This window comes from Halichoeres trimaculatus, unplaced genomic scaffold (assembly GCF_033239565.1).
Source record: "Halichoeres trimaculatus isolate MK-OKI-2021-1 unplaced genomic scaffold, fHalTri1.1 fHalTri1_scaffold_57, whole genome shotgun sequence".
In the NCBI taxonomy this organism is placed as follows: Eukaryota; Metazoa; Chordata; class Actinopteri; order Labriformes; family Labridae; genus Halichoeres; species Halichoeres trimaculatus.
Window position 1 is genome coordinate 128,203 of NW_027437236.1, and position 72,089 is coordinate 200,291.

The following is a 72,089-nucleotide window of genomic DNA, read 5'->3' on the forward strand; positions in this document are numbered from 1 at the left end:
GGCTGCTAACCACTGTAACGTAGGTCAGGCTGGGACCTGGTTTCGCAGCTCTGACCTGGTCTCCAAATTAAACCCCCCCCCCCCCCCCCCCCCCCCTAAGGAAGGAGAGGTAATACAGCAAGTTTTGAAAAAACAGACCTCTGCGCTAAAGTGGTTTTCTCCCGAAGTCTGCCTCATCCCTTCTCTGATGTTTGCAAGACTGTAAAACATTAAGACATCGCTGTCAATTCAAAGACTTTTCGTTGACACCTGACGGACATGTGAAACTGTACAGACATCCTGCTCTTGGAGAGACCTCCCAGCCTCCATCTCGTATTTTGTGACCCTCGACCTTTCTCTCTGGGAACAAGAGAGAAGGAATGCCAAGGGGAAGATCTGCTTCCCTCCTTCTCCTAAAAACAAAGACTCTTTGATTAACACAGTTGAGAACAGCACAAAAATAATGTTTTTACACAAAGACTTACATGTACATCTTCACCTTTGCAAACATGTACTGTGTAATGAAAATCATTGATAATGTGTGTGTGTGAAAACTGCTGTCTTGGAAACATATCCCATTGTAACATCTTGATTTTTATTTTATTGGGTTCTTAAAGAGGAAAACCTGTCATGTTTAGTCTTGATGTGAAGCTTAAATCATAAGAAATGTGATTTTGACTATTACATGTGGGAATCTCTTTACAGTTTAAAGTTATAGTTAGTTAATAATCTCTGGGACAATCTGATCCACGTGCAGAAAGATGAGACGTGGAGGGGCGTCAGCATTAAGTGACCTTACTGACTCGGCGGGAAAAGCTGAGTAAAACTCCACTCCAGGACAAGAACATTGGCTCTTTCTCTTCATCCTTCTTCGCGAAGGCTCGGCTCTCTCTTTTAATCCTTCCTCCTGAAGGCTCTCTCTCTTCATCCTTCTACACGAAGGCTCTCTCTCTTCATCCTTCTACACGAAGGCTCTCTTCCTTCCTCCTTCTTCGCGAAGGCTCTTTCTTCATCCTTCATCCAGAAGGCTCTTCTCCTTCTGCACCTGAATCTTCACACGTACACAACTCAGCACCTGCTCCAGACTCTCCAGGCTGAGACTGAGTCACCTCAGCCCGACTGCGTCATCTATTGGTGCCTGGGTCTCTCCCTCATGTGCTGACGTCAGGAGACGAGCGCTGCTCACTGCTTTCCCTGCAGTGGTTCTCTGCCAAAGTTTCAACCCGACGCCCGGCATCATCGCCGCTGTTCCAGCCGCTACTGTCGTTGTTAGAATCGACTCTACGGACTCAACTCATTGGACATCACCTCCGTGACGCTCAGATGACCTGCAGTAGGCCTCTAGCCTGTCCATCACCCCTCAATGGACATCCGCAGACATCTGCAGCAGGACCCAGTCACCTCTGTCACCGCCTCCGCTCTCACAATCGGCCTCAGAACTTGCGTAAGACTATCTTGCATTTATTGGTATATCGTGGTCAATGCCCCAGAGATCTTGGGTGGGTTAGTGAGATTTATGTGGGTTGGTTTATGTCCTTTTATTCCATTTATTCCATTATTTATGATCAGTTTCACTTTCCATATCTCACTTTCTATATCTTTTACCTGTTCATTTATTCATGCACATATTTCTTCTTTTAGTTAATAAATAAACTTTTCATATATAAAGAAATTGGTTTCTGTCTTTGTGTGGTTGAAATTAACAACGTCTGTACACCGTTCAAAAGAATTCACAATTGATGTAGCGTCCTTTTGTTATTGAGACTTGATAATTAATAATTCTATGAATTATTAAATGACAAATTCTTACAGTAAACCTTTCTAGAGTTTCCCTGTTTTCTCCAAAACTGGGTGGTGCCCCGACTTAAATTTAAACTCACATATTGTAAGTTTAGATGTCTTTTGAAAGTTAGCTATACTTTCGCTCCAGTGGAATGCTGTTAATAATTAATTAGTCATTATCAGTGGCGTGGTGTGGGGATTTTTTTTTTTTGAGGAAGCCAAGTGAGACAAAGCCTCTAATCTGTATGATTTTTAGGGAGTGGGGTACATAAAATACTTTGTTGCAGCTTGTATATCGCTTTTTCATGTATTGGAATGACCTGTTAGAGCGCCCAGAGAGCGCTCATTTTACTTACTTTGAACACCGACACACACCTTTCACTCCCCCACCCTCAGTCACTCATTCACACGCGTACATTGTCCTCTTGACTTAGCTTAAATGTATTATTAATTTACTCAACCGCCCACTCAAACGCACAACCGGCCGCTTCATGCACACTGCTAATGTGCTAACCTCGCTGATTTCATTCAGTGGCTTGATGATGATGATGATGATGATGATTCTGTCATTTGATTGGTTTGAGGCCAAAGACAGGGTGGCTTCCCTTGACACGGTCTTGGCCAATCACAGGTGAGTAGTGTCATGACCGCAGCCTCATCTGATTGGTTATTTATTTATTTTTTTTCACCAAGGGACGCCAACTCTGCTTGGCTTCCTTGCAGGCAACAGTGTGCAGTATCATATTTTCACCACTTATTCACAGCATAACATTTAGGAGGGCGCTGTTTTACACATTGTAAAATGCTCAATAAGTAGAGGAGAGAAATAAGGAGGAGATGACAGTGACGAAACACAGAAGAATTATCGAAACTGTTATAAAGGAGTATTTTCATTAAAACACAGCTACAGTCTGAAAAAAGTGATGAAGCATGGCTTCCCATGGCTTTTACGGTTGCTAGGCGCTACCCGAGTAGCTGCCTGTTGCAGCAGCTCTCTCGTCTTTGTCCGTTTCTTGTAATTTTTTCGTCTCTTTTTCGTCATCTTTGTATTTGGAGTGGATCATCACTTTGTATGGTTCATTGTCGGTCACGGACACCAAACTTTTTGTGGCTTCGGCGGTATTTTTTACTACTTTTCTCCTGTGTTTGTCTGGAGATCCTACATGTAACCATGGCTGCATTGTTTACATGCGCAATTAGCTGTTAGCAGCAGTGGCGGCCCGTGATAAAAATTACCGAGGAAGCCAGCTTGGACAACGAATTTAATTCAGTATTCACCTGTTATTTCCATGCAAACAATGTAGCCTACTGTTACAGTACTTTTATTCTACCCACTTCTCATTCATTCCAGTGAAAAAAAAAAGAGGACAGCATGTGTGAGAGACAGTAAGCCTGCGGGGGCGGACGTTCTGGAGAATACCTGAACCGAACTGATCTCTGGAAACGGCTTTTGTTGGCGGCAGAAACGACTTCGTCTTTACAGCGCACTTTTCTTGAAAACGGCACAGAAAATAGTTGGACAGGAAAATGTGCGGCTTCGTGTGGATGTAGCCTGAGTTTGACTGACTTATTGACTGTTTTGTTGACATTCCCTTTAGCGCAGCTCCATCTAGTGTATGCATAACGCAACCCCAGCCACTACTATAGCTTCTAATCTATGCGCCCTATAATGCGGTGCGCCCAATATATGAAAACAGTTGTCAAATAGGCCAGTCATCGAAGGTGCGCCCTATTTCTGAAGCGCCTTGTAGTGCGGAAAATACGGTACATTATGCATAAGAAAAAATGTGACAACTCTGTCATCAAAAAGGCCACGGCGGGCCATGGTGCTGTCCACAGTGCTGAAGCTGGACAGGTACAGGGGCATGGCAGCCCATTTGTCACAAGATGCATACATTTTTTTAATGTAACTCACCGCTACTTGAAGAGCAATGGCATTCTTCTATCCTTCATCGTGGCAAACCGAGTAGTGATTCTGTCATATAGCTCCCCGCGGGACTTGAGGTCTTGTGTGACAGAAGACTCCATGGAGATCTTGGCCAAATGTCCCAGTCTGTCTTGTCCACAGCTGTTTCTCAAGTAGGTTTTGATCCTTTTCAAGCAGGAAAAGGACCTCTCTGCAGACGTGCTTGACACAGGTATGGTGAGCATCAGCCTCAGTAGTTTGCAAACTTTGGGCAAGGCAGAGGTCAGTTCATCTTTAATGAGCATCTTCAGGAGCTCAGCTGGTGGCTTGTGAAAGAGGGTATCTGCATAGATGACTTGCAGCTCATTTCTCAGTCTCAGTTCATCAAAAACTGGGTAGGTTTTAACCAACTGAGAGATCTCAACCCCCGGGAATCCTGCAGGCTGGGAATACGTCTTAAATGACGCATTATCCAGGACACAAAAAAAACTTAGACACTTCATGTCCTCAAACCTGTGTGTCATGTGCTGCACAATACCATCAAGCAGCTGGAAAAAGAGGCGTCGGTAGGCATCCACAGGCCCTGTGTCCTCATGTTCCCCATCCGGAGTGACTCCCAGCTCAAAATCTGCCCAGGCCCGGCAGCGCTGCTTGCGTCGCAGCTGGTTTGGCATCCCAACAGCCTGTACTGTCTCCTCGTACAGCTGATTGAAGGTTTCGGTGCTCCGGGTTGCTTTTAAAGCAGTCAAAGTGCCATTGACTCTTTCCTCACATTTTCTAATGTCCAACGCTCTGCTCTGAAGCACCTGGAAAAGGGGCTCAGTCAGACCAAAAATCGTCTTGAAAACCCCAAGCATGAACATGAAATCAAAGTCATCCAGCTTCTGTCTCAATGCCGAGCTCTGTGCTATTGCATCCTTGTCCCAACCAGGTTCAGCTGTGATCTGATCCAATGCAGTGATCAGTGATCCTCGGCCCTCATGCACTGCGTGCACTGCGCGGCTTTTAAAGTTCCACCGAGTGGTGCTGCCGCCGGGCACGCGGATGCTGTCCACTTCTTTGAGCAGTGCTGTGCGCTTAGGTGAGCGGCTGAAGAAGTTGTGGAAGGAGTCGAGAGAAGCAAAAAACTGTCTTGATTCCCGAATATTGCTTGTCCCCTGAGCCAAAACTAAATTAAGTTTGTGTGCATAGCAATGAACAAACAATGCGTGCCGACATTTTACTTTTACGAGCGCCTTAACGCCTCCTCTCTGGCCACTCATACAGCTGGCGCCATCATAAGTTTGACAAATCAGCTTTGTCTCGGGATTGTAGCTGCCAATTGTTTTCATCACCACTGCAGCAATGGTTTCAGCATCTCTCTCCAGACTAATATCATGGAAACCAAGAAACCTCTCACATATGATGCCGCTCTCGTTTACATAGCGGACTATGACTGTCAGCTGGCACCTGCACGATATGTCAGTGGTATCATCCACCTCAATGGCTATGAATGGAGCAGCATTTATTTCTTTATCAATTTCTTCCTGGATGACATGAGCAGTGCTTTCGATGATGTCATTCTGAATTGTCTTTGATGTGCCGGTAAATGCGGTTGCTGATGATAAATGCTCCGCCATGGTGGTGTCAAATTCAGCAAAAGTCTGCACAAGCTCCATGAAGTTTCCCCTGTTGCCGGAGCTGCTGGTCGATTCACTGTGGCCCCGGAATGCCTGCTCCTGGCCTCCGAGATATAATACAGCAGCAATCAACCTCTTCAAAATGGCACGGTTTTTCTCCACCTGTTGGTTGTGCCTCGTTACGCTTATTGCAGCCGCTTGATCCAGTGCTTCATCAATCCGTACTCGTCCGAAAAGTTTAAGTTTGAGCTCAGATGTTATATGGCCTCTGGACTTTGAATGCCTCTCCATGGCCCTCGCGAGGTTGGCCAGATCCACGAATCCTGTGGTGCTCCAGGGGTTGTTCAAGGAGCCTGATCTGTCAAACAGCAGACATGGCCAGCAGAAAAGCCGGTTAAGCCTGGCACTCCCTGTTAGCCACTCGTTTCTAGCATAGTTAGCTTCACAAAAAGAGCAGACTTTTCCATCGGCTCTGCCCTTCGTTAAGTGGAGCATTGGAGTCGGCCTACCGTCCCGCTTGACCTTTAGTTGAACCTCAAAAGGAAGTTTTTTGAAGTCATTTTTTACAAAAAAATCAAGATCTTTGTCACCATCCATAGCTGAACTTTCTGTGTGGGCTAACACTGACACTCACACTGGCGCCGGCACAGTTGAATCAGTGTGTTTATTTTTTCGTAACGGTGTGTTATTGGCTGGAAGCCAGATTCGATCTGGCCTCCCTCATATCTTTTTTAATGATGCATCAACCAGTAAGCGATGAGCCTTGCTTCAACCTGATTGGCTAATACAGGCTGTTTTTTTTTCTAAGGGAGGCAAAGTGAAGCGGGCCTCCGTGCTGACTGACAGGGCAGAGAGCATGAGACACGTAGTGTAATACACAATGAGAGCTTGACAGGAGGGCGCTGTTTTGCTTCTCACGCTAAGCCAAAGCAGAGGTGCGCCAATGTAGTGTTTTGACAAGGAAATGACAATATAAAATACATTGTGGTTAAGCTTGTTTATAGGCTATTTTTTTTCTTTCTTGTTATATTTTTTGGGGAAGCCAGGCTTCCCTTGGCCTCCGTGAAAAACCGCCACTGGTTAGCAGCCTGTAGCATGTCAATGCTAACTAGTGTAGGGCTTGATGATTTCCCTCGAGCTGAGGAGGAGGCGGTGAGGACGAAATGCTGGTTCTCGGATGTGAGCTGGGAGGTGACGACGTGGACCTGTCCTTCCATCCATCGTTGTTGGGAACGTGGAATCTCGCTCCGGGGGGTGGATGAGCTAGCTGTGCCAATCCAGCGGCATCATGCTGTTCACGGACGTGGCTGACGGAGCAGACATCGGACGCCGCGACACATCGGAGGAGCTTCGCCTGCTGTGAGCAGACAGGATCCAGGAGACAGAGACTGAACAGACTGCTGGGGAGGCTCAGTCCTGGACCCTGTGGAGGTGGAGACTGGTGGACGGGATGTCGTCATCTAATTTCTTATGGACATTTTTGCACTTTCTATACTCTTTCTTACTTATGTTTTCTTAAATGCTGCGGTGACTCCTGAATTTCCCCTCGGGGATAAATAAAGTATTTTTCTATTTCTATTCTTTCTTCTATTCTATTCCCTTGGCCTCCGGGAGAAAACGCCACTGGTCATTATTTGACACCAATTCACGCTACACCACTCAGCCAAACCAGCACCCCAAATAACAGAAAATTTTACTCAAAGTGGCTGTTTTCAACCCCAACAGTCCACAAGGGTCAAACAAAGAAAATGGTGCTTTTCCGCCAAAACAAGGTTTCAAAGTTCTTGTTTGTTTCACTGAGGATATGATTTTGTCTGCCTTGTTTAGGGTTGTCTTGATTGTAATAACTAGAATGTTAATTTCAGTGAAAATGGTAACAGGCAGCTATTTAACCCTAGCATTTCAAGTGAAAGTGATTAGTGTTGACATAACATAACACAGGATCACATTGTTCTTTAACTGTAAAAAAAATTAATCATCATTAATTTTGAAATTAGAAAGAAGAGACGACACTCCAGAAGAGGTCAACTGAAATCGTGACTTTTTAATAATGACCTCAGAATCCTGTCGTTGTTGAGTCAAATGAACCCTTTAACACAGCTTGCCTACAAAAGTCCAAAACCACTGTCATTTGTTGAGATGCAGCTCTCCAACTGAAAAAAAAGATCTCCATAAGAGCAGATATGACCAGGCAACCTGAGGGTGCGGAAGCATGTGGATGAAGTTGGATGCTGTCCTCGGACAACCTCCACCTTCATGTCAGTCATGGGTATTTCCCATCCAACCTAGAACTTAAAAAGCTGCTTCATTTTTTCTTGGGATGCTGAAAGTACACAGAAGCAAAGCACAACACAGATATGTCAGATAAGATCGGAAACTGAGACAATCAATAGAACAATAAAAATTAAGCTACAGCTTTAGGGGATAGTATGGCTCTTCTGATGTCAGTTGTATAAGGTGCTTGTGCCTTGCACCTGGAGAAGGAGGGAGAAAGGTGGTCTTTGTATTTGTAAGACATGCCACTATTCAATGCAGCACTATGCTCCACCCTGCATACACTTTGCACTATTTCACTAAACAGTGGGCAAGCTGAAGTCCCTTATTTACATCTCATCAGAAGAGCTCAACTCTGTCCTTAAAATCAATAAAAAAAAACTATTTAAAAGGCACACTTCAAAGCAGATGGGTTTTGAATGCAGCATACCTGTTCTCACAAATTAATGCAGGTACCCAATTGTTCTATGTTTGCAATCAAGTGGCTACCCATCATCTGTGTCATCCCCCAACTCTGCATCCTCTGGCCATCTGATATGGTCAAGAAAGATCTAAGGAAGAAAACAGAGCGATCGTGGTAACTTTACAAAAGGTGTGTCATCACTTGCAGCCATTCTTGTTAATGTTAGTGTGCTTGTTGGTTTCTGTCAACACAGGAAGATCCCATGCCAGTGCTAAGTCAATTATGGCTGCTCTCTGATCCTCTGTGAGTGTACTGTGTTTGCTGCATTCTCCTCCTTTCTTGTCTGAGCCTTGATCCTCATAGAGCTTTTGAAGAAAGACAAGAAAAAGCAAGATCACTCTCAAATAGTAAGTTAAGATGTATTAGATAGAACTATAGTGTAGTCAAGTATTATCAAACATGCAAATGTTAGCTTGTGTATTGGAAGCATCACACTTAATATAATTTTGATTTCAAAAATCAGAGCAATGTGGTATATACTTTGATTTGGGGACATTTACATACTTGTGCTAAATTACCTTGTAAACATTTTTCAACATAACACTAAGCTTAAACACAACTCTGTTGTCTATCAGGATGTGAAAAAGAACTTTAACATTTAACATTAATCAAAAAGTGGTAAGAACAAAGAAAACTGTACCACCAAAAGTATGAATTTCTCCTGTATAGACTTACAGGTTTTAGAGTCTCCCTGACATCCATGTCTGCCACATCTTCAAGGGTAATTGTAGCCGTCTGTGGATCATCACCTAACAGCACATGAAGCACTGCTGGACTGAACCCAGGCAGACGAGAGCCACCGTGTAGAAGAGAATGACCAATCATCCTTCCTGCCACAACAAACATTTCACTCTAAACCAGCACTTGAGAGGTTGATGGGATTAGATGGTCAGCTTGGCCCTCAAACAGCAGAGCCCCAGTTGCATTTCCTATGAAGGTAAATATTGAGCATTAAGGGTGTTACAAAAATGACATTTCAGTTATTACATCTGTCAGACAGTTCAGCAGATAATAAAGAAATACACAAAATTCATTCATTTTCTGAACCGCTTATCCTGTTCAGGGTCTCAGGAGGCTGGAGTCTATCCCAGCTTTCATTGGGCAAGCAGGGTACACCCTGGACTGTTCGCCAGTCAATCACAGGACTGACACAGACAGGTACACAGCCTTTCACACACACACACTCGCACCTACAAGTTTTTCTCTACAATTTAGTGTTCAATTAACCCTGATGAGCATGTATTTGGACTGTGGGAGGAAGCAGCAGTGCCCAGAGAGAACCTACGCATGCACAGGAAGAACATGCAAACCACACAGAAAGGCCCACCTGCCAAGCTGGAAATCGAACCCGCAACCTTCTTGCTGTGAGGCTGCAGCACTAACTGTTGCGCCATCCGAAATACACAAAATACTACATAAAAAGTTCACGTGTATTGTGCATTTACACAGGATTTGGTTTTGTTGGTTTATTTCTTGAGGATATACTATGAGTCTAGGTTGAGAGAAAACTCAACAAGTCATGCAAAGTCAAAATGTGGCCTACAGCAATTTACAAATTTTATGTCAACGCCCATAATAGATTCACATACCACTGTAAAAAAGAGGAAACTACATTGGTGCTGCCAAATTGTACAGGCCTACATCACATTCTACAGACTGAAAAAAAAATATTTGTTTGAGAATAATTCATTTGAATAATTCATTTGAATTATTCTCATCTCTTAAAATAAAAAGTTTTTTTCCCAGAACTATTAATGTTTAGATGGGGAAAAAAACCATTTCTTTAAGAGCTTTGAAAAACATTAAGAATGTTGTCTCAACTTATGTAAAAATCCATGGTCCAGGAGTTGCATTAAGCAAACGTGTTCTTTTTCTTATATCACTTTGTACAACACATTTGTCTTGAGGACTTACCTAGATCAACTTGGAAACCATGATGCAATTTGTGCATTACCATACTGAAGAAGTGACGATTTACACCATCTCCAATAGCCACATCTCCTGGAGACACAAGTAATAGTACATAAATGCAAAGAGTGACCTCCTGTATTGTACCAAACTTGACTGTTCTTTTTCTATCCACTTTATTGTGTGAGGTACCAATGCATAGTCAGTGTACCACATGCAGTGGATAGAGGTGTTCAAATCAAGGTTTTGAGAAGTAAATAGAAGTCCCACCAAAGAATCAATGGATCTACTGTCCTGAGAGTGGGTGTGAGAGTGAGTGGTTGTTCGTCTCTGAGTTTGCCCTCTATGACAAAATGGAGACCTGTCAAGGTCACTCATCAAAAGTCAGCTGGGATCAGCCCTGGCCTCTCACTTCCCCATCAGAGATAAGTGAGTAAGATGATGGATGAAAACACTATTACAATAATATGTCAGCTGCTGTACTGGAATTTCTGTGTGCTTCTTTTCTAAACTGGGGGTGTGCCAACAGCCAACAATAATGGATAAGGACAGGATGAATATCTCATCCAACCACCTTCAACAAATCAGAACTTTCTCATCAAAGGATTAATGGAAAAGTGAAGGGCAGTTTGTGATTCAGTATTGGGCATAACGTACATCCAGAAGCTGTTTCATATGCAAATGATATTTAAATAAAAAGCATTGTTTATATACATTTCAAGCTCCAAATTAACCCGAAAGTATGCTTCTCTGGTCTTAAGATAGAAGAGAGAAAGAAAGTGAAAAACCAACATGCTTACAGACTTTTAAAACAACACAGTACATCTTTTTTGGTCAGGTATCAGTACCTTGTAGCTTCGCTTGAAAGGGTCTTGCCCAGTCAATCCTGGGAGCTTTGTAAAAGCTCAAAATTCTCCCTTCTTGCTCCTCTAGGTCTTCCCCTATGTCTATCTTGATCTTGAGGGTGGGCTCATCTTCACTGCTCTGAATTAATGTCCTTTTGTAATGGTCCGCTGCTAGTTCTGGATCAGCAATCGCTTCCCATGCTGAAAATTCAAAAGTAGTTTACAAGGTACCTGAAACAAAGTGGGCAGTATACCTTGCATACTCTATGCACTGTAGTAAATACTGAACAAACCAAATATTAGAGTCTTTATAGCAATTTTTAAGGTGCAGATCTATGATTTAAGAGAACATTCCTAACAATGCAAATCTTTCATTTCATTATACTATAATTCCAACTACCTTGAACATTACATTCCATGGGTGTGGGCTCCAGTGGGTTATCCGCTTGTGAAGAATTGCAGATAATCCCAGGAAATCTAAACATTAAAAAAATTCAAATAAATAAACGAAAACACACAAGGACAAGCAAAAATATACACCTCATTTTGATATTTGAAACAACAAGTATTCCTACTACCAATAAGTTTTTGCAGGACCCCCATGGCAACTGCACACTCATAGGTATCCAATTTATGTCTGCTATACCTTTCCCCATAGACATTATACACGTAGACGCCTCATTGACTGGCGATGCCTATTGGAGCTGACATAGCTGCCGGCCGCCATCTTGGATGGGTCTCACACACTGCCCCAGCACGTTCATTATACTGAGAAAGGTGTAGAATGCACAACTATTATGAGCATAACTCAGCGAATTTTTACCCGATTTTCACATGAAAACGTTAGTTATACTGACATAAAACGATAAATGATCAATAAAACAAAATTATTGTGAAGTCTTACTTGTGAATGGTAATCCCACATGATCTACTCTCAAAATTGTGCTGGTTATAGCAACCGTAGGTGGCACAAAATACCGGCATAATTAATCACTTTGCGCTCAATCCATTTGTGTCTGCTGCTGGAATGTAGTGAGGAGACCCATCCAATATGGCAGCGACACGCTACGCGGTTCAGTACGTAATGAAGTGTCTATGTATATATGTCTATGCCTTTCCCCACATGAACTTGCATGGAATGCCAGGCTCTCAGCTGGGAATTACTCATATTGGACAGGAGTCCTAAGGGCACATCCTTATACGGGGATACACACACAGTGGTTATTGAACTACAAAGAACTTACAAAGAATGAAATAAAACTTTGTTTTTAATATCAGTTTTGGTAATTTGTCACTGATTTTGCCTTAAAGTGGCATATGAGTGGCATCTTACCAAACCAGCATCCTGCTCTGATGTTTGGTCCTCAGTGGCATCACTCCTCTTGTTAGTAGAATATAAAAAATATGAAAAAAAAATACTTTTCCGGCAGTTACATTGTCAACCAAGGTACAGTATTCAATCCTGTGATGGTTAAAAAATTAACAAATGTGCCAGGGTAGATTAGCTAATTTAGTTATAACAGGGTTCCTACAGCTCAACCCAGGTTAAATTCAAGACTTCGTAAGACTTTTTTAAGGTCGTTTGAAATAAAATTTAAGACCAAGTCAACAACGAACAACAATTGAAACAAAGAAAACAAATAAAAACATCACATGAATTACCTGGCAATTTTAACCCAATGTTTGTTTTTTAATAAAACATCACTTTTTACCTTCTTTTTAACCCCATGTTTACAAATGTATGCCTATTTTCACATGTCTTTTGAAATTTAATATCAAATTTAATTCCCAATTTTGCTGCCATAATCATTTTTCCTAAGCCACTTTTGGACCAATTTTGCCATTTTTTGCGATTTTATACCTACTTTGCATCTATTTATTAACCTTTTTCTACTTTCATACCATTTTTACCCATTTTTTACAATTTCATGCCTATTAACCTCAATATAAACACTTTTTTCCCACTTTTGGACCATTGTTTTACATTTTTTAAACCCAATTTTAGAACTTTATGCCTATTTTGCAGCAATTCATCTTTTTTGGCCACTGTCAGAGCCATTTTTGCAATTTTTACATGGTTTTTGAAATTTAATTAAAAAAATTTAATTCCCAATACTGCTGCCACAATCAATTTTCTCAGGCCACTTTTGGATTTTTTTTGTCAATTTTTCCCCATTTATTTCTATCTCCTGGCACTGTAGGTAGAACCAATACATGCGTCTGCTCTAAAAGATCCTGGTGCAACCACATCACCGTTTTGTTAGTTCTGCTATTGTGATCATGCGATGTTGCTGTGAGAGTAAACCGGTGAATTATTTTTGAAAAATAGATAAATGTTAGTAAATATTTTTTAGTTCAATCCAACATAAATCTTACTGATGTGTTCAAAATTTTAAGACTTTTGAAAATTGGATTTAAGACATTTTAATGCCAATTAAGGCTTTACTTTTAAAATAATGAGTTTAATGCCTTTTAAGACTTTTCAAGGATCCGCGGGAACCCTATATAAATCATTCATAATCCAACTTACATGTTCCTGACAGGACTGAATGTGAACTGGAATAAGTGGAAGGGGAATCAACATTCCACAGGTGATACGAGTATTTTTTGGCATCCTCTGAAACTCAGCTGCATCGAATGGCAGTAGACTGGTTGTTAGTTTGTCTTGCAGTGGGACAATGTAAAGGATGTTCTTTCCATTGTTTGATGAGCTCTTCAGAATTTTAGCAGTATACCCCTCAGACCCCTGAGGCAATGGAGTGTTTTTTTTCTTTGACCACTACCTCCTATAGATTAGATTAGACAAGACAAGACAAGACAAGACAAGACAAGACAAGACAAGACAAGACAAGTATAAGTTGCAAGACACTTCACCCATGTTGCCTGTGTACAAATGTGACTGAATGTCTGGCAGTGATTGGAGAGACCATAGACCCAGTATGGCAGCCTCAGAGCAGCTGTAGCAACAAATGTATAGCTTACCAACACCACTGTGATAATATGAGAGTGAATGAATAATGTATTCAGTATAAGAGAAAGGTTTTACAAAAATACAATGCATTATCAATATTATTGTTATTATGAGTACTAGTCACATAATATAAACTAAAACTCTACATAAGTGACAGGAGAAACTCACTAAGAGCTTTTTCAAGCAGCCAGCCAACACGCAAATCTCACATTTTGGGATATTCTTCTAGCAGCACCCTGCATATCTGGAATAAGATATTGTGGCTGAACATATAAAGTAAAGTAACTTGGCTGATAGGAAATTCAGCCTGGCTGTTATATGCCCCTATGCACTATATAAAAAGTGGATAACGCATGATTAAAAAATTTACAGTAGGAATATGTTTGTACATCAGAATACAATCAGCCCATCTTTGTCTCTCCTCATGAAATATCTGCACAACCATCTTTTCAGTGCCGTATGATCTTGTTATTTGTCAGTCTTTGAGGCTCACCTCTGTGTGATCTGCATCATCTGCAATATTTATAGTCCTTCTTCCAAGACCTGCCTGGAGAAGCACTGTTTCGTCATGGGGTGTTCTGTCTGTGTTGGCAGGCTGCAGGTAGAACTGCAGCTCCATTCACCACCCTCGTCTGCACATCTGCTGGTCTTTTTTTGCGTTTTTGTCCCCTTGAATACATTGCTGGGAAACATCTTGAGTAAAAGTTTGACAATAATCAATAAGTGAAATTTGAAAAATAAAATGATTGATTTCTTCAATAAATGTAATTTTAAGATGCATTGCACCATATTGTTGTATTTGTAAAATTCTGTGTTAAGGCTTTGTTATGCCCTGTCCAGCTCTTAATAACCATATTATCTCCATAGGAAGTAATTAATAAGCATCCTCCACTGACATACAGATGTTCAATAGCACTTAGCCTTGAACACTAGTAGGCAAAAACTTGAGGCATGGATACATTCAACCTGTGGACTTTTTCCCCCAATTTATTTCACAGACACAGTTATAAGGAGTTAATTATGTAAACTTATTCATCACAGCAATTTTGATCTAATAGGGGAGACTGGGGACAGTTGCAACACTTTTTACATTACTCTCAGTTACTCAGAGAATATTTGGACTAGTCTCACCAAATCTTTACATATTAAACCTACATCTGTCTGCCAAATGGCCATACCATTTAAAGATGGCTACTTATAACATATTAATCAGAATATTTATTTGAATAGAGGAATTCAGACGTTGCAACTGACCCCAAACCTGGGGACAGTTGCAACACAGATCAGGGACGGTTGCAACATATAAAAAAACATTAACTTTTCACTAATTATCCTCAGGGTTTTGTCTAAATAGGACAAACACTAATGTGGGCTCAAATTCAATTTTCTTTTTTGTACAGCTTTAAGGTATTTAATTTGTTTTGTTTTGTTTAAAACATGGGCCTACCTTGAGTCAATGTGCAGATATTACTGAAGCTATAAAAACTCAATATTGCATTTTTGGGACAAAAAGAATGGAATAACTTGCAATATTATGTTTTGATGCCGTGCTTGCAAGATTCTTTTTTTTCTTGTGGAACCTGAACAATGTGGTGTGGCATATGTCAAAGGCCTTGGTCACTGCCCTCACTGATTTGCCCTCAACTGTAATAATATCTAAGGCTTGTTCCAAAATACTGAGGGGAACCCCTCTGTTAGTGACCCTCTTCCTCACTCTTTGCATACTGAAAATAAACAGAATACAATTTCTCTATTTAGATGATTCATTCACTCTATGACAAGTTTATATGACACATACAACATACAACAATAACTAAGTGCTAATTTTTGCTTTACAAGTTATTTGGGAAATTATTATGTTTATCATTAGTGTTACTTTCTTCATATGATCGCCTGTTCTGTTCATCATGAGCAATAAAATATATTAATTTTGCCTATTTTGAACTAAAAATGTTAAAAAATATAGTTGTGTGGTCTTTTCTAATATGACTAACCTAATAGCATGGGGACAGTTGCAACAGTTGCAACTGTCCCCATGGTACCAGTCATGACAAAACACCATGTGCTAGCTAGCCACATTGACATTGACACATGCTCACCATGTCATTTAATAGTCAACAAACAGTGATTCAAACTAGATAGGTTTGGATTCATTCATACATAAGGTCAGGACAGTATGACTAAACAGCTCATGAAAAAAGCTATTTTCATACCTCCAAAACAACTTTACTTGAGAAAAGCAGGACCAGATGCTCAATATGGCCTCTCTCTTCTTGGTGGGTAGAGGGTCTAACTGAGCATGTGCAGTGTGAGTGTCATCACTCTAGCATGTTTCTGATTAGAGAAATAAGGCTTGTTGCAACCGTCCCTTGTTGCAACTGTCCCCAATCTCCCCTAATAAAAGTGTGTATCTGAGAATTTCTTCACAGCTTAAGATAAAACAACAATAACATGATTTAAATATAGTGGACACTTGCCGTTACATCTCCTGATGGACACTGGTTGGTCTTCCAGTCCTGGGAGTGACAAGCCCAGAGGTGAAGGGCTGAGCTTGTGCACTGTTAATTGTGCTCAGAAGTGCACGTACTGCAGCCTCAATTTCAGTGGTACTCTAGAAAGATAAGGGTTTTGTATATTATTTGATACTTAATATTACAATGTACAGTACATTTAACTTGCATAACTCATAATGTGGTTGTTTGGGTTTTGAGTTTTCTCGTGGTTGTGGGTTTCTTATGAGCTTTAATTATGGTATGGCATTTTTATTTTTATTGATAGGTCAGTTGGTCTTAAAAATCTGTTGATTATGCCCAGATAAGTCCTGAGATACTTCGATATGACTGGCTAACAAAACCTTTAGCTATTATCGTCTCAGAACATTGGCCATGATAATGTACTCACCTGAGAGGACCCACCCTGCTGTCATTTTCTACATGGTAAAATAGAAAAAAAAATGTGAGGCATGGTTCATGCTAGCAAAGAGGCTCAATATGTCCAGGGGTGTTTTTAACGGGAACGGGAGGCTAATTTATATGAACTTGTTTGTTAGCTTGCTAAGTTTATAGCAAACACAAGAAGCTAATCCTTTCAAGGCGGTCATGTTTAGCTATTTACATTGCTCACTGAGCGACCAGTGTGCATACTTATCCTGTAAGTTAAAAGTACTATGGTTTGCAATACCTTAAATCACTTGATGCTGGCGGCGAAGGGTCTTGTTGGTAGATTCACTCCATGTCCACGCGCAAGCGCTCTGACCTGCCAGGGTGGCCCCGCTCTGATTGGCCAAGGTGGGCCGTGCTCTGATTGGTCATAGTAGCAGCCATTCTCCAACAGACCCCGCCTCTGTATCCTGCAAGTGCTCAAATTACTTTTGCATCAAAGATCTCAGACAAACCGGAGCAAAAGTGAGAGTGCAGAAATTGCTGTATGAGCACTCGCAACAGTGGATTTGTGCACTTGCAAAAAAATAAATCTGAAGACCTGTAATTGTTGAAATGTATTTGCAGAAAAAAAATATCTTCAGGTATGCAAAAAAAAATTCTTCAACTACACAACTCTTAAAGCACTTTTATTTGTGAATGCAATTTTTTTTGTTACACATACGCAAATTTCTGGGTATCTTTTACTGAGACTTCAGATTTGTTTTGCACCAAAGATCTCAGAAAAACAGGAGCAAAAGTGAGAGTGCAGAAATTGCGATTTGAGCACTCGCAACAGTGGATTTGTGCACTTGCAAAAAATAAATCTGAAGACCTGTAACTGTTGAAACGTATTTGCAAAACAAAAATATCTTCAGGTATGCAAAAAAATACAACTACAATACAATTCAACTACACAACTCCTAAAGCACTTTTATTTGTGAATGCAGATTTATAGTTACACATACTCAAATTTATGGTCATCTTTCTCTGTGACTTTGAAGTCGTTTTGCACCAAATATACCTTCATATGGACGACATAGAAAGCCAAAATGTGTCATAAACAGTAACACTAACCACAGCATGAACAGTGATTTTTTTGTCACATAATACCAAGGATGGCAGAGTTCCACATGAACCTGCAGCGTCTTGTACGTCGTGTTTGTGCCAAAAACGCTTTGCAAAAAATGAAAAATCATTCCAAAATCACACTTAAACACATCTTTTTCGATTGTTTTCTCCTGGATTTGAATGCAACACAAGAAAAAGCCTTGGGAGGGCAGAGATAGCAGAAATTTGAAATGATGACAGTAACCACAACAATACTATGCCGGATGCCAAAACATAACTAAAAACGCACAGCAGTGATTAAGATGGAATTTGTATGACAAAGACACATAGCAGTGATTAAGTCACAAAGTAGTGAGGATGGCAATTCAGATGAACCTGCATTACAGATTCGTGTTTAGTAAACGAAAAAAAACCTTGTAGAGCGAAAAAGAAACTAATCATGAAGAATTATTCAAAACCGTGCTTTTAAGCTTTGATAAACACATTTGGAATGTTTCCTAAGCAAATTTGATGTAACTCATGTATTTTGTGTCAAATATGATAGGGTTTGCAGAAAACAGCTAGGGAGGATAAAGAAAGCAGAAAATGTGTTGTTGATCACCGTTAACAATTTTTCCGTGTTGGATGAAAACGCTCAGAACACCTATTTTGGTCAGCAGTCATGATGAACAATTCAGACACAAGCTCCTGTGGCTACGGCTCTTTGATATTCATTTTCTGATTGGCTCACCGTGAGAAATCACGTCCACATGATATGCACATGATCGCAAAGGACGAATCACAGACCACTTTTACTCATTAATATTAAAACGCCTTCCCTGATCAGCCAATCATAGACGAGTACTCACGTGAATATTAAAGAGCCATGTGCAGCAGCTCAGGTGAATTTAGAAAAGGCTTGATTATGTGATATTATTTAATCAAAGAACAATAGTAAGTAACAGAAGGTATGAGGAAAAGCTGACCCATTTATTATTAACCAATGGGTAACAGAAACTGCTTATGTCGGAGTGCTTATATCAGAGATTTTAATTGGATTCCGATATGATACCGATACTTTTTTTTTTTTTTTTGCTGATATCGGACCGATATCCGATATCAATATCAAACTGGGACACCTCTACTTTCAGTAATACTAGAAGGTTAATAAACATTCAGGGCTCTAAATTCGTACACCAGGCGCAGGTGCAGGTGCACCTGCCCTGCGCCGGCCTTCGCTGTGCGCACAGGGCGTGACCGGCGCACTTTGCAAGTTTCCTGCAGTGCCAAGAATGGCGCAGTCCAGGCACAGATGAGCGCAGAGCTGCGCGTCCACGCCTCCCTCCGCGCAAATGGCAGTGAGGGAGGAGAAAAGCCGTGAGTGGGTTTAACACAGCCGAGCGCTGTATTCACCAATTAAATGAGCGCCTCTCCTCACCTTTAAATGCCCTGCGAGGCGCAGCGTCTGATTGGTCTGACTGATCTACAGCTGATTACAGCTGCGTGGGGTGCGCTCCGCCTTGTGCCGAGGATAGACCAGGTTGGAGCTGGCGAGCTTTCAGCGCACTTTTTTGGCACAGAATTGTCACTGCGCCAACATGAATCTGCTGACACCTCCCCCTGGTGCGCCGTCAACTCCCCCTGGCGCGCCGTCACACCCATCTCTGCGCAGTGGTCTACCAAATTGTCAAATTGGCAGCGCACGGCGGTGCGCTGCACGAAATTAGCACTGCGCAGGCTCGCGCCCCCTGCACTGCGCCACGAAATTAGAGCCCTCAGACTCCATCCCGGCTGAAATCATCCTATCTCTAGACGCCGAAAAGGCTTTTGATCGGGTGGAGTGGAGCTACTTGTTCCATATTCTATCTATTCCCCATCTCTGTTTGCTCTAGCGGTCAAGCCCTAAGCCGTATGGCTTCGTTATGAAGATAAATTTGAAGGGATTTTCTCGATTTGGCTTATCTCTTTATGCAGATGACCTTCTGCTTTACATCACCAATCCAACTTCATCACTTCCTGTTATCTTGGATATTCTAGAACAATTTAGGAAATTATCTGGCTATAAAATTAACCTACATAAAAGCCAGTGCTTTCCAATTAACTCCACTGCAGAGAACGTCCCTCTAGCAACTCTTCCCTTTTAGGAAAGCGACCCAAGGATTAAAATATCTTGGTGTTCTTGTAACAAAACCATTCTCTGAATTTTTTGCAAAAAACTTTCAACCTTTACTTGAGCACTGGAGATCAGTTCTATTTCGTATAGGCTTCACCCTTTAAGGCTATCGCTAGTTGGTTTACCCTAGTGCGTCAGCGCAGCACTGAAAAAACTTGGTCCACGCCCACCCACGTGATGGGCCTCCCGCGCTACCTGCCTATAAATAGCCACAGGTTCATACAATCTGCTTCCTCTTTTTCTTCAGCAGTCATGAGCATCACTAGGAGAACTTCGGTAGCAGTAGGCTTGTCACGATACTGGATTTCTAACTTCGATACAATATTTTGAAAAATATAAATTTTCGATACGATTTTCGATACCACGCAACCAGGGCTTGACATTAACATTTTTGCCCACCAGCCACTGTGGCTAGTGGTTTTTCAGAGTTACTAGCCACTCATCATTTTCACTAGCCACAATTTTGTTGTTGGATAATTAAGTCTAATATGATGAAAGCAGACAAAAACATGCTAAAGTTTACTTGAACTAGAACTAAAACCTTTTTAAATGTGAATGACCTCTGTCTGTGTAAATCAAGACTACATAAATGTTTAACCCCATTATCAGGAATTTAGTTCTAAAATGGTTGTGCTCCTTTCATATGAAAATTTGCAGACAATTAAGACAAAGTAATTAAAGGAGGAGTTTATTATTGCATTGACTGAAATTTGTTATACTTGAAGGTTAATTGAAAAGATAAAAAATAAACTGAAAAACTAGCAAGAAAAAATGTTTGCTTAGATATTTATTTACAACAGTAATTTTTCAGTAATAAACTAAGTACCATACTTTCTGGGCTATGTCACTTAGTAGTATAATTATACATTTTTTAAAGTCGTATCAAACAAAAGAAAAAAAAACGTCATGAAGACGAAAACAGCAGATAGGCTATAAGTCACACTGGGGCATAAGTTTCATTTATTTAGAATGTTTTGGTTTGTTTACAGTATTCCCAGAGTGAACTTTTTACATGTAACTGTGATAAATGTGTGTACATGTGTGTAACTCTTCGGTTAACGAGCAGCGCAGCCGCGAGTCATCAAAGCAGCACACCGCTCCTTCACACACGAAACGCTCCCAGTTTGCTCCGGCTGATGCCAAATTAAATTTTCATGAGCCCACGGACAGAGATTCTCTGCCCCGTGTGGACAGGTTGGCTACACCTTTTTCCCTCTCTTCACAGACAGTGGAAAACGAGCCTGATCAGCCCTTTCGGTCCGAGCCCCCCTATGGGCTGCAGCGCAGCTTTCTCTGACGCAAGCAGCGGCGGCAGGGGCTCTAAGCTGGCTCACCTCTCTCTCGGAGGAGTAGCCACAGCAACATGTGCGCCCACTCTCAGAGCGTTGCTCAAAGTGCCGGCGCGTATGTTCGCTGGACAGGTGGATGGACAGGCTGATTGCTAGGGGCAGTTTGCTTCGACTCCTCCACCGTTCAGCGGGATTCTGGAAACACACCTGTCCTCACAGGACCAGTGTGTGTTCCTCCAGAAGGAGGTGCAGGAGCTTCTGCTAAAAATGTAATCTCCAGAGTCCCACGGGGAGAGGAGAATCAGGGGTTTTACTCCCGCTATTTCCTGGTTCCCAAGAAAACGGGAGGGATGAGACCCATTCTGTACCTGTCACTGTTCAACAAAGTGATAATGCAGCGTCTGTTTCACATGCTGATGACAAAAGAAGTACTGGAATGTATCCACGAAAACGATTATTTCACTTCGGGGGACCTGAAAGACGCATACTTCCACGTCTCTATTATTCAGAAACACGGGAAATTCCTTCGTTTCTCATTTCAATGGGTCCAATACCAGTATAATTGTCTCCCCTTCGGTTATTCTCTTGCTCCCCGCATGTTCTCCAAGTGTGTGGAGGCAGCTCTGCAGCCACTACACAGGAGAGGGATGAGAGTTCTCTTTTACCTGGACGACCTGCTTTTGCCGGCTCGATCCAGGGAGGAGGCTGCAGCACAGACCCGGTGTTGGTGTCTCACCTGTCAAAGCTGGGCTTCGCTATTAAGAGCTCACTTTTTCCGTCTCAGCAGATAGTTTATCTGGAAGTGGAGCTGAATTCAGCCACAATGAGCGCGCGGCTATCTCAGGAGAGGTCGCAGACTCTGACAGCCCTCCTCAGACGAGTTGTCCCCGGCAGAGTGGTGACAGCAGTCTCTATTATGCGGCTGCATGGCACAATGTCAGCAGCTCACGTGATACTACCGTTGGGACTGCTTCACATGAGGCGGCTACAGAGGTGGTTCATCCGTCTGTGCATCGACCCGGTGCGTCAGCGAAGAAGCATGGTTTTAGTCCCCCCCCCCCCCCCCCCCCCCCCTCAGTGTCACCCGATTTGGCTCACTGGAACGACCCAGTCCCGTTAGGGAAGGCATCATGTCACGTTTCTGTGTTCACGGATGCTTCTCTCTTGGGGTGGGGGAGCACGTGTCTCTCTCAGGTAGAGGGGGGGCAGTGGCCAGCTCACATGTCTCTCCACATAAATGCGTTGGAGCTTCTAACAGTGTGGAAAGTGGTCCAGCATTTCGCTCCTGTTTTACAGAAGCAGCATGTTCTGATCCACACAGACAACCAAGTAACAGCGGCTTATATAAACCGTCAGGGCGGTGTGCGCTCGGCGCAGCTGCTAGACATAGCCAGAAAGTTGTTATGTTGGGCGCACAGACATCTCCTCTCGATCAGAGCGGTGAACATTCCTGGTGTGCTAAACAGGGGGGCGGACATCATGTCGAGGGGAGGTCCTCAGGCGAGAGACTGGAGCCTGCACTCCGAGCTGGTGTTTCAGATTTGGTCTATGTTCGGAAAGGCAGAGGTGGACGTGTTCGCAGCGCGAGAAAACACTCAGTGTGCCCTGTGGTTCTCTCTGAGCGCACGAGACAACCCCCCTCTGGGGGTGGATGCGTTCTCACACCGCCCCTGGCCCCAAAAGCTTCTTCATGCTTTTCCGCCCGTCCCTCGGATTGCTCGGTTTCTGAGGAGGATTCAGGAGGAGCAGCTGTCAGCTGTCCTCATAGCTCCGGAACGCACGGGAGCGTCATGGTTTCCATGGTTACAGCGCCTGCTAGTGGGTCTGCAATGGATGATCCAGTGGCGGGGGGATGCTCTCTCCCAAGCAGGGGAATGATCAGGAGTTTCCCAGTGATAGGTCAGCGTCTGTGGGCCTGGCTGCTGAAAGGGAGCGCTTAGAGAGGCTCGGACTCTCGCCCGGGGTTGTGCGCACAATCCAGAGCGCAAAAGCTGCATCCACGAGAGCAGCTTTTCAGCGCTGGTGCATGGAGTCAGGCTGGGACCCAGTGACTTGTCCCCTGCCTCGCGTGCTGTTTCCTCCAGCTCCTGATGGACAGAGGATTGGTTTTAGAACGGTTAAAACTTATGCAGCTGCGATTTCAGCTTGTCATGAAGGGTTTGGTGACAGAACTGTGTTTAGTCACCCGCTGATGAAACGCTTGCTCAAAGGCGTGAGGAGAGACAGACTGATTTCTCGTTCTTTTGCTCCTCGGTGGGATTTATTGCTGGTTTTACGGGCGTTGAGCAAGGCTCCGTTTGAACCCCTGTCTCAAATCTCACAAAAGTTCTTATCACTAAAGACAGCTCTACTTTTAGCTCTTACGTCAGCTAAGAGAGTGAGTGATATGTCAGCTCTCTCGGTCGCTCCATCTTGCCTGCGCATTCAGGGAGATTGCAGCTCGGCTGTTCTACGCCCTAATCCTTCCTACATGCCTAAGAATATTAATAGCTCTTTTAAATGAAGAGTTATCAAGTTGGAGGGATTTTTCCCTCCTCCACATGTCTCTGGGGAGGAGACTACATCACACCTTTGGCCTGTGCGCGCTCTGTCATGTTATGTGGAGCGCACGGCCACACTGCATCACCCTCAGCGCTTATTTGTGCATCATAGAGAGCACTCGCAGGGGCGCCCTCTCTCTGCTCAGCGCCTGTCACATTGGCTATTTCACAGGCTTATGTGTCAGCTGGTTGTGTTCCTCCGGAGCACATCAGAGCACATTCTACGAGAGGAATTTCTTCCTCTGTGGCTTTGCACGGTGGGATGTCAGTGGAAGATATTTGCGCTGCAGCATCTTGGTCTTCCCCATGTTCTTTTGTTCGGTTTTATTTGAGGGATGTCTCTCTCTTCTCTATGTCCCACTCTGTGTAAGGAATCCTATCAGAGTGATAGTTAGGACATGAATGAATTCATTTTGTTTTTTGGATGAGACAGATGTGTTATTGAGTCTGTTCTGTTCATTGTTTGACTGTTACAATGCGTAACGGTCGTCTTCTCTGCTTTTCAGCAACAGAGTCGCAGAGTCAGCCCTTATGGATCGTGAGTATTCATTATCTGGAAGCTGATTAGGAAACACATCATCAGGCAGTTGGTTTTGCGCACGTATGCGCATTCAGGGCACAGGAGTTCACATGATGCAGAATTATGTGAATGGATGTGTGTGCGGGCCTGAGTTAATTCTTGGAAGCTTTGATGCTGGGCTCTTTCGGATGAGGACCCAGTGAGGCATTGACTACATCCTGCTTTGCCTTTAACCCACAAGCGAAAGCCTTAAAGAGCGAAGCCTATACGAAATATAACGTTAGTTACGTATTGTAACTCCAGATTCTATGGGTATAGGTGCAGCCCTTTAAGCCATGTGCCTCACTGGTTCCCTTATCAGCTGAAGAAAAAGGCTGTTATCGGGAGCAGATTGTATGAACCCATGGCTATTTATAGGCAGGTAGCGCGGGCGGCCCATCACGTGTGGGCGTGGACTAAGTTTTTTCAGTGCTGCGCTGACGCGCGAGGGTAAACCCACTAGCGATAGCCTTAAAGTGCTGCGCCTATACTCATAGAATCTGGAGTTACAATACGTAACTAACGATCCGACTAGGTGGTCCACTATCCCTTTATCATTACCAGGTCGTATCAACCTGATCAAAATGATGGTACTTCCCTGCTTTCTTTATATCTTTCAACATGTTCCAGTGCTCATCTGAAAATCTTTTTTTCTTCACTTGGCCAGCTGAGTAATTCCTTTTTTTAAGGTGCAATAAATAAGCTAGAATAAAGATCAACTCTCCAAATTCCTAAATCTCTCTGGGGTCTGGCCTCACCTGATTTTTGCCATACTACTGGGCTAGCAATATCAGCAAATCCTTTATTGGAATGTTAAGGTCGCTCCTAATAATCACCCTCTATGGGCCTGCATGGAACCAGCCTCCTCATCCGTTGCGTTATGGTCAGTGATTTGTTCACAGTTACGTTCACCAATCAAGCGAATAGCACAGAACGCCATTATTTCTGAGACCTTGAAAATTTGGAGTCAATTAAGGAAACAATTTGGCCTACATTCCTCATCGAAACTTGCTCCAGTTTATCGAAGCCTTTTTTTTCTTCCATCCTGCTCCAACTTAGCTTTTGAATCCTGGTCAAATAAAGGTCTGCAAATTCTTGATGACTTTTATATCCTGGGTGTTTTCCCTTCATTTGCAGAACTATCAAAAAAAAAATCTCTACTTTAATCTCACTTATTTTTTAGATCCGTCATTTGTGAAAAATCAATTCCCTCACTTTCCCAAGATCTTTCTTCTTTCTTTCCCACTCTCCCTAAAGATCCTTAAAACCCCTTAAAACACTTAAAACCCACAGAGAGAGAAAAATAACACTGGTGTTTAGTGTTTAAAAAGCTCCTTGACCCAATTAAAACCGAGGTTCAATATAAAAAGGTCCTGTGAGGGTACTTAACTCAGAGAGGGGTGCATCCAACGTTGCTTCCCCTCAAAGCCAATGCCAGTGCCTCACAGCAACGGTCCCCTTGGCAACTCCACGGTGACTACCCAACATCAGCCTCCACCCAACCGTAAAGGCCCACAACCTGCTGCTGCTTCTTCTTCCTGAGCAATCGGGTCTTTTCAGGGTTGCTTCTCGTGCTTTGCTGCGGCCCTGCTGTCGTCCCTCTCTGCTATCTGTTGCTCTTTTTAGGTGTCTGTACTGAAGTCTTGCCCAATGGTCCCCAATGAGCTGGTTTTAGGGGGGATACTTCAGGGCCAGTCAGAAAAGTCATTACCTACCCACACACTTCATAAAACACAGCATGCAATAAAAATGTGAAAGACCAACCCTGTCACACATACACAGATTCTGAAGATTGTCGTTTAGGCTCCTGTATGGCAGCTGTTACTACTGTCAGTCATGTCTGTGACTTTTGAGGAGCTGACTGCACCCGGCGTACTGCCGGTAAACATCAGAGCAGGTTATTTTGACTTTTTTTTCTCGTCCTTTCGACTTTGATCTCAAATTATTTTTTGACTGTATTCTTGACATTTCAACTTTATTCCCGTCATTTCGACTTTAATCTTAAATTTGTTTTTCAACTTTATTCTGGTCATTTCCACTTTGATCTTGAAATTTCAATTTTATTCTCGTCATTTCAATTTTATGCTGCATTCCATTTGTATTCGGAAGTCAGAATTTCTGAGTTCCAGGTGGGAACGCCCAACAGGAACAGCTGCAGTTGCTCTGCAGCAGGCGATGTAGCTGATGCCGAAACAAATTGTCTTATGGCTGCCAGAATAGCTCTTCCTATGCTCTCAGCCATACCAGTCTCCCTCCACATTTTGTGCGATATATGTCTTTTTAATTAATTCAGCTAAAACACCACAATTAAATAAATCAGATTCTCTCTATTAGCTGTGATAGCAGCCGTTTATTTCTGACACTGCATGATAACATGTTGAACACCACAATGGTACCTCTGTGAGCTTTTATTTTGGTACTTCTTGTTACCGGGAGTTTCAATTTGTTTAAGATTTTTTGATGAAGGAATATGCAAATTTCTGTTCTTAAAACAGACCTAATGTGCAAAGAATTACATCATAGGTCTGTTGCCCCACCCTACAACTATATTAACTTTTTTGCTTATATGACCAAAATATGCAGCTCATCGATGCAGATTTTTCTCGACAACATATCAGTTGTAAATACTGACATAAGCATCCAATATTGATATCATCCAATATAACTGTGTATCCCTAATGCCATTTAACCAAACCTGAGCTTCTTTAGGCATAAAAATATGGTCAATCTAGAACTTTTTGTCAGTTATGTGTGCTACTGCAAGATGACTATCCTAAGATGTGTTGTGACTGCTTGTCTAATGAATGAATCCAGGCCCACGCAGTGATTCAGGAGTTGGAAGCCACCAGCTAACTGTATAATAATACAGTTAGCTGGCCACTCTCAGATTCACCTACACCCACTTGTGCCAAGTTTCAAACATCCATTCTGCACTTCCAGTTACCACTGGCAGGCATTTCAAAATAAAAGTGCATGTTTTACCAAACATCACAAGATAAAGGGGCTAACATGGATGGCTACCCTGCAAGTCTGCAGGTAATGCAACACCAATTGGATTAAAATGTTGGAAACAACCGCTACTTTAATTATACAATATATGTCATATTTCCAGGTGGTCAGTGCGAAAGAAGACCAATCACGATTCCACCTGATTCTAGTGGTGTCAAGGGGTGCGTCTCAATGCGCTAATTTTGTGCCCCTACCCACTCTATCTCCTCCGCAGCACCGGCAATACTTTTAGTCGCCATTTTGAAGACTGTCCCTAAGCAGTAACTGTACTTAGGGGAGAGAGGAGAGAGCATGTAGGAGACTGATCGGAGGAGCTATGATCGAGGAAACACGAGAGCTGGCTTTGCAGAGGTCTTTTCACTGACTGACACGCTCCCCATATGGAATATCACTCTCTGATTGGACGCTGCAGCGGCTCAGACTTCTCTACATGAAACTTCACAGACACAACAGAGTCTGATGAGAGAGAAAAGGCGAGCTGAGGACAGGTACAGAGGATTGTGCAGAAACTGATCATAAATCGATTATTAAGTGTTTGCTGTGAGTTTAAAGCGCAAAACACTGAACACAACCATCATCAAATCAATATAATGGAGGATTTTTACTGAAATCTAATAAATAGTATCTTTCTGAAACTCAACAAACTAGGTTAAATTAATAAGTTTCAGAGTTCACGATGTAGATAAAGGCTAAAGTATTCATAAATCTAACAATTACGCATTTTACCGGTAAAGTGATCCTCGAGCTTCTTAACTGCACACAGAATAAACTGAGTGCAGGTTTTTTTCATGGCAATGTGTTTCTTAAACTGGTTCAAGGAACAAAGCTCTGTTTACTGTTTATGTTATGTGCCGACACACAAACAGCTGTTAGAGCTGACTGACAGATGATCCAGAGGTGATCAGCTGATGCCGTCATCAGTGAAACACGTCACTTCATGTGACGCTCTGGAGGAGAGGATGTCCCATTGCTCTAAAAAGGAATCTCCTCCATCCTCTCTCCTCTCTTTATTTCTTCGCATCTTTATCGCTTTGAGATGCACCCAGGGCCTCCAGCTCTGCTTCGTAGCAGCCTCTCCCTTCCCCCCTCCTTCCCTCTTTTCCTTTTCCCAGGTGGGCATGAGTAAGGTGTGCGGAGTGCAGGCAGGTGCGCGGAGTGCAGGCAGGTGCAGGCGATTGGTAATCACCAGACTGGTTCACCAGCAGTCACCTTCCTCTGCCATAAAACCAGACTGCAGCCGCTACTGTGAGCTGGATCTTTGCATACCACTGTCAGTAGTAAGCTTAAACTCAGTCTTTTCTTTCATAATGCTCTGGATTTTAACACCCTGTTTCCTCAGATCCTGGACCCACTCTGCCTGACTCACCTGTATTTTCTTGATTATCCAACTCTGAAGCCTCCCCCGGCTCGCTTGCACACCTCCTCAGCCTGCCTTCCTTAAAGCTCTCCCCTCTCTTTGGCTGTCTAAGGTTTCCCCTCTCTCTCTGGGTCAGCTAACTCTCTAGTGCGAGCTCTGTAGTGTGGTTGGGTCTGTTTGGTTTTAGTCCGTTTAGTTGTGTCCTTTGTCATGAAGGTTGTGTGTTTCCTAGCTCAGCCTCATTTAGTCTGAGATAGTGTTTTCTGTTTATCTTCCTTGAGTTAATTTCAGCATAGCCTTCGTTTTGTAGCCTCCTGTGTAGCTCCTTATTTTGCCTGACTTCTTTAGTTAGTATTCTTCTCCAGCCAGTGTTTGTTTACCATGTGTTCTTTTTTTTCCTCTACTATATATGGTGTCTTTTACCTTTCCGCTGTTTTGAATTATTCTTATTAACGAGTGTTTTAATTGATTGTGTTTTTATCCAATGTGTTTTTATTGATCCTGATTTTAAGCCTGTACAGCACTTTGGCCAACTGGGGTTGTTTTAAAATGTGCTATATAAATAAAGTTTGACTTGACTTGACTTGACTTTGGTTATATAAATAAACTCTTTACTGCAAATTTTCTGGTCTGCTGTGTCTCCCTGTTGTCCTGCATTTGAGTCTCTGATCCATTATTTGACAAGTGGATGTACTGGGACCTAATCTAAAGTGTCACGGTGTCAGGGAAGAACACTCTCTTTATTGTGCATCCAACGTGAGTTTGACCTCCACTACCACCAGATGCAATTGAATTTCGAAGCATGCCAATAGCGGAATGCCCATTGTGCAAAGTAAGTCTTCCTTTGCAGATTTTGGCTCTTCATGTTCAGGAGTGCATGGAGTCTCAATCTGCAGCAGAAGATAATGTGGTAAATGTAGCTCTGGTATACTTGATTTTGCTTTGTGAATGTGACACTAATTTTATATTCTAACTGTTCTTCAGTTTTGTTGTAACACAGATATTTGTGGGTCATATTATAGACATGTCAAAGTGAGGTCCAGATGGTTCCTGCAGATGACAGCCTCTCCTCTGTGGCATGACACAGAGACATTTAATTGAATAGTTGCAGTACTTATAGTTAATTACTATATGACCTTTTGAGATGCCTGCAATGTAAAGGATGAGGGGCAGTATTTAACCCTTAGGATCCCAAGCAAGGAACAAAAATTGAATTTTTCTGATTTAAAAAAAATCTGGAAATAAGTTGGGAGTATACACAACACACTTTTAGGTTCCCTCAAGCATCAAGAACACAGGAAAAAGTGGTGTGGCCCTACCCTTACAGAATCTACAAATTCTGAGACCTAAGATAAGTTGATTGGAATTTTTAGGCCATTTTTGCTTCTGTCACATTTTTACTCACTGTGGACTTATTTTTCACTGCAATAATAATTTATACACTTCTATGAGGTCAGACGAACCAGGGCTGAAGCCAGATGTAACTCAACAACCTCTCATTAATATAGCATAACCAGAATACAAGAAAGTGTTCAATAAAGAAAAGCGGACATTGAAGTTTTCTGAATATTTACTTTAAATCAATGAAAACTGTGAATACCTATGTACAGAACACTTAATTCAAGTCTTGGATCAAAGAAAAAACAAGTTGTTAAGTATCTAAAAGCTCTGAACACACAATCTGTTGCTGATTGGTGCAGAGTAGCCCCAAGCTGAAACATGACACAAAGCAGATGGAAGGCAGTTCTCAAGAATTATTTAGATGTAAATACAGGACATATATCGAGGGCTTGTACAGAGTGTAGAATTACTTGTTTTTGTGCAGAATTGAGCTAGGGCAAATGGTTCATTTTCTGCAGATTTACAAAAAGGGCGTGTGAATAAACACTGCAAACGATGTCGATGGCAGTTTCACAAAACCATCGTTCTTTCCGGCATTTCCTCGGCATGTTGCTGACATCGCGTGTAATACATCAAGGTACCCTCGGAAACTTGAGAATCTGAGGATAACGCCACTTTTTACAGCTTATGAATAGGACAAACTGTTTGTACATGCCAGTCGGCCTGAGATCTTCAGGGTTACTCATTTATTAATCTCCATCAGAAGTTCTGATGCCATATCTGTTTCATCAAATTCACCCCAGAGTTCTTACAACTTCATGCAAGCACGTGTGGGGAAAGGTAAAATAGATAACATTATATAGTGAGATGCTATTACGACCTACTACCAATAGAGGTTGCTAGTGAGTTATTTATACAGGGGTATAACCAGAAGAAGAGTGTGAGTTGCTATGATAGAAAACCTGTTGTAAGTTCCCCCCAAATTCAAAGTCAAGTCGAATAATAAGTAAATGCGTGCTTCTCTTCATAAATATCTGAAGATATTACATATAATATGGGGTTATTTTACATGAAGATGCAACTTACATTACCCGTTTTTGCTATTCTTTTCAACCAAGATTCTTATTGTACTTTTGTAGATGAATAGACGATCTTGAGACGGGTAAGGCAAATGCCTTGAGCCAGGATAATAGAGAAGAAGTCATCAAAAAGTAAATCTAGTGTTTAAATACATGAAGTTATCCTTGTGCATTTGTTTTCAACACAAGTGGTTTACTTCTACTGATTATGCTTACTGTTTGACAGTGTTGATGATATCTTGGAAACCATTTGTCGAAGAGTTGATGTTGAAAAGCAGTTCCGTATCCAGATCTCAACAAACATCCTTGAGAGAGGCCTTCTGTAGTGGTAACGCCAGCAGAAAAATTCTCCCACTGCTACACTGGCAGTCACCTTCTTTGGAGACACAGGGGTGGACACAGGTGCCCTCCGACAAAAAAGTCTCACTTTTTCAGTCTTACACAGACTCTTACAGAGCAAGCAGAAAATTAGATCGAGACTTAGATGTTGATTCAACTATTTAGTCATATTGTTTTGGCTTTTCTAACAAAACTGTGTCCCTGATTTATGGTTCTTAGGAGAATCCCATGATTCTCCTAAGAACCACGCGTCTTAAAGGGGTTCAATTTTATGACCTTTAAGCTACTGAATGAGAGTTTAAAAAATAAAAATAAAGAAAAGGACATCCTATGTTAAACTTTCATCTATTAAAAAAGATATGCACTTACTTAAGGATTTCTATTCTTGAGAAGTATGTTACGCTGCAAACTTTGTTTCTGTTCTCTTCTGTCTTTTCCTGTCTAAAGTCTTATCTACTGCTGTTACAAATTAGAAGAAATATAAAAAACGTGCAAATTATTTTGTTTGAGCACCACAGTAAATGCTTTGTTTTGTTTTGTTTTTATGTTGAAATGGTGACTGGAATTGAAGGTCGATTCTTTGAGGGACCTCGACATCACAAAAGCCCACAATATTCTCTGACTGATTTTGATTGTGGTCTCTACAGGTGTGTTTATATTTTTATGCTGATCATTTTGTAAGGTATTCTAACTTAAGTGATACAACTGTGCAATCATTTTGTGAATAGGACCGTAGGAGAGATTTTAGCTGCAAGTTTGGCTCAAGGTGCCCCGACCCCAGCCTTTTTCAGCCCTGGGACCTACAGTTACCTCGGTAGTGGCCATATAAATCCAATAATTCTCAACAGTGATGCAGTAGCAGATGACCAGTTTCGAGGGTTAATTGACCAGGTATAACCTTGATGTGCTGGAAATGATGAGCTATAAGAGGATATAGAGCATATTGTGTCAAGAAATACTGTTAAAAATATATATATATATATATATATATATATATATATATATATATATATATATATATATATATATATATATTTTTTTTTTTTTTTTTTTTTTTTTTTTTTTTTGCCGTGGTCATTTTATTTTCAGGTTGAGCTTTGAACTGCCTGATCTAGCGGATGAAATCCTAAACTGTGGATATACTGTTTATACTATCTATCTCCAACAGGGAGTCCATTGTTAGGTATGCAATTTTTTCTGTATGCACAAAATGTACATACAGAATGGAGGGTGCCATTCTGTATGTACAGAATGTTGTGGTGTTACGGGTCCCGGGCACGGTGACCACAATAACAAAAAGAAATCAATCTGCAGAATAAAGGTAGAGTCTCAGAGTCAGAACGACAGGAGCACTCGTATCTTTCTCCAGATTGCGTCTCTTTAATTCTGACTAACTTGTGTACAAAAGACATAGTGCATTTTCTTTGTCCTAAGGAAAAATATCCTCCTAAAAACAACCAAATCTGGTTTATGTGTAACAGTTCTATTCACAACAGCTATAAACTGCATATTTCTGTGCTTTCAAACACTTTAAAGTGACTTAAGTTTTACTAAACATCTTTAATAACAAAGTGACAAAACACATTTAAGATTACTCATCCACACTCTTATGTAAGTGCTACAGCTTTTTCATATATAGACATTGCACTTAAACTGTACATTTCTAACTGAACATGACTTTCTCTGAATTACAAAACAAATACACAACTAGGAAATGTTAAAACACTAAGAGTCACATCAGGAACCGTTTCACATGAGTGGGAGCATTATGTGAGTACAAAACCCTACACAGATGTTAATGAGACAATACAATACAAAACCTTAACCATCTACTGACCTGCAGAATAAAGGTAGAGGCTCAGAGTCAGGACAACAGGAGCACTCGGATCTTTCTCCAGATTGCGTCTGAGGGGAGTGAGATTTTTTTCCCTAGGATGAAATCGGGAAATCCACGCCCCCAGCCCATGTGATTGGTTCCTGCAGCATCTCTTCTTCTTCTGTGTAATCCTGCTGATTTGTCATCGAGTGCGTTTCATGCGCCACCATCGGTCTCCGAGGGAAATGAGGCTTAATAACATTTAAAATGTCACACTACTTTAGAATTACCACATATTAAATTTCAATTCAAGAACTGAACACTTTCAACACAGCGTGGTGAGAGCGGCGATGTAATTGCAGTGAAAATATAAACACCATTCGAGCATTCGAGGTAGAAGTGTGTGGAAGTGTGGAAGTGAGAGACGTGGAGGGTTTTATAGCCCACTACCCCTCCCCACGGATCAGTTTGGAAATGGCCCTTAATGTGGCGGACACTCCGCGAGAACGCGCAAACGGAGGGGTAAGCTGGTAGGGAGAGTGTGTAGGGGGCGGTTTGAAAAAAGCCCTGGGTGCATCCGAATAGTCCTTTTTTGATAAGGAACCTTCCTAACTGAAGAAATGACCCGGAAGCATTTACGCTTCGGCCATGATAAGTGCCGTTCGAATTCTCCAAAAGTTAAGGAAAGGAGGGTCGTTGCTTCCTTTAATATCTCCTTTAGCTTAGGAAACACCGGACCATCCTTTTCAAAAGGAAAGGAGAAGAAAACGCCCCATAATGCCTTGCGGCAAGTGACGTGTATAAATACGGCTCCTGCCGAAAGTTTATGGAAACTTATGATGGAGAAGGGACAGAAATTATGTGCGAGACTGTTGCTTTTCTAACATTTACCATCATGTGTCTGCCTGAATGTGTTTATTGTGTTCACGATGTATGAACCTCAAAAAGATTTATAACCCGAAACGTTTGGTTGCAATTCCGAACTGAAGCAATGGATCACTAGTGATAGAAGTAATAATGTTTATTAAAATAAATAAAAGAAGGACAAATGAGGAATATTACAATACTCCAAATATAATAAATTCAAACAATGTTCATAATGATATATGTGAATGAAACAGGGGGTGTAGTGTTTCTGACAGTCTGCTGTATTATCCAAGACAGTCCTCTTGTGTTATTAGGCAGATTGTCAACATTTATAGATGCTCTCACGAACCTCACAGCTGTGAGCAGGAAACACACACTGTATGACCAAAGACAAAACACCATCACATCTCCGCTGATCATGGATTATTGATGTTAGCCGGTGAAGACAAGAAACAATGTGAGATAAGGCACAGGACAAATGCGCTTCTTGTAGTTCATTTTTCAAACATTGTAGTTCGTCGTGACTTCGTCACAAGTAATTGTCGTCACATAAATATGACATCAAAGTGAAAGTGTAGTCGAATTCCTCTTTGGCCGCAGTTCTCCTTTCCTCTCATCTTTTCCCCTCCTTCCCTTGACCCTGTGACGTTTTTTATCGGGGTTAAGGTAAAGTGGATAGGAAAGGCCTTAGGAAGGACTATTCGGATCCACCCCCTGAGGGGAAGGCGGGGTGTTCGTCCACAGTAGGCAACCGGGGTGCGCGACTACAGTGACAAGGTTCCGCTTTCTGTTTCTATCCCTTATTGATACATATGTTCACAGTGATGCATCTCAAAATTCTAAGTAAAACTCTTCTTATTGACGAAGCATATTTATAAAGAGTGAGGCAACAAACAAAGGTTGATCCATGCATCAACAAAAACAATAACCATACTAAATGTGGTTACACATATTTAGGTGTACCACAGTGGCCCAACTGAAAGACCATTTACAGGCTCAGCAAACTTTTGCAGGAGTTTGGAGTTTATTAATTTTTTAATTTTTTTTTTTTAATTTATTTGATTTACAGGGACAATGCATATTAATAGACATTTACAGTAAATATGCCAGAGTTAGCCAAAAGGCTAATTTTCATCTGTAGTCCCTGGCCAGATGTTAAAATGGTCAACCTAAAAAGCACAAGATGAAATAAAACAGAGCAGAATGAGAGAATGCAGAGTTCGTTATTAAAAAAAAAAAAAAAAAAAAAAAAAAAGAAAAGAAAAGAAAATAAATCAATAAAATCACACCCTAAAGTTAAACAGTACTAGGATCTGAGAGAGAAGAAGAGAGAGACAGAAGGAGAGAAAGAGAAATAAAATAATAATTATAATACATAAGGGTAAATAACCACATATATGAAAAAGAGAGGCAGCTGCATAAGGTAGGTTTCCAAATCATGCAAAGCATATAAAGAATCAACAGAGAACACAAAATACAAGGCCATGCAAGTAAGACATAAGGTATACCAAGGTACTGTTAACACAGGACAGATCTATATAAAAGCATATGATTATTAAAATAAAGCATGCATGACTGGGTTGAGCAGCAGAGGAAAGAGAAACAAAACCAAAAATGCAACATAGCACAGAAAAAAACATATACAGTTGGCTCTTGCATGCACAAGACAATTTTGCAGAAGGCAGACATGAGGTAGCAGGGACAGGGGTAATGGTTTTAGTGCTGGCAGTTTTGACTTTTTATAAGCCACTGTTTTAAGTAAGACCTGAATGACTGATATGTGTTGAGCTCTCTGACAGTAGATGGTATGTTATTCCATTCTCGAGAGGCTTGGACAGAGAAAACTGACTGACTAAAAGTGCTTTTTCGAAGAGGGATAATGCAGTCTCCTCTTGTGACTCCTCTTGTGTGATGGGAATTTGTTCTAAGACTGACAAAATCAGAAAGCGGTGGGGGAGCCATATCGCGTGTGATTTTATAGACGAGACATGCATTTATGTGTTTTACCAAGTTTTCCCAGCTTAGAAGCTTATGCTTTTTCAGAATCTCACAATGATGAAATTGTTTTTGTTGTTTGTCAAAGACTTTAAGTGTTTGCTTATACAAAGACTGAAGTGGTTTCAAGGTTGTTTGACCAGCCTGGGACCAGCTAGTTAGACAGTAGGTCATGTGACAAAATATCATTGAATGCATGTACATCTTGGCTGCTTCGGTGGACATGGAGTTCCTGATAACTCTGAAATTTGCAAGGTTAAACTTCACCTGTTTACAGACTTTTTTTACATGTTCCCTGAATTTTAGATTAGAATCAAGAATAACACCCAGGTATTTAAATTCTTTTACAATCTGTAGCTTTTCACCTGATACAATAATATCAGGGTCTTCAGAGTCACCTGTTTTAGAGAAGAACATTCCAACTGTTTTAGATAAATTTAGTTGGAGACAGCACTGATTGAGCCATGCTGTGATTTTAGCCATTGCATTGGTCAGTTTTAGAGCTACTTCTGCTTTGGTCAAGCCATGTACATACAAAACAGTGTCATCAGCATACATTTGGATATAAACCTCAGGACACACAGATGGCAAGTCATTGACATACAAACAGAATAGGAGTGGGCCCAATATGGATCCCTGCGGAACACCAGTTGACAAGTAAAGGGCTTCAGATTGATGGTTATATATTCGCACAGTTTGATATCGATTATGAAGATATGACTCTACCCATTTAAGGGCATCAGAAGAAAAATTAAATGTGGATAACTTAGATAAAAGAACCCCATGATTGACAGTGTCAAAGGCTTTCCTGAGGTCCAGAAAAACAGCACCTACAAAGCCCCGACCATCTAGTAGTGACTTGATTTTTTCGATAAGGAAGCAATTTGCAGTCTCGGTTGAGTGGTTAGATCTGAAGCCAAACTGCATTGGATGCAGATGAAAAGAACTGTTGTTCAAGTAGTGTATAATTTGCTCAGCTGCCCATTTCTCTGCAACTTTGGAAATTACTGGTAAAATACTGATAGGTCTATAATTACAGGGGGAATGGGGATCACCGGATTTGTAAATTGGTGTGACAACTGCTGATTTCCATACTGTTGGAAATTCTCTTTCAGATATTGAGAGGTTAACAATACTTGTGACATGTTTGACAAGTGTTGGACAAAGATTTTTTAACATGGTGGTGTCCATTCCAAAAACATCTTTTGCTCTTGATGGTTTTAGAGATGTAATGATTTCTGAGATTTTTAAATTATCAGCATTTTTAAAACTGAAAGGTGGCTCCATTGTGTTTACTGTATGCCCACCTTCAGGGTTTGTAGAGAATCCATCTGCAATAGATGTCACTGAATCAACAAAGTACTGATTAAGAGCTCCAGCTACCTGGGCTGGGTCCTTTACCAAGTTTCCATTAAGATAAAGTTCGATTGATTTGCCTGTATTGTGATGTTGTACGAGGAGCTTTTTTAGCTGGTTCCATATTATCTTAGGATTACCCTTTGCCTCACTAATAACAGAAATGAAAAAATCCGCCCTGGCTTTCCTCATTCCCCTAGTTACTTTATTTCTTAACTTGGAAAATTGGCATTTATCATGAAACAGTTTGGTTCTGATAGCTTTTTTCAAAGCAAGATCCCGTTCTTTCATTAATTTCAAAATGTCAGAGTTTATCCAAGGAAGGCTGTTTTTTTTACCTCTACACTTAATCTTTCGGGAAAATTCTTTGATGATCAGCTGCATTTTGTTCATAAATACAAAACTGCCCTCTTTTAAGTCCTTTTCAGAAAGTAGCTCAGTCCAGTTAAAATCCTGAACTGCTCTTTTAAAATGGTCCTCTTTGCACCTGGGGATCCTGACAGATTCATGTTCTGGGACATGAGAGGGGCTGAATCTCCTATTTGTTAATTTTCTGGCCACCAGTACAAGATTATGATCAGAGAGTCCAGTAATCATATTGAGAGATTTTGTGATTCTCTCAGGCCTGTTACTGAATACCAGGTCAATCTGAGTTCTGGTCGATTGAGTTATTCTTGTTGGACCCATAATCAGCTGTGAGAGGTCATAACCATCAGTTATTTTTTTGAGGTTTTTTCTTTTTAACTTGTCTTCCCAGTTAACATTTAGATCTCCCATTACTATCACCTCTTTTTTAAAATTGCATTCTTTAAGCATGTTTTGGAGTTTTTCATAAAAATCATTGTTAGCGGAGGGTGGACGGTAAATAACAATGAGAATAAAAGACATTTGTGGTGATAGAGTGATATTCAAACCAATACATTCAAGTTCACGGTTTACCCAAGTCAATTCGTGACATTGTATACAGTCTTTTACGTAAACCATAACTCCGCCCCCCTTTGATGTCACTCTGTCTCTTCTGAAGATTTGATAGCCTGGCACTTCGATTGATGAAGATGGTGAATATTTTTGCAGCCAAGTCTCTGACAAACAGAGGAAATCTAAATTCGAATCAAGAAGTAGATGATGAATTTCCTCACTTTTAGATACCAGACTTCTTATGTTTAAATGTCCACCGAATAGTCCCTTAGGTTTTACTCTTGAGTCCCATATCATTCTGGAGTGATTGACAGTTTGAAAAACTCTCCACTTCCTGTTTTTTGCGATCGCTTTATTGATTATTTTTTCCCGGGTTGGATTAGTTACACCCGCGTGTAGATTAACGTGACCTTCATTCCGGATAACAGTTTTTAATGATGATCGTGCGTGTGGAATGTCACCTTTGATGTTTGCTGCGGCCGTGTGTCTCTGTTGGTGTGGTGTCCTCGCGGCGCTCCTTGGCAGGGGACCGCCATCCAGACAATCCGGACATCCCCGCGATGGTGACCCGCACCGAGGGAAGCACACCCGGTCCAGGCCATGGAAGCATGCCAATCCCACCCAACGTGCTGACCGGCACATCTCCCACGAACCCCGTGTCTATGGTGCCGCTCGGAGAGGCGACACGATCAGCCAGGTCAGAGTGCGGTTCCTCGGTGTAATTTGGCATGTCGGCATACATGGTGTGTACCTGAGAGAAGGTAGTATTGCTCCACCGGGCTGTGTACACAGTGCGGGATTCATCCTGTGCTGGGTTGTTTTCCGGGCCAGGACACTGATGAATATCTCCGGATAGCAAGAGGCAGATGATGATAATCAAAGTGTGGCTTCGTTGCAGTTTGTACATGGCTTTGGTGCGTTTTGACGCCCGGTTGTAGAGAGACGGATAGATGAATGAGACAACAAAGACGTGTCTCCCGAAGCCGAAATGTTTGTTTATTTGGTTTGTGAGGAGGGTTTGCTCCTCAGCTGCACAGTTTGGGTTCAGAGCATCTCCAAACAAAATTGATCTCTTAAAAACCTGTCTGGTGTCATGATGCTTTAGCATACCTGTTAAAAATACGTATAAAAGAAGAGGTGCAAGTACACCTGTCCTGCCTGCCGCCATCTTGAAATCCTACCTCAAGCTGATTCTGGTGTGACATCATAACTTTACAATAATTAACTTTTCCCAGAATATTCTAACCTCACTGAAAAAAAACCATTGGTTGAACGTAAAAAAAATTGAGGTAATCATTCACATCCAATATTCTTTGGTTGACTCAATGTAAAATAACGTGTTCAGTTTAATCCAATTTCTTTTAATCCAAGCAAACTGTTTTCTGACAGTGAGGCAAACTAATTATGTTGAGTTGACCTAAATTAAAAACGAATGTCTTCATTGATTCAATGTAAATATTCTGTTCAGGGTAACCTAAAATGGTTACATTTGAATGTAAATAAACATTAAAGCAAATCAATTATATTAAATTGCCCTAAATTAATAAATATAAACTTTTTTACAGTATAGCATATGCAGAAATGAAATTTTAAAAATGCTTAAAACATATTTTGAAAAAATAAAGAATACTGTCAAAATTATTTTACAACAAATGTAATTATTGTTCCATTGTTTTGAAACATTTTGGAGCGGTGAAACATGCAAACATGAAAACATGTTCACTCTGGTGAACTGAGCAATTACAGTACAAATGTTACTACTGCAATACAAATTCCATCACTTTTCTAAAGGATTTGTGGACTCAAGAGTATTTTAAAACAAGTAGCCAACTCTGCCCTGGGATGGTTGGTAAACAACTATGACAAAATCTTCAACAAATACTGAATACTATAGTGAACAGGCATTGGTTTTAATGCTTTTTCTTTTCCTCAGACACTAAAACAAACCTCAAACACTTACAATTGCAACGAACATGCAGTAAAGAAGAGATGCATGCAGAGATAAAGAAGCCTTTCCGAGGATGTCGTGCTGGTGCAAAGTTAAAGGCCAGGAGATGGAGATACAAGCCCTTTCTTCCTTCAGTCATCATTGGGAATGTCAACTCTCTGCCCAACAAAAAGGATGAACTAGAGATACTGGTGAAGACACAAAATGTATACCGTGAGTGCAGCCTCATGTGCTTTACTGAGGTTGAGTCAAAACATCTCTGATTCTTGTGTGGATATCCCTGGCTTCACGCTGATAGAATAGAATAGAATAGAATAGAAAATACTTTATTTATCCCCGAGGGGAAATTCAGGAGTCACCGCAGCATTTAAGAAAACAAAAGTAAGAAAGAGTATAGAAAGTGCAAAAATGTCCATAAGAAATTAGATGACGACATCCCGTCCACCACTCGTCCACCACTCTCCAGCCCAGCCAGTCTCCACCTCCACAGGGTCCAGGACTGAGCCTCCCCAGCAGTCTGTTCAGTTTCTGTCTCCTGGATCCTGTCTGCTCACAGCAGGCGAAGCTCCTCCGATGTGTCGCGGCGTCCGATGTCTGCTCCGTCAGCCACGTCCGTGAACAGCATGATGCCGCTGGATTAGCACAGCTAGCTCATCCAATCCCCCGGAGCCAGATCCCACATTCCCAACAACGATGGATGGAAGGACAGGTCCACGTCGTCACCTCCCAGCTCACATCCGAGAACCAGCACGTCGTCCTCACCTCCTCCTCCTCAGCTCGAGGGAAATCATCAAGCCCTACACTAGTTAGCATTGACATGCTACAGGCTGCTAACAGCTAATTTCGCATATAAACAATGCAGCCATGGTTACATGTAGGATCTCCAGACAAACACAGGAGAAAAGTAGTAAAAAATACCGCCGAAGCCACAAAAAGTTTGGTGTCCGTGACCGACAATGAACCATACAAAGTGATGATCCACTCCCAATACAAAGATTACGAAAAAGAGACGAAAAAAATTACAAGAAACGGACAAAGAACAGAGAGCTGCTGCAACAGGCAGCTACTTGGGCAGCGCCTAGCAACCGTTACGTATGTACCGTACGTTACGTCTGGACAGAGACACCAAAGCTAGTGGCAAGTCAAAAGGTGGAGGACTGGTTTTATACATCAATCAGAGATGGTGTAATCCTGATCATACTACAGTCAAGGTGAAGATGTGTTGTCCGGACATTGAACTGTTGGCAGTTGGGATGAGGCCATATTACCTTCCCAGAGAATTCAGTCATATAATAACAATCCTCGTGTACATTCCACCCAAAGCAACTGCTGAAGTTCCATGTGATGTTATCCAAGAAACTGTTGCCAGGCTACAGACTCAACATCCTGAGGCTCTCATAATAATATCTGGAGACTTTAACCATGTTAGCCTCTCCTCTTATCTCACTGGATTTAAACAGTTTGTTAATTGCCCAACCAGAGTGAACAGAACACTTGATCTTCTATATGCCAACGTCAAAGATGCATACAGTGCCACTGCATTACCACCACTGGGCAGGTCGGATCACAATCTGGTTTTACTTCAGTCTTGTTACAGACCCTGCTTATTGAGGCAGCATGCAACTACTGTAACAGTTAGAAAATGGACACCTGAGGCCAGTGAGGCTCTGAGAGACTGCTTTGAGTGCACAGACTGGAATGTATTGTTAGAAACAGATGAAAATAGTATAGATATTGATAAACAGGTTGACTGTTTTACTGAATACATCAACTTCTGTAAAGACAATATCATACCATCAAAGACTGTACTCCGTTTCCCCAATAACAAACCCTGGATCACAAGTGACATCAAGGATATCCTCAATCAGAAAAAGGAAGCCTTTAGAGATGGCGACAAAGAACGGCTCAAACTGGTGCAAAAAGTGCTGAAGAGGTGATTAAGGGAGGCTAAGGTGAAATATAAAAAGAACATTGAGAGAAAACTACAAAATAATAACATGCGGGAGGTGTGGAGAGGAATCAACAACATCTCTGGCTATAACACAAAGACAAGGCAGCCAATTGTGGGTGATGTTGAACGTGCTAATGAATTCAACCAGTTCTTCAACAAGTTTGACACAGCGACCACTTCCTCTTCTACTGCTGCTCCTTCTACACATCTGTGTCTCTCCACCACTCCTGCTACATCCCCTCTTACACCTGTGCCTCTTCCACCGTCACCGTCTGTCACAGCTTTAGGAGTGAGGTTAGAGTTAGGAAGACTGTGCTCAGGGAAGGCTGCTGGTCCAGATGGTGTGTGTCCAAGACTGCTTAAGGACTGTGCTGCCCAATTGTGTGAACCCCTTCAGAGGAACTTCAACCTGAGTCTACAGTTGGGTCAGGTCCCGGCTCTGTGGAAAACATCTTGTATTGTGCCGGTACCAAAACTCAAATGCCCAGCTGAACTTAACGACTACAGACCAGTTGCCCTCACCTCACATGTTATGAAAACCTTTGAGAGGCTGCTTTTACGTCTGTTGAGACTTGAGGTCAAAGACACACTAGAACCTCTGCAGTTTGCATATAGAAATCATATTGGAGTGGATGATGCAGTTATATACATGCTCCACCGTGCCCTGTGCTATCTAGAAGAACCTGGCACCTATGTAAGAATTATGTTCTTTGATTTTTCAAGTGCATTTAACACCATCAAGCCCATGTTATTGAGAGATAAGCTCAAAGACATAGGAGTGAACCCATCCTTTGTCTCCTGGATCACAGACTATCTCACAGAGAGGCCACAGTTTGTCAGGTTGGGAAACTGCGTCTCTGGGACGGTCATGAGCAGCACGGGGGCTCCACAAGGAACTGTTCTGGCTCCATTCCTATTCACACTTTATACTGCAGACTTCAAATACAACTCTGAGTCCTGCCACATCCAAAAATACTCAGATGACACTGCTATTGTGGCGTGTATCCAAAATGGACAGGAATCTGAATACAGGGATCTGATAAAAGCTTTCTGTGACTGGAGTCATAGAAATTGTCTCCTACTGAACACCTCAAAAACAAAGGAAATGATTGTGGATTTCCTAAAGTCTGGGCTCTGCCATCAGCCAGTTAACATCCATGGGGTGGACGTGGAGGTGGTGTCAACCTACAAATATCTTGGTGTACATCTGGACAACAAGTTGGACTGGTCCCTTAATACAGATGCACTCTTTAAGAAGGGGCAGAGCCGTCTCTTTTTCTTAAGGAAGCTCAGATCAATTGATGTCTGTGGAAAGCTGCTGCAGATGTTTTATCAGTCCGTGGTAGCCAGTGCTTTGTTTTATGGTGCAGTATGCTGGGGAAATAGTTTAAAGCAGAAGGACAAGAGGCGACTGGAAAAACTGGTGAAGAGAGCTAGCTCCGTGGTTGGATCCAGTTTGGACTCACTGGAGGCTGTGGTAGAAAGGTATACACAGAAGAAAGTGGAGGCCATCATCCGTCACTCTGATCACCCACTTCACAACATCATAGTCCAGAGGATCAGCAGCAGTTCTGGACGTCTTACCTCTGTGCGCTGCAGGACCGAGAGGTACCGAAGATCATTCCTCCCTGCAGCCATCAGAGTGTACAATTCTTTGCTTGGAAGAGTGCCAAAACAACTTGAATTTCCCTCCGGGGATTAATAAAGTATGTCTTGTCTTGTCTTGTCTTGTCTTGTAATGTGACTGGAACCTCCAGCATCAACCCCTCGTACTTTGAACTGCTTGAATTTTCAACTGGAAATAGATCTACACAAAATTAAACCACCAGTAGAAACAAAACAATGTAGTGAGTCAGTGCAACTAAACTTAGCCTAGTCTGAGCTGTACAGCTGGCTGCACAGTTTTTGTCAACTCTCGGGCTCATCTTTTTGCAATCAAGATCCATCAAGACTTTTTGCAAAAACTCAAAGGTGGATTCCAATTTCTTTGGATACTTCAGATTAAGTGTGTACATGAGCCTGAAGATCATGGTAAAAGCTGCTGCAACTGAGGGCAAATTATTGACAACCTCTGTTCCTTCAATGATTATCTTGATGTCTTTGGCTGGGTGGAGTGGACTCTCCCATCCTGTGATCAAGATGGCCATGGTAGTCTGCTTCAGCTTTTCAGCCTAATTTTCTGGAATATCCTGCCAAAAAAAAAAAAAAACATTCAAAGATTCTAATGTGTTCCCATTTTATATATGGCTACAGTGGTCACTTTTATACCAAGATTTAACTTAAAATGAATGTGGTATCCACTGTAGTGGTATGCACTGTATTTACAGTGACCAGTCAAATGACCCAAGCACAATTTTCTCTTGTGCACCATAGAGCACATTGTGGTACGAGATGCAAGATTCACCTTCAGAAAAGTTGCAGCACTAACTAGAAAAGCACTCAGAGAGCACATACCTCTGCCAGCACCACAGTCCTCGACCATATTATGATTTTTACTATAAATATTACTCCTACCTTTATTTGATGTACATATTTAGATTCCTTGACCATAAAAACACTCCATTAGCAAACGGATTCATAATGATATCTATTTTATATCAGTAGTTATTCACAAAAATCACATTTTCGTCATAGTGGCCAGACGCTGATCCGGATCAACACCAAAATCGAATCAGTTCTTCCTTTTTTCCATGCTGAACATTTCCTGAAAACTTCATCAAGATCCATCCATAACTTCTTGAGTTATTTTGTTCACAGACTCACAGACAGACGGACAGACTCTCCCAAAAACATAACCTCCTTGGCGGAGGTAAAAATGTGTGCAACTTTTTGCCTTTCATCTCCAGGTATTTTAATTCATCAGTCATCATCCTGCTTTTTCTTCAGTCAAGTTCCCCCTTTTGTTCTTGTTTCATGTCTTGTTAAAGTGTTAAGTTTTATTTTGAAAGTTCACAAGTCTTTTCTTATTTCTGTAGATTTTGTTTCCTGCCTGGCACTGCCACACCTGATCCCTGATTGTGCTTCCCCAGCCGTCTCCTCACTCCCAATCACCTCATTGCCTTAACCCTTATGTCTTCCCTTGTCTTGTTGCCAGATTTTGTTCCTAGCAGGGTTCATACAGATTTTTCATGGTCAAATTCAAGTACTTTTCAAGGAGCTTCAAGGTCAATTTTCAAACTTTTCAAGTACTGTGAGCGGTTGTTAATTTCATAATGTTAAGAAATTGATGCGCACACAAAACAGCAATTTCATTGTGTTGAACAGCACATTTGTTCACAACTTCACAGAGAAGACTCGTATTTACAAAAAAAAACATTTTTTTCCTGATTCTTGTCTTTTTACTACTTCTCAAAGAACTGATTCTCATCACTTGCTGACGAAACTGGTATCATTATCTTTTAAACTAAGAGTATTAGGAGTATTATGAGGATTTATATTATATTTATTATATTACAACAATTTTTTTAATGCAGCTCCCTCCTTTGTGAAAACAACATCCCTCCACAGTAGATGGTCCACAAACAGGGCAGACTGGGAGAACAAATTAAACGCACCCTTCCCAACACCGTGTATGTTAATGAAGCAGCTGACAGCTCTCAGTGGATCAGTCTGAAGACAAACAGTGAAGTCATATCTCCTGTCCAGACCTTCAGAATTAATCTGAACACCTTGTAACAAACAACCACCCGTTAAAAACACCAGCGTTCAACACATGGAGCTTATCATTTAGCGCGAGCACATTAGCAGTAGCTCGCGCAAGCGTCAGCTGATGAGGAGGATGATTGACAGCGTTTTCTCATAATCTGACACAGACGTCATGTTGCAGCAGGACAAAAACACTGAAACAGGTGGTTTGACGCTGTCTCTCTGCAGTTCTGATCAAACATAACTAATGCTAAGTAAAATCTGTTACGCTAAGACTGCTGCATGCCAAAGTTGTGATCTCCTAATGAAGGAGAGCGTGAGGAGACGCGCTGATCCAGATGCATCTTGGGCAGATATCTACTTCATATAACCCTACAAAAACTCGCTGTCAGTTATACACAGATAGGGTATGACTATATATCCCACACTGATTTGCAGGAACGGAATATTCTGTGTGGAGCACCTGCAGTCCAAAACTGAAATCCGGCCAAGAAAGGGAATATTTTCTTTTGATTAAAAGATCGATCGATGTCAAATTTTGAAGATGAGGATCGTTTTTATTTTTGAGAATCGATTTTTTTTAACCCAGCCCTACTTTTTTTGTATCCAGTTCTATGGTTTTTCTTATTCTCAAACAATGAGTAAGATAGCCACATCTCAGACGCTTATAATAAACCAAGCCGGTAGCGCGGCTTTAGCACAAACAAGCCATCTAACCGGCAGGTTATCACATGACCGTTGTTCATCTGTGCCGGGTCTCAATGAGAAACGCCGTTTCGTTCCTTCGTATGTACAGGGCGAGCCTCCCACTCCGCCGCGGCCGTATGCTCAGACCAGGCACGACCCGGTATTTGTAGACAAAACCTGTCACCGCCTGACCGCAGTTATTTTATAACCTGCCCCGACAAACACCCCCGGGCAACACTACCTTTATGTTAAATGGGACACTGCCTTCATCACTCATGCCTAGCATGAAGCATAAAAAGGTGGTTAGCTTCAACAGGTAGCAGGCTAATTGGCTATTTAACATGTAGGGCTTCCAGGGTACCTCTCGTGGCTGGCGAGTGCCGACTTGCCCATAGCTTCCACTGCAATCTCCTTTTTACATACACTGCAGTATGCTGCACGGGGATTTGCGCTACATTTAATCCAAAATTTGTATTTTTCTTTCTCCAGCCAACGGTCATGCCTCCCGGCTTGCTGTTTAAGGAACAATCCTCATGGGGGAGACGTCACAACGCACATATAAACAGACCAGTTATGTTACACCCGCGAGCCCATCAGATGGAACATTTTTTTTCCCCCACAATTTATTTTATTTCTCTCTATTTGATCGATCTGTTGAGTTAGGAAGCTGAGTAGTGAGTTATATACGATTATAAATTCAAGCATTCTCAAGCACTTGAATAGAAAATCAAGTACTTTCAAACCTTGAAAACACAACATGAAAAAATAAGCATTTTCAAGGATTTCAAGGACCTGTACAAACCCTGTCCTAGATTTTGTTCCTTTGTTTCACTGTGCAGTGCTCCCTCTATAAACATAGTTTGCTAACAATGTGTTTTGTTGAGATCTTTCCTTATGCCTGGTGTTTTTTGATACATCTGCTTATGAGTTCTTTTTGTTCTTAGAGTTCAAGCCATGACAATAAAATATGATTTATTCAAATCACAAATATCACCTCTCCAGTCATAGCCCATTCATGCTACGGTCCAAATCTTTCATTTTTGCATAATGAGCAAGTCTCATAAACTGAGTATGACTGTAACACTGAGGCTTGAGAGATCAAAGACCTTGTATATATTCATGTGTATATATGCACAAGAGCCATTTTTAATGAAACCTAAACATACTGTATAAAAAAACTTTTTGCACTCCAGGTTAAAACCTCTTCCCTATATGTGAGTGAGATGCCCTTACCTGATATTCTTTGATCAAATGCTCAACAGGTTCCCCCAGGTACATCATCAGAGATGTGAAGATAGGCTCTCTTCTTGTGTTGATGTCCAAAGTCTGATTCAAAAAATGGTATTCAGTACAATCACAAACAAAAAATAAATATTTAGCATTCCTCAGACAAGAAACCCCTTCATAGATACCTCATCCAAAAGCTGTAAGACACCAGACATCTTCTGTCTTACAGCTCCCCCCTTCCGCCTGATAACCTCCAATAGTTTGGAGTGCTGGTCCAACTGTGCCAGTAACTTAGTCCCCAAGGGAACTGTTTTTATTCTCATAAACTCAGCATTGATCTATAAAACAAAAACAGAAGTGCATCCAAGATGAAGCTTGAAAACATATATTTTTCACAGCTACAATCACAGCTGACCACCTGAAAATAAGGACATCACCAATGAAATTGATGCAAAGCAACAAATTTGTACATAAAGTAGACACCAGCATGTATATTATGGTCCTGGCTGTATTTTTAAGATGGTGTGACATTCAAACCTGAAAAGAAAAAAGTAATAAGTTGAATTATTTCACATAAAAATCACTAGTTGCTTTTTTTGAAAAGAAAAAAAAAAGTCCCCAAGTTGCCAACACAGCTGCTCACTATATCACAGCGGAGTGGGAGATGAAGGGCCCTGTGCAGGCACAAATGTCTGTGTGAAAATAATGTGGACATTGACCAGTTTTTAATTAACTTTCCATGTTCAAGGGAATAAGATTGACCCTATCCTGAAATTGAATTTGTTTTAAAATTACCTTTATAGCCATATTGGACATTTTTGATTGAATGTTGTCTTTTTTGATGAGCTTTCTTTCTGTGATGATTGTTGAGAAGGATGATATTTACTTAGGTGCGTTAGTAGAGCTTTCCAATAAACACAGGGGTAAGGATGGCCCCGCCAATAATGCAGATGGTAAAGTTTATAGTGTTTCAGAAGTTCAGATCTTCTTGACAATGAGTCGTCACAGTCTTTACATTTCCACATGCATGGATAACTGATGCAACATGAAATACAAGAGAAAAAAACAAGAGATATTTTTAATTTGTTGGGGTAACAACGCCATAAGTTTTATATTTACATTTTTTTATCTACCACGAAAACTAATTGAGATTAAAAATCTCTATTTCAAGAGGGTCCTGGAAAAGACAGCGGCACATTCAAAAGTTTTAAGCAAACACACAGTCATCACACATAAAACAAGACTTCAATACCTTAAGTTTATAGAATAGACCTGGAAACTGCCAAATCAATTTGTCAGATTTCATTTGAGCCAGTGCTATTATTGGGTCAAATTAAGTGTCCAATTAATTAAAAATGTTCTCATGATATTGTGAAGGAACTTACCACAAGTTATGAGGACAGGCCTCAGAGCAGCTAATTTCCTTGAAAAAGGAAACAATATTCTCTTGTTATTAATAAGCCAACACACTTAGTAGGTGCTAGATACAAATTGGGAACCATTAACATGTAATGTAAACTGGTTATACATATGTTTAGGCTTTATGTTGAGAATGGATATATTGTAAATACATAAAATGCAAAAATATAGTATATTTCAAGCGCACATCCTGCAGTCATTGTGTAAAATACAAACCTAGTGAGAATTAGCAAGACCCTGTAAAACTATCCATAGTAAGTTTTGGACAAACGATTATTTGGGCAGTGAATGATAAATAACATTTTTATAAGGTATTAACAACTAACTTACCACAATGGACAAGTCTGGAAGCTTTTCAGATGTTGCACTGCAAGATAAATAAAAAAAAATAAAAAAAACGTAAGTTAACTTTAGCTGAAGCCATACAGACACCTTTGGAAAAGAGCTATTTCACACTTACATAAAATATCATTGATTATTTAGTTGTTGTTTTTTTCTCTTTTTTTTTAGAAGACAGCTAGTACCCCGAAAATATGGGCAAGTTAATAAAGATAGAAAGCTCTGATAATTTTGGCATTGTCATCGAAAAGGGACAATGCCTCCATCCTGACACTTACAAGCGCGCACATAATCTCTCTCCATAAACATACACACACATAACCCAGAAGCGGGTTAGTCTCTGTAGTTTTATTTGCACGCACCTACTGGCACTCCACGTGTTGTTCAACTCGTCCAAACTTGTACTTCACGGTTGACGAGCTCACGCTGTAGAGCAGGAATGTCCAACTTGTGCCATGGAGGGCCAAGAGGCTGCAGGTTTTCTTTCCAACCAAGAACTCCACCAGCTGATTCCATTGAGTACCTCACCTTCAAGCAGAGAGCAGGGGCTAATCAGTGGAATCAGCTGGTGGAGTTCTTGGTTGGAAAGAAAACCTGCAGCCTCTTGGCCCTCCACGGCACGAGTTGGACATCCCTGCTGTAGAGCATACACCGGTGTTTCGGATCAAAGAGTGCCCGTAATAAATAGTGACTTCCAGCCAAATGCGCTGCAGTCACAACAGCGTTGAAAATTATCTGGTGGCTGCCTCCTCCTTTAATGTTACATTTAAAAAGAAATGGGAATAAGTACATTTTCTCATTTTTTTTCTCATTTTTCTCATTAATAAAGATAACTAAATATAGAGGCGAGGTCCATACCAAGCAGTGTGCCGGCGAAAAACCCGCGTTCGGCTACAGGTTACTCGTTAACACGGTCACTCTATAAACCGCTACACCCCTCATGGCTCCCGTTCACAGTACTAACACGTTACGCCGTCAAACATTTGAAACGACTCAAAAATGCATACTAAGTTAACCAGTAATTTAAACAGGGATTGAACGTGCACTGTCGAAAAATTATAGCTTATTTGTCGTGGGCTATAAGCTAGCAAGCTGAGTTCAACAAGACAGCCTGGTGATACCATGGCAGACGACCCAAAGGGCGGTTTAGTAGATGAACGGGGCGATAAAACCATGGTTGATGTCACAGTCTAAAAACGCATTTTTGTCTTTTATTACCTGAAACAAAGTTTCCCTCCACCCAGGAGTTGCAGAGGCTGAAGATGGACTCGGCCGTTCCCGTCAGATCCTCAGGTTTCGTTTTCCGGAACACGCATGCGCGAAACGATCAACACCTGATCCGTTCAGGTTGATTGAATAAGTCATTTCATTTTGATGTCAAATTGCAAACTCATATTGAAACGAAATAAAAAATATTGATTCAGTCAGAAGTACAAACCTGAAAATATAGTTTAAATCTGAAAACGATTTTTTGAGTCCATATAATGTGAATTTATACATTAAATGAACAACAGCAAAGTTTTACTTTTTTCAGTGCTTTGAGACACTGAATTTGGGGGTTTCATTATCTGTGAGCCATAATAATCAACTTTAAAAAAAAAAAATAGATGCTTCAAGAATTCCACTCTGTGTGCCGTAGATAGATTTACAATATAGAAATGAGTGACCAAAAAATCAAACTTTTTCATGATATTCTCTTTTTTCGAGATATACCTGGAGCAATGCTACTCAGAACTACAACACAGAGTACAAGGTGCTCCTGGAAATTGTACTTACTTAGTACCAGTGCCAAGTTCAGTGTATCTGTGGGATTCTGGAGGAGTCCCACTGTCCACAGTTGTTGTTCTGTTCTTAGGGAGTGATTATCCCAATCCACCCTGGAGACATCAAGGTCCCTTTGCAGAAGCGGAAAGGAAACATGCTGGACACAGAAGAGGTGGATGCTATTGGAGGGATCTAGAAGACCTTCATCTTCAAGGCTGTGAAGAGTCTCATAGTGCACATTTGTTACAGCCATCCTTGCATCTCGCCATAGACGTTTTATTCTATTAGAGAAAAAGTACAATTAACTTCGAATTCTCAAAGTGCATTTGTTCTTTTTTTTTATCATAGATGATTTTTTTTTTTTTTTTACTGAAAATTATATATAAATGCATAAATACCATTCATTGTGCACCCTCTTTCCTGACAGGAAACTGCCCCTGCCACACCCCCTGATAGTGAACATGCATCGTGCTATGTCAGCATTTTCAACTCCTTGGTCTCACTGATCACACTTTGTGCAGCACGAACAGCTCAGTAAAAGCATGGTTGATAATCTCCGGCATCTCAACCTGGCTGGAAAATGTTCTAAAAAGTTGCATCCCCTGGTTGACAACAGTCGACATCGAGGGGCAATTTTTGTGTGACTTGAGAAAGTTTGATTAGAAGCCTCTGAAGAAATTCCCGTTTTTAGTTCCTCCTAGAAAAAAAATAGCTCCATGCATCTTTTTCTTTCATCAAATTAACTTTTGAACTTAAAAGGAGCAAAAAGAGGACAACTTTATGTTGAAACGAAACATGCGCACTGCAGTTTATCTGTAATCTATCCCGGTAGTTTACCTTCATTTAAACTTGCAAACACTTGCCACAAGGGATGAATGGAGCAATAAAATGTTTTGAAGGTCTGGAAACGTGTGATGATTGGCACATGGAGGGAGCTGACATATTCACAGTTCCTCCAGCATTTATTCACTGTAAGAAGACAGTAAAACACATGAATTGTCTTCTAAAATTTCCCTTGTACTTCTGTTCCTTCAGCGGTGCTACACGACACAACTGTGACATCTAGTGGACGAAATAAACAATTACATGCCGCTAGATGTCTGAACGGTGCTGCACTGAAACCTGTGACCATCGGAAAATGTGACCGCAGGGGCGATGACGGGCATTGGCTATGTGTGCATTGTTCAAAAAAGAGGAGGAGAAGTTGAGTTACGTAAATGTCGTTCTCAAAGATTCATCTGGGGTAAACGTTTGCAAAATCTGTAGACATTGTGTGTAATTTATTCAAAGCAGTTGATTGATGTTGCTTTATTTGCTACCCACGAGTAAGCACCGCTTGTGATGGCTTCCTACTGATAAAGGAGAAACCATCGTATATGCAGCTTCATAACCCAGGAACTGAAAACCCTACATTAGATCAGGCGACTTTTAAAGGAAATATGTACTATAATCATAGTTTGCTAAGAGCTACATTTTATGTAAAAGTCTATATGAACTGTTTCAAATATGTAGTTCGCTGTGCCTGCTCTCATGAGATACATGTATAAATCCTTTTAAATTTACGTTTTAGTTTATCTATATACTTATCTTCACGATCGTCATGTAATGTAATCCCTCTAAACATGTTGAATAAATAGGTAAAAATTTAAAATGAGCGTTGTGGCTATAATTTAAAAAAACAACTATTTAAGAACATGCTGTAAGGAGACAACAGCGTAGCCATCAGATAATGTGACCCTGCTTTACTCACATATTAACTGATTAAATCACCCACATAACTTTTATGTGGACATTTGTCATCTCTCACATTGATCTGGACTCAAGTATTCCTATTATGGATCATCATACAGTCAGACACAGAGCTAGGCGCCGCCCTGTTGGCTATGGCTGCCTTTTGCAGCAGCTCTCTCTTTTTTTGTCCATTTCTTGTCTTTTTTTTTTTGTCTCTTTTTCGTAATTTTTGTATTTGGAGTAGATCATTTCTTTATTTGGCTCATTTGTTGGTCATGGACACCAAACTTTTTGTGGCTTCAGTGATATTTTTACTATTTTTGCTCCTGTGTTTGTCTGGAGATCCTACATGTAACCATGGCCACATTGTTTACATGTGAACTCAGCTGTTAGCAGTCTGTAGCATGTCAATGCTAACTGGTGTAAGGCCTGATGTCTTCCCACAAAGTGAGGAGAAGGAGGTGAGGACGACATGATGGTTCTCAGGTGTGAGCTAAGAAGTGACGATATGGACCTGTCCTTCCATCCATTGTTATTGGGGACGTAGGATCTATCTCCAATAAGATGGACGAGCTAGCTGTGCTAACCCAGCAATAGAGGGAAAACCAGAGGGCAGAGTTGCATCATGCTATTCACAAACATGGCTAACGAAGCTAACATCAGACACCAACGCCATGTTGGAAGAGCTTCACCTGCTGTGAGCAGACAGGATACAGGAGACAGAGATGGAGCATGACTGAAAAAGCTCAGTCCTGGACCCTGTGGCTGGTTGAACTGGAGAATGATGGACAAGCTGTCATCATCTATTTTCTGATGGACCTTTTTGCACTTTCTTACTTTTGTTTTCTTGATTGCTGCCGTGATTTCAATTTCGTTGTATATGTTACAATGACAATAAAGTTCTATTCTATTCTTTTCTGTTCTATTCTCACCCACCCAATCAACACAATCCCCCGAACGTGTATAATGGCACAACACAGATGAACATGACAAAACTTACACACAATAAACATAGATAAATACGGGGAATGAATTGATACAGACAACAGAGCCTCTCCTTCTCTTTTAGCGAACCCCCTTCAGTCGAGGATGCATTTGCCAGAATACCTTACACATTCTCGGTCCCACATAATCAAGAAAGGGAGTCCATATATGATGAAATGTTCCAATTTTCCTTTTTGGTGCGATATGTCAAATAATCTATGGGAAGCAGTGCAAATATAACTTTGTGCCATTCTGAGAGGGTTGGTGGCTTTTCTGAAATCCATTTAAGTTACAAACTTTCTTGCAGCATAGGTCAACATTCCACAGTTTTTCATTATAGGTGTTCTTGATTTTAACCCAAACAAGAAGGCATACAAGGGTCCATTCTCCAATCCTTGTTAAAAAGCACACTTTGAAACATTTTTCCCCAAAAATTCCTTTATATACACACATAAGACTACATAGTATGTATAAAGCTACTGATCTCTGTGTTACACTTGGTACACTTTTAGACTTCTGAAGGTCCATTCTCTTTCTAAGATGAGGCGATATCCTTATTCCTGTTTGAAATGCTTTTTTTCTTCCCTCACATTTATCTGAATCACCCCTTTAGCTAAGCATGAGTAGTAGATCTGCACAATATTGGGGCCATATTTTTGGTTCCATGATATCAGTTTCCCTTTGCAACCAAATACTACAACAGGGCCCAAGTGAGTATGAGGCCCTACGGCTTTTCCGTTGCTAGGCGCTACCCAAGTAGCTGCCTGTTGCAGCAGCTCTCTCGTCTTTGTCGTCTCTTGTAATTTTTTTGTCTCTTTTTCGTAATCTTTGTATTTGGAGTGGATCATCACTTTGTATGGTTCATTGTTGGTCACGGACACCAAACTTTTTGTGGCTTCGGCGATATTTTTGACTACTTTTCTCGTGTGTTTGTCTGGAGATCCTACATGTAACCATGGCTGCATGTTTACATGCGAACTCAGCTGTTAGCAGCCTGTAGCATGTCAATGCTAACTAGTGTAGGGCTTGATGATTTCCCTCGAGCTGAGGAGGAGGAGGTGAGGACGACGTGCTGGTTCTCGGATGTGAGCTGGGAGGTGACGACGTGGACCTGTCCTTCCATCCATTGTTGTTGGGAACGTGGGATCCAGCCCCGGGGGAAGGACGAGCTACCTGTGCTAACCCAGCGGCATCGTGCTGTCCACGGACGTGGCTGACGGAGCTGACAATGGACGCTGGTGCCACAGTGGGCAGACAGGATCCAGGAGACAGAGACTGAACAGACTGCTGGGGAGGCTCAGTCCTGGACCCTGTGGAGGTGGAGACTGGCTGGACTGGAGAGTGGTGGACGAGTGGTGGACGGGATGTCGTCATCTAATTTCTTATGGACCGTTTTGCACTTTCTATACTCTTTCTTACTTTTGTTTTCTTAAATGCTGCGGTGACTCCTGAATTTCCCCTCGGGGATAAATAAAGTATTTTCTATTCTATTCTATTCTATCTATTCTATCTAATTTCTTATGGACCTTTTTGCACTTTCTTTACTCTGCCTTACTTTTGTTTTCTTAAATGCTGCGGTGACTCCTGAATTTCCCCTCGGGGATAAATAAAGTATTTTCTATTCTATTCTATTCTAGGCAAATTACATTTGGGGGCCCCCTTACACTGAAGCACAGACTTCTGTAAATGAATGCTGTATCATTCACACATGGTTATCGTTCACCAACACTTAATCTCTCACGTCCACTATAAAGTACACTATATCTCTTCAACATAATGCGAAGCACTCATAATTTTTATGTCTTTGTTAGAGATGTGGTCTTGTATTAATTTACACCTTAGGATTAAATACTCTGCATGCAGTCACTGCTGTTTACTGAACAAGTATCATTGAATTGCTTTTGGTTTGCAAACTGAAAATTTCAACACACACTCACTGCGCTCAGGAGTTCCATAAGAGACAGGATGCTCTAACTGAAGTGTGTGATGAAGTAGGGATGGAACGGTTCACAAAATCCACGGTTCAGTTCTTATCACGGTTTTGTAGTCACGGTTATCGGTTGAGTTGGGTGTAAATTGTTGTTGTTTTTAACACCTCAGATTACTATATACCCAAATAATCCACTATTAACAGATTATTTTTAATCAATTATATCATGTATAGTCATGAAAGACCTGAAAGAATAAGACTGTTTACCATTTCGAACATCATTACAGCTGAGTGAAACATTGCCAGTTTCAACGTGCCAACTCCTCAGTAAGGAAAGTCACTATTGACTGTCCACAAAGTCACTAAAAGTCACTAAATGACGCTGCTGTCTAATCTGCAGAATAATTCATGTGCATGTAATTGTCATGGACTTTGTAGGGCAGAGAAATAACAATGTAAGAGAGAAAGCAGGTAAAACACAACATCATAATCAACTACAAAATTACTACAACTACAAATTAACTGTCTTCCGTCCATACTTTTTTTTTTAATGTCTAAATAGCAACCCTCTTCCTTAATCTGGGCCGGGGATGATAGAAGTGACCATAATGAGACACACACTTGCGTGATTCATGTGAATGCAGGAGGAGACTACTGTGAGTGAGGAGTAGAGGTGGGCGGAACAATACAAATATTGATAATATCGTGTAAAAGAGCAATACTGTAGTTTAATTTTTTTCTCCTGCACCCCCACCCCCACCCTCTCCTGATTTTTGATGATGACAATCACGTAGCCACGTGATTGTGCGGCTTAGCCAGCCGCACCAGGAAAACAAAAAAGCAGACTCCAAAAAAGGGGTTTGTTCCAAATTATTTTCACAACATTTATTCTGGTGTGGTATTTCATTAAACTTTACTCTTTTAAAAAAATGAGTGCAATAATGGGGGAACATTTTATTTGTTTACTTATTTTTTGTATTATAGTCTTTAACTCTGTACCCTAAAGAAGAATTTGTATTAATTTTACCTTAAAGTGATAATTTTTGGCACTTTAGTTTCCTTTAAAAAAAAAATCCCAATGTTTTGGGTAAAATTTGTTTTGTTACCGTTGTATTGTTTCTTAACATATAATTTATAATGACACGAGCCTTACAGAAGTGACACGGCTGGTTGTCTTGCTGTGTTTTCCTGTTGACCTTTTTGTCCTTTTGTATTTTTTTTTTTTTTTTTTTGATTGCTTTTGTTTGGTTTTATTTTTTGTGGCAATGTAGCTAAGGTGTTTCTCACTTGTGAGGTTGTAGCTTGGTGGTTTAGATCTTTTTCTTGTGGCCCTCTCTTGTGAATGGATGGGGATCAGGTCACTGAATAGCTCCAACAGACTAAAATGAGACAATAATAGACTACACGTGAATGTACACATAAACTCAACTTTCGTTTGTGTGTGTGTGTGTGTGTGTGTGTGTGTGTGTGTGTGTGTGTGTGTGTGTGTGTGTGTGTGTGTGTGTGTGTGTGTGTGTGTGCATGCATCTGTGTGTATGTTTTTCATTTAGGCTTTACATGATGAAGTATCACCTACTGTGGAAGTGGTTGGTTCTTCCCAGAAAGTAGTTTATTCCTGGGGAGTAAAGACAATGATCTTCACTGTCTTTCCACATGCAAATGTTTTTGCAGCTCTGTGCAATATTATTTCACATTTTGTCATTCATTGCTTTGTACCACAACTTTATTTAGTTTTTATTTTACATGTTTTGCATTTTCAGTTGTCATGCACTGCTTTTGTGCAATTAATTTCACAGTTTTGCATTGCAGTATTTGGTGTCAGCCTTTCAACGCATTTTCTGCAAGGCACCTTTCCAGTTCAATATTGTTCAGCCTGAATACTGAAGATAAAATTGTTTTGCGGTGATTTCACTTGTAGTCACATGCTGCCATCTTGTGGTCACAATGTACAGCTTTGCACGTTTTAGTTCCAAGTACCATAAAGGCAGTAAAACTTGCTGATATCGCATTCTGAAGCACATAAAAATATTGTGAGTGATAATATTGTGATTTTTTCACTAAAAAGCAACAACCGCTCATGTTTTTAGAAGCCATAGCTGAGTTTCTACCTTTGCAGAGTGAAATAGCACGTCGTTACAACTCATTCAAAAAGTATTACCTAAAGCTATGTGACATGAGCTTAAAAGCAATTAGTGTTAATTAAATACTGATCGAAATAAAGAGCACATCACAGTTTTGTGCATATAAGGCTGTGCAGAGCAAAAAACACCATGTCATGATTCAATTTATGATTTGAGATGCTGAAGACATCTTTATTGCGTCTGTCAGCTTTTTGTAGGTAACCCAAGCGTTTGATGTTTGATTTTGAAAGCTTTTTGTTCATCATTCAAAATCACTCTTGAACACGTCTTTTCCGATTGTTTTCTCCTGGATATGAATGCAACACAGGAAAAGTCTACGGAGGGCAGAGATAGCAGAAATATGATATGATGACAATAATCACAACAGTACTATGCCGGATGCCAAAACAGCACTGAAAACGCACAACAGTGAATAAGATGGATTTTTGTACAACACAGATCACACAGAAGTGATTAAGTGACAAAGTAGTGAGGACGGCAATACCAATGGACCTGTTTAGTGAAAGAAAAAAGGTTTGCAGAGCGATAAAGGAAAATGAAAAAATATTTTAAATCGTGCTTTAAGTTCTCATGAAAACATGTTGGGCTGTTTCCGAAGTCATTTTGATGTAACTCGTGTGTGTTCTATGTCAAATATGAAAAGCTAAAAAGGAGAGAGAAAGCAGAGGTATTGATGTGTAATGACAAAAGCGCAACAACACCATGCTGTATGACGAAACAGCAACAAAGAGGCTCAGGACACTGGACTCTGGTTTACTCATTTCAGTAGTAGTGTCAAAAGCTTTATTTTGTCACAGTTCCCATTAATCTGCACCATAGAGTCGTTGTAAAGGACCAAAAACGCTTTACTTTAGCCATAAAAGCACATAAAAGGCTCATGACACGAAATTACATGGATTTGTACTCTGATTTGCTCATTTCAGTTCTTATGTCATAAAAGCATAATCATGCGTTACGGAGCAAGAAACGCCAAAAAGACAGGACAACATGCTGTATGACAAAACAATCGCGAAAAGGCTCAGGACACGGATAATGTACTCTGAACTACTCGTTTCAGTGAGTGTGTCACAAAAGCATAATGATTCCACAATTCTCTTTGACCTGCATCGCAGAGTCGTGGTAATGAGCCAAAACGCTTTGCAGAGCGAGAAACACCAGAAAAACACAACAACATACTGTAAGACAAAACAACACCGAAAAGGCTCGGGACACGGGAGGTGAACTCTGATTTTCTCATTTCGCTGAGTGTGTCTCAAAAGCATTATTGATTTGCACAGTTCTCATGCACATGCATCATAGAATCCTGGTTAAGCACCAAAACGCTTTGCCTTAGCGAGAAAAACCTTTTAATGACATGTTATTCAAAATCATACTTTAAGCTTGAAGAACATTTATTCGCGATTGTTTTCCCTTGAATTTGAAAGTTTCTCGCGTTTTGAGAGTTAAATACAACAGCTTTTGCAGGAAAAAGCTAAAGAGGACAGGGGATGCAGAAAGGTGCAATGATCATAGACAGCACTACAATATCATGCTGGATGCCATAAAAGCACATAAAAGGCTCATGACACCGAATTACATGGATTTTCAGCTCATTTCAGAAACAGTGTCACAAAAGCATAATGATTCAACAGTTTCTTGAATCTGCATCGCAGAGTCGCTGAAATGAACATAAACGCTTTGCGAGCGAGAAACACCAAAAAGACACAACAACATGCTGCATGGCAAACAATATCGAAAAAGCTCAGGACACGGAATTACATGTATCTGTACTTTGAATTGCTCATTTCAGTAAAAGTGTCTCAAACGTATAATGATTCCACAGTTTTTTCTTGAACCTGCATCAGAGAGTCGTTGTAATGAACCAAAATGCTTTGCGGGGCGAGAAACACCAAAAAGCCATGACAACATGGTGTATGACGAAACAACACCGAAAAGGCTCAGGACACGGGAAAAGTACCTACTTTGGTTTACTCATTTCAGTCATAGTGTCACAAAAGCATTATTATGTTACAGTTCCTATGCACCTGCATCACAGAGTCGTGGTTAAGCACCAAAACGCTTTGCTTTAGCGAGAAAAACCTATTTATGACATATAATTTAAATCAAACTTTAAACTCTAGGTACACTCATTCGCGGATTATCTTCCCTTGAATCTGAAAGTTTCCCAGGTTTGGTGGTCAAATACCAGCGCTTTTGCAGGAAAAAGCTGAAGAGGATAGAGACAACACAGTAGTGCAATTGATCACAGAAAGGACAACAATGACATGCTGGATGTCGAAATAAGGCTCAGGACACGGAATAACACGTGCTTGTACTCTGAGTTGCTCATTTCAGTAATAGTGTCTCAAAAGCATAATGATTCCACAGTTTCCTTGTACCTGCAACAAAGAGTCAGTGTAATGACCCTAAACGCTTTGCAGGGCGAGAAACACACACACACAAAAAAACCCACAATAACATGCTGTATGACAAAACAACACCGAAAAGAGTCAGTACATAGGAGAAATTCTCGGAACAAGTAATTTTCGTGATTGTGTCACAAATGGACTACTGATTTGTACAGTTCTAATGCACCTGCATATAAGAGTCGTGGTTAAGCACCAAAACACCTTGCCTTTGCGAGAAAAACCTATTAATGACATATTATTCAAAATCATACTTTAAGCTTTAAGAACACTTATTCGCGATTGTTTTCCCTTGCATTTGAAAGATTCTCACGTTTTGGATGTTAAATATCACAGCTTTTGCAGGAAAAAGAAAGCTAAAGAGGACAGAAAATGCATAAAGGTGCAAGAATCATAGAAAGCACTACAATACCCTGATGGATGCCATAAAAGGCTCATGACACGGAAGAACATGGATTTGTACTCTGATTTGCTTATTTTGGTTATTTTTCCATAATGAAAAACTATTCATTTGCACAGTTCTCATGCATCTGCATCAAAGAATCCTGGCTAAGCCCCAAAACGCTTTGTTTATGCAAGGAAAACCTATGAATGACTTATTATTCAAAATAATACTTTAAGCCCAAAGTACAATTATTTGCCATTGTTTTCACTTTATTTTGGAAGTTTCTCACGTTCTGGGGGTCAAATATGACAGCATTTGCAGTAAAAAAAAAAAAAAAGAGGACAGAGAATAAAGAAAGGTGCAACAAACAAAGAAAACATAACAATACAATGCTGGATGCCAAAACAGCACAGAAAAGGCTCAGGACACCGAATTACATGTATTTGTACTGTGTTTTGCTCATTTCAGGATTAGTGCCACAAAAGCATTATAATTCCTCGTCTTTCTTGAATCTGCATCAGAGAGTCGCTGTAATGAACCAAAACGCTTTGCGGGGCGAGAAACACCAAAAAGACTAAACAACATGCTGAATGAGACAAATCAACACCGAAAAGGTTCAGGGAACGGGAAAAGTACTCTGAATTACTCATTTCAGTAAGTTTGTGACAAAAGCACAATTGTGTTACAGTTCCCATGCACTTGCATCATAGAGTCGTGGTAAAGCACCAAAAGCGCTTTCCTTTAGCGAGAATAACATTAAAATGACATATTATTTTAATCAAACTTTAAACTCTTATTTGCAATTGTCTTTCCTTGAATTTGAAAGTTTTTCACGTTTTGGGGGTCAAATATCACATCATTTGCAAGAAAAAGCTAAAGAGGGCATGGAATGCCGAAATTTGCAATGACCATAGAAAGCACTACAATGACATGCTGGATGCCAAAAAAGCAAAGAAAGGGCTCAGGACACGAAATTACATGTCTTTGTACTCTTTTTTTGATCATTTCAGTATTAGTGTCACAAAAGCATTTATTTCCTCGATCTTTCTGAATCTGCATCAAAGGGTCGCTGTAATGAACCAAAACGCTTTGCGGGGCGAGAAACACCAAAAAGACTAGACAACATGCTGAATGAGACAAATCAACACCGAAAAGGTTCAGGGAACGGGAAAAGTACTCTGAATTACTCATTTCAGTAAGTTTGTGACAAAAGCACAATTGTGTTACAGTTCCCATGCACTTGCATCATAGAGTCGTGGTAAAGCACCAAAAGCGCTTTCCTTTAGCGAGAATAACATTAAAATGACATATTATTTTAATCAAACTTTAAACTCTTATTTGCAATTGTCTTTCCTTGAATTTGAAAGTTTTTCACGTTTTGGGGGTCAAATATCACATCATTTGCAAGAAAAAGCTAAAGAGGGCATGGAATGCCGAAATTTGCAATGACCATAGAAAGCACTACAATACCCTGATGGATGCCATAAAAGGCTCATGACACGGAAGAACATGGATTTGTACTCTGATTTGCTTATTTTGGTTATTTTTCCATAATGAAAAACTATTCATTTGCACAGTTCTCATGCATCTGCATCAAAGAATCCTGGCTAAGCCCCAAAACGCTTTGTTTATGCAAGGAAAACCTATGAATGACTTATTATTCAAAATAATACTTTAAGCCCAAAGTACAATTATTTGCCATTGTTTTCACTTTATTTTGGAAGTTTCTCACGTTCTGGGGGTCAAATATGACAGCATTTGCAGTAAAAAAAAAAAAAAAGAGGACAGAGAATAAAGAAAGGTGCAACAAACAAAGAAAACATAACAATACAATGCTGGATGCCAAAACAGCACAGAAAAGGCTCAGGACACCGAATTACATGTATTTGTACTGTGTTTTGCTCATTTCAGGATTAGTGCCACAAAAGCATTATAATTCCTCGTCTTTCTTGAATCTGCATCAGAGAGTCGCTGTAATGAACCAAAACGCTTTGCGGGGCGAGAAACACCAAAAAGACTAAACAACATGCTGAATGAGACAAATCAACACCGAAAAGGTTCAGGGAACGGGAAAAGTACTCTGAATTACTCATTTCAGTAAGTTTGTGACAAAAGCACAATTGTGTTACAGTTCCCATGCACTTGCATCATAGAGTCGTGGTAAAGCACCAAAAGCGCTTTCCTTTAGCGAGAATAACATTAAAATGACATATTATTTTAATCAAACTTTAAACTCTTATTTGCAATTGTCTTTCCTTGAATTTGAAAGTTTTTCACGTTTTGGGGGTCAAATATCACATCATTTGCAAGAAAAAGCTAAAGAGGGCATGGAATGCCGAAATTTGCAATGACCATAGAAAGCACTACAATGACATGCTGGATGCCAAAAAAGCAAAGAAAGGGCTCAGGACACGAAATTACATGTCTTTGTACTCTTTTTTTGATCATTTCAGTATTAGTGTCACAAAAGCATTTATTTCCTCGATCTTTCTGAATCTGCATCAAAGGGTCGCTGTAATGAACCAAAACGCTTTGTGGGGCGAGAAACAACAAAAAGACTAAACAACATGCTGAATGAGACAAATCAACACCGAAAAGGCTCAGGGAACGGGAAAATTACTCTGATTTACTCATTTCAGTAAGTTTGTGACAAAAGCACAATTGTGTTACAGTTCCCATGAACCTGCATCATAGAGTCGTGGTTAAGCACTGAAAGCGTTTTGCTTTAGCGAGAAAAGCATTAAGATGACATATTATTTTAATCAAACTTTAAACTCTTATTCGCCATTGTCTTCCCTTGAATCTGAAAGTTTCTCACGTTTCGGGGTCAAATATCACATCATTTGCAGGAAAAAGCTAAAGAGGACAGAGAATGCAGAAATTTGCCATGACCATAGAAAGCACTACAGTAACATGCTGGATGCCAAAACAATACAGATCAGGACACGGAATTACCTGTATTTGTACTCTGTTTTGCTCATTTCAGTATTAGTGCCACAATGCATAATAATTCCTCGTTCTTTCTTGAATCTGCATCAGAGAGTCGCTGTAATGAACCAAAACGCTTTGCGGGGCGAGAAACACCAAAAAGACTAGACAACATGCTGGATGAGACAAATCAACACCGAAAAGGCTCATGAAACGGGAAAAGTACTCTGATTTACTCATTTCAGTAAGTGTGTGACAAAAGCACAATTGTATAACAGTTCCCATGAACCTGCATCATAGAGTCGTGGTTAAGCACCAAAAGCGCTTTGCTTTAGTGAGAAAAGCATAAAAATGACATATTATTTTAATCAAACTTTAAACTCTTATTCGCCATTGTCTTCCCTTGAATCTGAAAGTTTCTCACGTTTTGGGGGTCAAATATCACAACATTTGCAGGAAAAAGCTAAAGAGGACAGAGAATGCAGAAATTTGCCATGACCATAAGAAGCACTACAATAACATGCTGGATGCCAAAACAGCACAGAAAAGGCTCAGGACACGGACTTACATGTATCTGTACTCTGTTTTTCTGATTTCAGTATAAGTGTCACAAAAGCATAATAATTTCTCGTTCTCTCTTGAATCTGCATCAGAGAGTCGCTGTAATGAACCAAAACGCTTTGCGGGGCGAGAAACACCAAAAAGACTAGACAACATGCTGAATGAGACAAATCAACACCGAAAAGGCTCATGAAACGGGAAAAGTACTCTGATTTACTCATTTCAGTAAGTGTGTGACAAAAGCACAATTGTATAACTGTTCCCATGAACCTGCATCATAGAGTCGTAGTTAAGCACTAAAAGCGTTTTGCTTTAGCGAGAAAAGCATTAAGATGACATATTATTTTAATCAAACTTTAAACTCTTATTCGCCATTGTCTTCCCTTGAATCTGAAAGTTTCTCACGTTTTGGGGATCAAATATCACAACATTTGCAGGAAAAAGCTAAAGAGGACAGAGAATGCAGAAATTTGCCATGACCATAAGAAGCACTACAATAACATGCTGGATGCCAAAACAGCACAGAAAAGGCTCAGGACACGGACTTACATGTATCTGTACTCTGTTTTTCTGATTTCAGTATAAGTGTCACAAAAGCATAATAATTTCTCGTTCTTTCTTGAATCTGCATCAGAGAGTCGCTGTAATGAATCAAAACGCTTTGCGGGGCGAGAAACACCAAAAAGACTAAACAACATGCTGAATAAGACAAATCAACACCGAAAAGGCTCATGAAACGGGAAAAGTACTCTGATTTACTCATTTCAGTAAGTGTGTGACAAAAGCACAATTGTATAACAGTTCCCATGAACCTGCATCATAGAGTCGTGGTTAAGCACCAAAAGCGCTTTGCTTTAGCGAGAAAAGCATAAAAATGACATATTATTTTAATCAAACTTTAAACTCTTATTCGCCATTGTCTTCCCTTGAATCTGAAAGTTTCTCACGTTTTGGGGGTCAAATATCACAACATTTGCAGGAAAAAGCTAAAGAGGACAGAGAATGCAGAAATTTGCCATGACCATAAGAAGCACTACAATAACATGCTGGATGCCAAAACAGCACAGAAAAGGCTCAGGACACGGACTTACATGTATCTGTACTCTGTTTTTCTGATTTCAGTATAAGTGTCACAAAAGCATAATAATTTCTCGTTCTTTCTTGAATCTGCATCAGAGAGTCGCTGTAATGAACCAAAACGCTTTGCGGGGCGAGAAACACCAAAAAGACTAGACAACATGCTGAATGAGACAAATCAACACCGAAAAGGCTCATGAAACGGGAAAAGTACTCTGATTTACTCATTTCAGTAAGTGTGTGACAAAAGCACAATTGTATAACAGTTCCCATGAACCTGCATCATAGAGTCGTGGTTAAGCACTAAAAGCGTTTTGCTTTAGCGAGAAAAGCATTAAGATGACATGTTTTTTTAATCAAACTTTAAACTCTTATTCGCCATTGTCTTCCCTTGAATCTGAAAGTTTCTCCAATATCGGGGTCAAATATCACAGCATTTGCAGGAAAACGCTAAAGAGACATCAATTAAAATCATACCGTTAGCTCTCACGCATTTGCTTTTGTTTTTTCATGTGTTGGTTGTCAAGTTTGACAGTCACTGCAGGAAAAAGCGAAGGAGAACAATGATAGGTGATCTGAATTTCTGCACAGTGATCCTCCTAGCTGACATTAAAACAAATTTAAGATTTTGCAAATTTAACCTGACCCACGTTGTTTGTTTGAACCAAAATAATTTTTAGAGCCAAACGAACGTGTGTATGACAAAATATTAAAAGCATTATAAGATGACACTGATTTGTATCTTTTCCTGTGTTTGCTGTTAGATAAGTGTATGAGTTAAATATGGTCGCTAGATGGCGCCCTTGATCAATTAACAAATTGAGTACTGTTCTGAGAAAAGGTTGCACTGTGCGTGCTGTACTGATTCAGAATCAGAATCAGAATCAGAATCGGTTTTTATTGCCAAGTATGCAACACATACAAGGAATTTGACTCCGGCAGTTGTTGTCTCTAGCACAAGAGGTACACACAAACATGATACATAAACATGACAATAAAAAATAGATAAATAAAAAGATGTGGATGTAGAAAAGGGCTGGGATAAAATGTGCATCAGAAATATTTACAGAATACTGGGATATTTACAATTGAAGGTGGAAAAGTGCAACTGTGCGGTCCGTAGTGCAGCTGTAAACTGTTTTAAAAAAGGTGCCAGTGTTAGTTACAGTTTTTATTATTTAATATGGAGACTGCAGACAGATAGAAACTACTCCTGTGCCGGCTTGTCCTGGTCCGCAGAGCTCTGAGGCGCTTGCCGGATGGGAGCATTTCAAAGAGTCCGTGAGCAGGGTGAGTGGAGTCCCTCACAATGTTTTCTGCACTCCTCTGAGTCCTAGAGCAGTAGAGGTCCTGGATGGAGGGCAGGAGAACACCAATGATGCGCTCAGCAGTCCTCACAGTGCGCTGCAGTCTGAATCGGTCCTGCCTGGTGGCAGCTCCAAACCACACAGTGATGGAGGAGCACAGAACGGACTCGATGACTGCAGTGTAGAACTGCAGCAGCAGCTCAGGGGGCAGTCCATGTCTTCTCAGGAGGCGCAGGAAGTACACATCTGCTGCTGAGCCTTCTTGAGGATGGAGCTGATGTTCTGCTGATGATCGTGCCCAGGAATCTGAAGTTCTCCACAATGGACACCGGGCTGTTGAGGACTGTGAGGGGGGACAGGGCGGGGGATGTCTCCTTAAGTCCACTATCATCTCCACCGTCTTGAGCGAGTTGAGCTCCAGGTTGTTCTGTTTACACCAGAGCACCAGCTGATCCACTTGCTGTCTTGTAAGCAGTCTCATCACCATCCTGGATGAGACTGATGATGGTGGTGTCTGCGAACTTCAGCAGCTTCACAGAGGCGTCTGTGGAGGTGCAGTCATTGGTGTAGAGGGAGAAGAGTAGTGGCGAAAGGACACATCCTTGGGGAGTCCCTGTGCTGGTGGTCCGAATGTCCGAAATGGCCTGCCCCAGCCTCACCTGCTGACTTCTGTCAGTCAGAAAGCTGTAGATCCACTGACAGAGTGCAGGAGGCACAGTGAGCTGGGCCAGTTTGGAGCAGAGGGAGGGGGGGGGCACAGTGTTGAGGGCCGAGCTGAAGTCCACAAAAAGGACACGTGCATAGGTCCCAGGACGTTCCAGGTGATGCAGGATGTAATGCAGCCCCAAGTTGACAGCGTCGTCCACTGATCTTTTTGCCAGGTAGGCAAACTGCAGGGGGTCCAGCAGGTCCTTTGTGAGGGTCTTCAGATGGGCCAACACCAGCTGCTCAAAGGTCTTCATGACCACAGATGTCAGTGCGACAGGCCTGTAGTTATTTAGTCCTGAGATGGTGGGTTTCTTGGGGACGGGGAGGTGGAGCGCTTGAAGCAGGAGGGGACCACACCCAGCTCCAGGGACCTGTTGAAGAGCTGGGGGAAGACAGGAGCTAGCTGGTCTGCACAGGCTCGCAGACAGGAGGGGGAACCCCCATCAGGGCCTGGAGCTTTCCTGCTTTTTTTGTCCCTGCAGCAGCAGGGTCACTTCCTCCTCGCTCACTTGGAGGGTCTGGGGAGTGGGTGTGCTGGAGCCCCGGGGGTGAGATGGAGTTGAGATGAGGGGCTCAGTGTCAGTGGGTGGGGGGGGCAGAGTGACTGCAGAGAGGAGAGGAGCAGGTGTGAAGTGGTCCCTTTCGAATCTGCAGTAGAAGGTGTTGAGGTCGTCAGCCATGAGACGCTGATATACACCCTGTTTGAGCAGTGTTCATGGAGTGCAAGAGCAGGGCGGCAAGACACCTGCAGTTCACGTGTCAGATTAAAGTCTTAAAAGTCTAAGCATAAAGATTAAGCTTGTAGTGGCACTGAATAGGGTTTTATGGAGCACCCAGAGCAGCAATGAAGAAACATATTATTGTACAGGTAGGAATATGTTTCAGTTAACACAAATAAGATAAATATAGATAACAAAGTACAACATATTGCTAGGCGCCGCTCTGTTGGTTATGGCTGCCTTTGCAGCAGCTCTCTCTTTTCTGTCCGTTTCTAGTAATTTTTTCGCCTCTTATTTTGTAATCTTTGTATTTGGAGTGGATCATTACTTTGTGTGGCTCATTTGTTGGTCATGGACACCAAACTTTTTGTGGCTCAGTGATATTTTTACTACTTTTGCTCCTGTGTTTGTCTAGAGATCCTACATGTAACCATGGCTGCATTTTTTACATGTGAACTCAGCTGTTTGCAGCCTGTGGCATGTCAACGCTAACTGGTGTAAGGCCTGATGTCTTGCTACAAGGTGAGGAGTAGGAGGTGAGGACGACGTGATGGTTCTCAGGTGTGAACTAAGAAGTGACGACATGGACCTGTTAGAGACCTAGACCTGTTGGATTCATCGTTATTGGATACGTAAGATCTATCTCCAAGCTATCCATGCTAACCCAGCAATAGAGGGAATTCCAGAGGGCAGAGTGCTATTCATGCTATTCACAGACATGGCTAACGAAGCTAACATCAGACACCAACGCCATGTTGGAAGAGCTTAACCTGAGTAGGCAGGATACAGAAGACAGAGATGGAGCATGACTGAAAGAAGCTCAGTCCGGACCCTGTGGAGGTGGAGGCTGGCTGAACTGGAGAATGATAGACAAGCTGTCATCATCTTTTTTCTTATGGACCTTTTTGCACTTTCTTACTTTTGTTTTCTTGATTGCTGCTGCGACTTCAGTTTCGTTGTACTTGTTACAAAGACAATAAGTTCTATTCTATGGTGAGAAGTCAGAGTGGCACTGAAAACATACAGACCAAGAATTGGAGGAACTTATGGATAACAAAATAATAATAATAATAATAATAATAATAATAATAATAATAATAATAATAATAATAAAAATGAAAAGCCAACCAAAACACCAGAGATATTACTCCATTTTAAAATGTAAGACTTTAAACTTTAAAAAATCTCTGTTATTCTTCAATTGATTGAGTCTATGAGAAGTCAGAGTGGTACTGAAAACGTACAGACCAAAAATTGTCAGAACTATGGATAACAAAACAATTGAAAGCCACCAAATCAGAGGTGGGGTAGGGGGCTCTTCTCACACCCCTGTTTCTACGGTGCCCCCTGGGGCATGGGGTAAAAAAGGGATCCGCTGCCTTGGGTTCTGGGCAAGTGGCACAGCGGGGATCCTGCGGCGCCCCGGGGGATGCCCATGGCTTTATATTTACTTATTTATTTATTTATTTATTTATTTATCTAATCCTTTTTTTTAATTATTTTTATTTTTTTTTATTTTTTGGTGAGTGAGGAGGAAAAGGGGTATTTCACCACCTGAGTGGCTGGAGGCTCCGAGTGTGTTGTGATATGGTGCTGCCGTGTTGTGATGTTGTTGTGTGGTCGTCTTGTGGTGCTGTGGTGTCGTTGTGCTGTTGTGTCAACGTATGGGTATGGATGGACAGAATGTTTATGTGCGGGTGTCAGGGTCCACGGTGGAGGGCTGGTGAGCTGGGGTACAGATGAGAGGGGGATAGGGGTGGGTTGGGACAGGGGGTTGTGTAAGGGGGACACTGGGTTTTTGGGGAGAGGACTTCTGTGGTCTCCGGTGTCTGGCCGGGTGTGCTGGGGGCTGGCACCGACTCGTGATGGGTGGTGGCCTGGGCTGGGTCTGTCCTCCTGGGTACCTGGCCGAACCCTCTCTCCTCGGGGGTGAGTGGCCCTTGGGCACAGGTGACCCCGGGTCCTACCCCCTACACTCGATAGGGGGCCCTGCGTCCAGCGGGGCCTGTAGGCCTCAGTCCCTGGCCCCCTGGGGTCCTCCCTCCGCAGTGTCCGGGGCCTGCCTCTAGCCTTCCCGGGACGCCCCCTCCTTGCCTCCTCCTGGGTTGGCGTGCTGCTGTCTCCATGGTGGTCTGTCTGGGCCCTGTGCTCTGTTATGGCTGCTAGATGCCCGGATATGAGGGCTGTCTCAGTTCGCGTTTGGCCTCTGGGAACAGCGGGGCCACATCTGCATGATCACACCTTGGAATGATCACCTGACCTAAATCAAACCCAATATTCTGTACTGCCACCTGTACCCCGATATGTGTAGGTGAGTATATGCTTCTGTGTATTTTTCTATATACGTATATGTACCTTCTTACAATTGTCGTTGTTGTGCTCACTGCTACTCATGATTTCTCCAGTTCATTTCTCCACAGGTGCTTCTTGTGATTATGATGTCAAAGACCTCAGGATACTGCCTCTTTTCAGGCTCAGTAGCTGGTTGTTTATTTCTCCTGTCTGTAGTCATTTGTTCAGTTGTTGTGGTTGCTCTCTACTGTTGTTTTGTTGTCTCTCTCTGTCCCTCTGTCTAGTCTCTTCTCTACACTCTTTCCCTTTATCACTGTTTCTTAAGCAGTAATCTTCAAACTTGGCAATATACGGGAGGGAAACTGTATGGATACATGTATGCGTATGTATGTGCATATATACGTATGTGTGTGTGTATGTATATATATGTATAAAATATATGTCAAAAAACACTACTAAAGAGTACAATTTTAACACTCAAGGGGAGCCTTATACACTAACGGCTCCCTTTGGAAAAGCAAATGTGTTCTGCACAATACAGCAGCCAGACCATAATTCTGTTGTCGTGACAATGAACAGGACAAGGGGGAAAAAGAAAAAAAAAAAAGAAAAAAAAAGAAAGCCACCAAATCATCAGAGATATTACTCCTTCATTCTATAGTGTAAGACTTTAAACTTTTAAAATCTCTATTTTCTAAAATAAAATTTCTTGAATTTTTTTTTGTAAGTAGTCAGACTGGTACCAAAAACATACGGAACAAAATTTGTGGGAACTCATGGCTAACAAAAAAAATTAATGTTATTCCATATTAATCGCTTGGTTTCTTGTTTGTGAGAAGTCAGAGTAGTAGTGAAAACATACAGACCAAGAATTGTCAGAACTTATGGCTAACATAAAAACTTAAAGCCATCACAGCTATTACTCCTTTATTTTAGGATCTAAAATTTTTACTTTGAAAATCTCCGTTATTTTACAGTAAAATTGATTGCTGGTCAAGTCAAGGAGGGGAAGCTCATTTTTCCAGCCTTCATCATAAATTCGATTATATATTTAAACGTAAATTCTACCCTCCATTCTTCTCAAGAAAATGATCTGTGACCCTGTCGTATCAACCAGGTGTTTTTTCCAGGGATTTTACCAGTGTTCTCTCAATGGCCAGCAGAGCTAGACTGCTAAAAGGGTCTTGGCCCATTGTGTTGTGGGTGTTAGACTTGAGCCGCTTTAAACAGAAGCTCTTCTCTACACCTGCAGGCTGTAAGTGTGAGTGACGGGGGAGACACTCGGCAGCTGTAGCTGTAGCTGTATTGGTGAAAAGAGAGAGAATCTTTAAACACAATGCTCGTCGTTTTTAAGAAAGGTATATTCGCTTGGGATCGCTAAAGCCACCGAATCAGTCCAGAACAACTGAATGTACAACTGAGAAGATGCTCCGGTGGAGGGTTATACTTCAAGATCAATGACTGGCTCATTTCACTGTCAATCAAAAAGGGATTCGGCCTCTGACAGATCATCCAATCACCATGCAGAAGCCCAGCGTCCAGGCCAGCCCACTGTCTCATAGACCCCCAGAGACGCTTCGTGTCCGAG

General features: G+C 41.2%; 1 protein-coding gene and 3 long non-coding RNA genes across 5 annotated transcripts; all 4 read right to left on the reverse strand.

Annotated features, from left to right (window-relative positions):
* Positions 1–3,678: 3,678 nt before the first annotated feature.
* LOC141786662 (zinc finger MYM-type protein 1-like) lies at positions 3,679–5,781 on the reverse strand. Its single transcript, XM_074665219.1, has one exon. It carries the CDS (start codon positions 5,779–5,781, stop codon positions 3,679–3,681), a length of 2,103 nt encoding a protein of 700 aa, XP_074521320.1.
* Positions 5,782–7,485: 1,704 nt separating this feature from the next.
* On the reverse strand, positions 7,486–9,007 carry LOC141786658 (uncharacterized). The gene is made up of 3 exons (XR_012597908.1): positions 8,699–9,007; positions 7,991–8,328; positions 7,486–7,609 (listed from the first exon to the last, which is right to left on the reverse strand). It is a non-coding gene; the product is annotated as an uncharacterized LOC141786658 (long non-coding RNA).
* Positions 9,008–14,276: 5,269 nt separating this feature from the next.
* On the reverse strand, positions 14,277–17,008 carry LOC141786660 (uncharacterized). The gene is made up of 4 exons (XR_012597910.1): positions 16,928–17,008; positions 16,649–16,676; positions 16,225–16,358; positions 14,277–14,440 (listed from the first exon to the last, which is right to left on the reverse strand). It is a non-coding gene; the product is annotated as an uncharacterized LOC141786660 (long non-coding RNA).
* A 26,738-nt stretch (positions 17,009–43,746) lies between these two features.
* Positions 43,747–50,875, reverse strand: LOC141786665 (uncharacterized). Of its 2 annotated transcripts, none has more exons than XR_012597911.1 (6): positions 50,788–50,875; positions 49,561–49,597; positions 49,197–49,234; positions 47,997–48,149; positions 47,818–47,910; positions 43,747–44,441 (listed from the first exon to the last, which is right to left on the reverse strand). It is a non-coding gene; the product is annotated as an uncharacterized LOC141786665 (long non-coding RNA). The 2 variants fall into 2 exon arrangements; XR_012597912.1 differs by lacking the exon at positions 50,788–50,875 and adding an exon at positions 49,932–50,054.
* Between the last annotated feature and the right edge of the window lie 21,214 nt (positions 50,876–72,089).

Bases quoted from the DNA above. Each gene is read 5' to 3' on its own strand.
- LOC141786662 (XM_074665219.1), bottom strand. From the start codon at position 5,781: ATGCTCCACTTAACGAAGGGCAGAGCCGATGGAAAAGTCTGCTCTTTT.